We start from the raw sequence: 72,089 nt of genomic DNA, 5'->3' as shown, positions 1-72,089 counted from the left end.
TTCATTTGAACTATTTCTACCAAAGATGTATGAACACTTAAATATATATCCTCTGCACAGAGAAGTGCTTGAAATAAAAGCATTCTGCATTGCTAATACTTTCACTTTGGTTCAACAGTGACCTTCTATAAACTATGTGCTCCATATGATTTTTCTGATGTTTCCTTCTTTACTGTTGAGAAGTATTAACCTCTATATTCAGAGAAAGCATGAAGTTCTCAGGAATTACTGAAAAAGATAATTTAATTTAAAGGGGAATAATATATACCATCAGGAATTTAATATGATAAATTGAGATATGTAAGGTGACTTCTTATAGTCTGTGGAAAGGATATGTGGGGGCATAATCGGATAACAGTAAAGGGTAAGAATAAAGGATATCTCATGTTTTAAAAATATATGAAAATACCCTATTGATATTGCATCTGTGTATATTCACTGATGTAATAAAGCCTGGACAGGAATAATATAGAAAGTTGCATAATACCATGAAAATTCTAGGAACATAAATTATTACTATTGAACTGAAGTTAATATTTATTTGAATGTTCTTTTAATCTGTGTTAATTTATAAACTTCTTTAGTTCTTTATCCTTAAAATATTGGTGTTCTTTTATTATCATCCACACTACTTACTTTTTATTTACTTACTACTTTTAAAGATTGCTCCAAAGAACAGGTTGGTTCATTGGGCAAACTCCCTATTTTTTCCTGATTAACTATAAATAATGACACACTTCAGAAAGTTATTCCACGGTGATTGTTTTTCCCAACCTCATAAGAAAGAATGGACCTATGTAAGTTTTGGTGAGTTACTACAAGAAACGAAGCCAGTTCTTTCTGTTCTCCTATAATTCTGTATGTCAATTGCAGCTTTTCCTCTTAACTTTAATTGTTAATTTATATTTGTCAGAAAAGAAACATATGATAACAAGGAGCACAAAGCAGATACTCCTTGCAGTTGTCCCTTTAGCTTCACAATCGCTACAACAAAAATATACAACAATGCAGATATGTAAACAAGCAGAATATAAAAAGCATACATAGTCATCTACCCAAAGGATTCCGCTGTTAACACTTCAGTGCTTGTCTTGCAGTGGACATCCCTGAGGAAGCAAGACGCACATCCTTTTGTGCTTAGATATTTCAACACAGCAACTGTTCTGCAATCTGCCCTCCAATGACTGATGTCTGCAGAGAGGTGGGGGTGGGGAATGGCCTCTCAGTTTTTCTTTTCCCCCTTTCAAACCCAGATTAAAAACATTATATATATTTATATGTGGTAGCATACACTACCTCTTCATATACACTCTATAGTTTACTTTGCAACATCTTAAGACTTAAAAGCTTAAATTTAAAAAATGTAGAGTTTTCCGGTATACAATATTTTCTCTCAATAATTATTAAGAATTTCAGTGCCTGCAAAGACTTTAAATGCATGAACTAGCTTGTTTTACATTAGTACATCATATTTATCATCTTTTCTCTCAATATCTCAGCACAAACTTCAAGTTTTGTTGTTGGTAGGGGAAGATATGGGACTGTATTTCACAATAAAAATGCACTTTAAAAATATTTTAAAATATTATCCCTGTTTTTATGCCAAAGATTTTAATTTATGGAAGACTGTCTGCACATGGCCTTTTGTAACATGCTTTTATGACTTACCTATGTCTTGTGAACATCTGCTTGACTTACTTTTAAATGGCTATCTAAATACCAAACAATTATGTGTGGCATGTATATATATGTGTACATTAAGCCTATGGTTCACAATGATACTAAAATATATTCTTGTTGATTTATACAACATTATATTTTGTTATGCTGCTGGATTTTTAAAAAGGGTTATTATATGTGACAAGCCTTAAGTATAATTGCCATATAGTAAGCCCTTAAATTTAAAACATAATGAGAATGTTTACAGAATTAGGTAGCTTACTCTGCAGGCAAAGGGTTAATCTATGCCTTATTTTTAGATGTTAAATATTTGTTATGGTGGTGTTTTTTTAAAGAAAATCTAAGACCATGTATTTTTAATGATTCTAGTTGAGCTGATTCTAATTACCTGTTTTGATTATAGTTATTTGATCCATCTCCTGAAAGGTTATATGTTGTTCAGGGTAGCCGAACCTGTCAAAGAAAGCTTTTACTGATTATCTGGCAACCTTCATGAACGTTCAATCTTAGTTTTTCAAAAAAATGAAAGTGAGCCATCTTCATATGCTTCTGTATTTTACAAGGCCCTAGGCACTTTTTAAAAGGTGGAAACTTTTCATATATGAGCACAAGTTGCCCTATTGCATTCAGTAAACATAATTTAAAGAGTTTCATTTCCTGGAAAAAAAAATTTTTTGTAGAAGCATTTGACATCTCTTCTATAAGGATATGCATGAGAGTCAGATGTGCTTTCTCATTTGAGAAGCATTTTCCTTAATGGGCTCTTACTCTCAACGCTGTGCTACAGCTCTCGTTGCTGTAGAGACAGCAGGTCAGTGGACACATAGTGAATGGGGAGCCTTGAATATCAAGTCAAAGAATAATCAGTTTTAGTGAGCTTTACCTCTGTCAGAAGGAGGGTCTTATTCTTAATAAATCAACCCATTTTTTGGAGTATATTTTATAAAAAGGGAAAACATCTTTAGGCTTGCTAAGTTCTTTGAAATACATAGATAAAAGAAAAATGAATGCAATATTTGTACAATTACTGTTTTGTTAATAAAATAGTTTAGAGGTCAGAATGATAAATTTCATAAGTTTCAAGTAGAACTGATTTTACAAGTTCATTAGACTTACTTTAAAATTCATAAATAAACACCATTGCCTTTATTATGGAGAACACAAATTCTCCTTAAACTGGCATGTGGTTAGAAAAGATCAAATTAATTTATTTTCATTCTGTTGTTACAATTTAAAAAATACTTTATAAACTATGCTAGAAAACACACACCTCATGATACCTCTATCAACTTATCCATCTATGTATATTTTATGTTATCAGAAAGAGAACTTCCTTGAGTAGCTGTGTAATACTAACAAGTACAAAATATTCAATACCATAGACTATACCTTATAAAACATAAATTAAAGGACACAGTATTACATTGAGAGTCTTTGGAACTAATTATAGGGTAAATATGCTTAGTCTATTTCTCAGGCATAACTGGCTCTGTATTCCCCATAACCTAAAAATAACATCAAATTTAGATTTTTTTCTTAATTCATTTTATTTGATGTGGAATTTTGAAGTAAATGTAAGTTATGGACTCATAAAAAATTTCAGAATTCAGGTTATAACCAGTAGTGTGTCACTCTTTTTGTTGTTGTTGATTCTAGATAGAAAAATACAATACTTTCTTGAGAAACTGTGGTTTTCCTGGAAGAAACATTATGAAGCAATGAAAAGTGAGAAAGTGCAGTGGTATTGGGCTGAAGGGAACTTTTTAGTTACAAGTGAAGTCTTGGGCTTCAGCTCTTTCCCATTCAAACTATGCTCCTCCTACTCATGGGCACAGACATTACTCAAGGTCTCATTCTCATTCTGGGAGGAGAGTGTTTGTTACTTCTCTCATCATTATTTTTTAGAATAAAATTTTAAAAAAGAACTTTGGAGTGAAAGATGATCTGAATTAATTAATAAAAACTAAAAAGAATAAAATAGATATTTGGAAAATGTATTTTTTAAAAGTAAGGGACACTGAAAGTAAGTAAAAAAAAGTGATATAATTTATTTGATGATTTTTATGGATCAGATACTCTACAAGTCTGAGCAGAGTAATAAATTATAAATAATTTATGGTATAATTTGCCAAGTTTTTTGATGTGTGTGTGGGTGTGTAAATGTGTGTGCCAATTCTAATTTGGTGTCTAGGATTTTGTTAGTGTGAAAAGCTCTATTATTTTCTAGTATTGTTAGAGACTCAAATAAGTCTAACGAGTCATACTCAGACTCCAGATTTATCTTGGGTGTTCACAAGTACTTGTGGGTGTACATCCTAATGCAAAACAAACTTCTCTCTCTGCCTGACCACACGTTCAGCTTGTTTTCCTTCGTGTTCTTTGGACTAAAAATTCAACACTCTTACAGGAGAGTTGGGCATTTCTTGAGGATTGGAGTTTGACTGATATGTGGGCTAATAGCCAGTCTTACATTTCCATTTTTTTTTCTAGTGACTATAGTAATAATGAGAATTTGCTAAGCCTAGTAGGCAAAGATAGAACATTTCTTCCTGTAGATTAATAAGTACGCCTCTGTATTTCTTGGAAGTAAATAAAATAAAGAAAATGGCTTTCCAAGTATAACTGTTAACACTACATAAATTATTAGGAAAAAAAATGAAAATTAGAGAAAATTATTATAGATTAAGGCTACTGCTATTAAGAAATACTTAGTTTTATATATTTCATTTATCACTACTGTTACCTATCCTTATTTTAAACATTCTTTTCTTTGAGAATTACATCATACAAATTAAAATCTCCTCACTTGCTACATTTGAAATTTTAAAAATATTAAGAATTAAGACTTAAACAAGAAAAAGGAAAATGTCCTGTAAGTAATGAGAAAGATCTGCCTCACTTTCTGTGCACTCTTTTAGTATAAATTTACCTAAAGTGGAGTTCTTCACTAACTTCCTCTTAAGTTTCCTTTGTCTTTGTTTATTCTGCTTTATAAAACCTTTCTATTTTGATTCTTCTAAACAAAAAGGCACCACTTTCATCTAAACATATACATATATTCTTGGTTTTTAGAAAGATGCAACAGTTGAAACCAATAAAAGGAAGAATGGAGTTTAATCATGAGGACCAAAGAATTGGGTATACCTAGGGTCATGGTACTGACTTTGTTATCAAGTGACAATCTACTGGTTTGTAATTCTATGTTCTAACATCTTAATCTGGAATATGGAAATTATATATGCACTTAAAGTGTGGAGTGTACATGTGCACATGTGAATGAGTTTGAGAGTGTATGTGTGTTTGTGTGTGTGCTTATATGAAAGCTGTTGCAAGATAGTGCATGTGAAATCCACATGAAATGGGTTGTTGTGTGTTTTTTGGCTTGCTAGCAAATGTTTATTAAATTCTAGAAACAATTATTAAGTAAGTTACTCCTATTTTTGAAGGCTCATTCAATTCACATAATAATCTGCTGGGCTTATATTACTGTATTATGAAAAGAAAAACATAAATAATTAGATTTAAACTATGATTATCAATGCAAATCAATAAAATCCTACATGGACATTGATTTGCATGGGGATTTCTCTATTAAATTTAATAATTTCCAGTAGATTTCGAGTTTGAACTGCTGTTAGCAGGTGGCAGGAGCCACCTTCAAAAAAATCTTCAAATTGGAAAATACTACTTCACCACCTTTTGGGGTTAAGTTGCAAATGGAATAATTTAGTGTGGTTTGTATCTATTTTGATGACCACCTCTCCTGGATACTTTCTCATAACCACTCTACCGGTTGCTATAATCACCATATCCATAGTAGATGTAACCAGTATAGTCCTATCTTCTATAATCACCGTGACATTAGCTGTTATATCCATAGCTGCCATATCTTTAATTCCAATAATTACTATATCCCTGGTTCCAGTTTTGACTGGGGCCTCCACCTCCTCCAGGAGCTCTTCCTGCAAAGCCTCCTCTAGATCCCTACTGTTGCTGTTGCTGTTGCTGATACTGTTCATTCAACATGGCTACTTTATGATTATTATTGAGAATTACCTTTGCACCATTCTAGAAAGAATATAACTTTTTCACTGAGAGAATCATCTCAGACTCCTCCACTTCCCACCCCTACTCTTGCCTAAACGTCTAGCTGCATTCTACCCCTAAACAAATTTACAGTCTTCAGTGTTTCAGTGTGTTCTTGGTCTGCAGAAATAAATTTTGCACTTTCTTACTATCACCTGGGAGCTATAGACCACACTGTGTGATCTAGAACAGGCAGTAATTACTGCCATAAATCCCCCTCTTGGGGAGGCATATACAGAGAATATTTAGCAATTAGCTAAAAAAGTAGAAACATATCATGAGAAATACTCTCCTCTAGAGTCAAGGCCTGTGTGTCCTATTTGGCCATCTTTACATACTTTCCCCTAGCAGATTAGTTTTCATTGTTTAAAGCTCTTTTAGAATAACATAAGGATACACACTATAACAATGTGAAGCATTAATTAGAGAGTTCTAGTTTCTGTAGTAAAAAGAAATCTGTGTTAACAGTGACTTATTATCGAGATCATTTTAACTTCTCATTAACATTGACCAAAAGTGACAGATGAACAGCACCATTAAACATGCCAAAACAAACACAAACAGGGTGAATTTTGGTTATTATGCCTTTCTTCACTGATAAGTTCTTATGTATGAAGACATATTTCTAGTTATGCAATTGCAATTTCCTTTCTCCCTTCATAATATAGCTTAGCCATTTACACTGTTTTATAGTAAAGTGATTAAGAGCACGATCTTTGATGTATCTGAGTTTAAGATCATGTTCTATCATTTTCTAGATTCCCAACTTATTCTCCATATGTGTCAACTTCTTCAGGTTCAAAATGGAAACAAAGGTAAATTCCATACTAAGTCAGATAGTACATTTGGATCATTTAGCATAGTTTGGCACATGCTAAGTACTCAATAAATACTATATTTGGACAAATAATGATGATGAAAATATCTAAAAAGGAGCAGAAGGAAAGCAGCCAAAAGTACTTACAGTGTTAAGAATCATAGAACTCCTACTCACTTGACTTTGACATAGGTATAGGACTTAAATCATGATTAATGGACTACCATAGTCTGTGTAGAAGGAAAAAAAAAAATTTAACTGTTCTATTTCCCCACTCCCATTGATTTCTAAAATGTGGAAATGCAAACTCTATTCTGTTCTTTCACAACTGGCAGGTTAAAAGTGGACTTTGAAGATAGGAATGCTGCTGGTGGCAGATGTGTTCTTTCCCCGGATCACAAGAAAAGCGGTCCATGGACCAAGGCACAGGAGACTGTGGTGTGGTGAAGTTTCTTCAGGGGCTACCCCTGTGCCCCATCTCTGTCCTCCCACCATAGAAAAAAATCCAGTTTTGTCTTCATCAAGGCCAAAACAGGCTAGTGTCCAGAGTTTCTGTTTCACATTAAAGCTTAGTCCTTTGGGGCCTGCATGTTATCCAGCAAGAGAGAAAGGCTTTGTTCCCTAGGAATATATTATCTCCTGCTTGGAAAGAACCAGAAGCTTTTTAAAAATAACCAATCAGCTTCCCAAACTTTTGCAGACTTATGCTGGGCCTGCCTATTGCCCATGCCTCATAGAAGCACCTCTCCCTGTGCCATTTTGACTTCTTTTGCTCATGTCCTTACCTCTGTTTGTCCCCCCCCCCGACAATCTGGTAGCAGGTAGGGGAAGGGAAGGGTGTTAATTCTTGGATGGGCAATGCTCTGATCACCTGGAGTGTGTGAAGCTGTAGCTTCCTGGTGAAGCAAACAGGCTCCTTGTACCATTCAGCTCCCCAGCCCATTAGGCTCTACAATGTCACAATCCCTTTGTTTCCTTTCTTTATTAATATCCAGCTACCTACACTGACAGGACTATTCCCATCCTTCTGTAGGCTTTCTCCTGTTGGCCAGAGGTTTACCTTGTGGGCCATAACAAATCATTATGTGCTTATTTGAGGAACACACATAATAAAAAAGAAAAAAAGAAAAAAACTATAGTAGTGAAAGTTGAGTGGGGATCCTTTTAAGAATTTCTTCTGATCTTTCCATGAGGTCAAACATGCTGACAATTAAGCCATGAAGCCTTACTGTTGCTGAAAAAGAGGTGAGTAAATGTGGTGAAAGCTGTTTTCTTGTTGATCTCTCAAAGGCAATTTAATTAGCTGATCATCAGCTCTGGAAAGTCAAAGCAAGATAATTGGGCTGTAGGTGGAGCAAACTGACTTCTTGGACAAGTGTGCTTATTTAGAAAATTAGTTTATTTCTTTGTTCATTGCAGGTACCCTGTAAAATCAGGCAATGATGGGGAATCATTGAGATGCAAATGGTTGCTCTGATTTATTTTTATACTTTTTTTTTTAAATCCTCCCTTGAGGATGTATTTTTATTGATTTTTAGAGAGAGAGGAAGGAAGAGAGAGAAAGACATCAATGTGAGAGAGAACATTGGTCAGTTGCCTCCCATACATGCCCCGACCGGGGAGAGAACCTGCAACCTAAGTATGTGCCCTGACTGAGAATCGAACCTGCCACCTTTTGATGTATGGGAGATGCTCCAACCTACTGAACCACCCTTCCATGGCTTTTTATACTTCTGTCTTCAGTTCCATGGCTCATTTTTCATTTATTCTGTACTAAAAAGTAAGGTAGTAGGTCCATAAAATAATTAAAATAAATCTAAGAGATCTGTCATTTGAGACACAGAATAGAATTATTCTGACTCATTTTAGGGCAATGTGAGAATTTATCATGATAGCTATATCTTTAGGGGAAACTATATCTTTAGGGGAAAATAGTTCCAATGTCCTAACCAAAATCAAATTAAATAACTTTCATTCTCTTTTCAATGTCTCTAATCACTACAGTAAGACAAAAGTGTATTTATTTTCTCTACCCTAATTGGTTAGGTGAATGTCAATATTTACATATTTCTGTGTTTGATCAATCTTATCACATCATTTTAGGCCACCTCCCCTTCATCCAAAAAAAACAAAGAACAAAAATAAAACAAAAGCAAACAATCAGAGAAATCTTAACAGTAAAACTTTGGAAAACATTTTCATCCTTCCATGGGAGAGAAAATATAATATTCAATTATCAACTTATATTCTGGGGACAGCAGTAAACAATAAACAACTTTATCAGTACATGCACAACAATTAAATAGAATACCTGTTCTTGGATATCTTACCATAAAAAGCAATATACTGGAGCAATCTCTAAAAAGAATTATTAGTTTCTAAATCAGACTGGGTTAGTATAACTAAAACCTGAACCATAAATATATTCTTGATATGTATATGTTTTTATATGAATTTCTATTAATATAAGGTCTATTATAATACAGGTAAGATGATTAGAATAGTGAGAAAGATTAACATAGTACACTTCATAAAATAAATATTATTTAAAAGTGCACTATGATCCTGGCTGGTTTGGTTCAGTGGTTAGAGCATCAGCCTGTGGACTGAAGGGTTCTGGGTTTGATTCTGACCAAGGGCATGTACCTCAGTTGCAGGCTTGATCCCCAGCCCCTATCGGAGCTCGTGAGGGAGGCAACCAATTGATGTTTCTCTTTTTTTTTAAAGTTTCTTTATCTTTATTGTTATGACCATTACAAATGTCCCCCTTTTAACCCCACTGATCCCCTCCACCCCACATCCATCCCACCCCCAGGCCCTCCCCACACCAATGTCCCCATCCATGGGCCATGCCCATAAACATACAAGCAATTGATGTTTCTCTCTCTCCCCCCCCCCACTCTCTCTCACTCTCTCTGAAAAGCAATGGAAAAAAATAACCTTGGGTGAAGATGAAAAAAAAACACTTAAAAGAAAAAAGTGCACTATGTGCAGGTACATTCTTTAATGACAATTATCAAGATGAAAAATATATAACACTGCTATCCAAGGTCTCACACATTGATGAAGTGAAAAGTAAGCAGGTATATTATAACACAGCATGGAAATATTACTAATATACATGCTAACCAAGCAATGTGGGAGCCTGAAGGAAAGGGAACTCATTCTGCTCCACAGTGCTTGATACCATTCTTCACTCAGGTATTTTTGCTTGATGGAATCTGAAACTTTGACTATTGTATTGATCAGTTGATTTAAATAATTCATTGAATATCTAGTGTTTGTGTTTTATAATACAGATAAAATTGTATCTAAGCAAATAACATAGATTAGTGCATTTGAAATCTCTGTACTTTATTTGCATTAGCACTGTAATTAATTAGGTGGAAAGTTGAGTTGTGCTTTCAAAATCTCTTTCTACCAATCCTGAAAAAAATGAATAGATTCATGCATTTTAGGAAATGCAAATTGCTTCACAGGAGAATCTGAGTGTATGGTAAGACACGTTGTATTAGGTACTCTGTCTTTGTACATGTGCATATTTATCAGTATCCTCTCTGTGGCTGGGTAGAGAGGTTGTTTGGAACATCGTGTTAGTAAGATCAAAGTAAGTCATGGATATGGGCTTCCCCCACTTTGTACCACGGCTGCAAATAGATTTTTCATCTCAGCTGGCCTTCTTGCAAATACCTGCATCTAATCCCAAGGAAAGGTACTTTAAATAAATCAATGCAAATCCACCAGCAGTGCTTACACCTGGCATTGAATAAGTCGCACAGATCAACTTATTTGCAAGCAAAATAGGATGAAAATAATGTCCTGCAAATACTGAGTATAATTTTTTTCAAAGTAATTTGCAAGCCATTTGAGAACAAGGTGGTGCATTGTATTCTTCATGTCCCTTACACCCACTAATGTAGTATTATACACACCTACTTGTTTCTGTTGTTGGACAAACTACTATAATACAATACGAATGTCTCTACTTCAAATAAACTGAAATAAATAGTGATCAATTTAAAACCTGTAATTTTTGAGTCCACAGATGCAAACTCACTTAAATAAATTCAAAGATCAAAGGAGTGAATTTGAAAAAATATAGGTGATTGAAAATTTAAAGCATATAAGACTCCAAAAACAAAAGCAGTTGCAGGGAGGAGAAACGATTGATGCCTCGTAGAGTATGGTTTGAACGAAATACACTTTAGTGATGTAAGCTTTTGTCGGTGTGATGCGTGTGTGTTGTAACTATGGCAGTACAGCAATCTTGATTCACACAATCTTATTTTTTTATTGTTGAAGCCGAACCGTCCCATGAAAAACCAAGTCTGATGATTTAATTCATACTTGATTTCTCCCTTTTTCTCTCAATTTTTTGTAGGTTCTTTAGTTTGAATTTTTTTGCTTTACGTCTCTATTTTTCCATCTTTAAACTAAGAAAAATAATTTGCACTCTTAAAAATGGAATATTAGCATCTAGTTCTACTTTCAGACTTCTTTGTTCTTCAAATGTATCACCTATTTCTTAACTTATCACTTTATGCTAGTTCCTCTCCCTCTCTCTAAAAACGTTTTCAAGACATTTTTGTCTGTAAAGCTAACAAGAAAATCCTTCATGACCTTTTCTCTCTCTATCACTATTTTATTTCTTTCTTGAAAAGATAATTTAATATCTTTTTACTTTCTTAATTTATACTTACTCAAATTGAGTGCATCTCTTAATACTCTTTCAAAATTGCTCTTTCTAAGATCACTAAAAATCTTCTATTTGACCCAATATGTAGAAAAATGTTGCTTCTTATTTATTAGAGTCAAACTCTGTTAAAAAACCTCCTGCCTTTTGAAACTCCTCCTGTCTCAAAGGGACTATACTGTCTTCACTTCCCCTTTCTAGGAATGTTCATTCTCTGACCACTTGATATTCTCCAGGGCTTCTCAGGACAATTTTGCCTCATGCTATATAATCTTTCCATTGATATGGCTCCTACCACTCAATACAAGCTGGCAATTACCCATTTCAGGTCTCTTCTAGGCTCGAGTCCTAAACTCCACACGTGTTTAAAAACTACCTACTAGATATCTCCACCTGGAATCCAGCGGTCAACAGAATTCATCATACCCAAAACTTTCTCCCCAAAAGATTTTCTTTTAAGTAAACTAATGTATATTACAAACTTTTTTTTCTAGTCCTTGCAGGTTCTACCCACTCCCTTTATAACTTGATTACTTAATGAACCACTAAGTCTTCTGGTTTTACCTTCAAAATGCCAATTATAATATTTTCCTTTCTGTTTTTATTATCACTAACTCGTTTAAGTACACATTAATTTTCACTCAGTTGACACTATCTAATTTCCTTGTGTTTAATATTGCTCATCCCTCCTAAACCGGCTTCTTTTGTCTGCAGCTGGGACATCTTTCTCAAACCAAATAGCTCACTACGTTCCTGCTAACTTTGCTAATGATTCTCTGTACAATCCCAGAGCAAAACCCACTTTCAAATGAAGTTTTTTTTCTTACACTTTGCCTGAGAAAAACTAGACTGTAGACCTTAGAAATAAAGTAGGTGATCAAAATGATTGCAATACAGTTATCAAGTGTGTGTTTGAAATTCCAATGTATAATATATGTAATAGTTTTGAAGAGTGTGGTCTCTGGAGTCAGACTGGCTTTTTGTGAATCTTGACTTAGTCCCTTTAGGAACTCGAAGAAGTTACTTAACGTTTGAGTCTCCGTGTCCTTATTTGTAAATAAAGGACTACAAAAGAGTACCTACTTTGTTGGGTAGTGTTTATAATTAAATCTGAATGTCATGCATGTGAAACTCTTATACCATGAAATAGTGTACGTAAGGGTGTACTAAACAATAAGAGAGGGTTTTGTTTTTGTTGTTGTTTTTTGTTTGTTTGCCTGGAGGAACCTCAGACCCTGACTGTCTGCTTACACTTGATGTGCTTGAGCAAAGCAACCGCTAAACATCTTGTTACACTTGATACCATTAAGTCGCCCTTTCCGAGTTTCCCTGGCCATGCCGATATACAGGAGTCAGAAATGCACTCAACTGACCCTGTGGGAAGGAGGGACTGGCTGTAGAGTCTCTTTCCCCATATGAAGCAATTTAGACTCTGCTGTTTGTTATACTACTTCTACTCCCATCCCAAGGGAGTGCTACTGCTGTTGCATTTTTAGGAATCTGAAGTATTGTTCATTTTCTTCCCATTATGAATGAATCAGCTTTTGAAGACAATTGCAAGCAAAACTCTCCATTTCCTTTTTTGTTATCAACATTCATGATAACTCAGCTGGACTAGATCTCAAGAAAAATAGAAAGCTTATTTACAGTTTTAAACTAAAGAGTTTATTTCTGGGTAAAAGGCCATTCATATAGAGAATAGGGATCAGCATTACTCTCTCTAGAACAAGTAAATATCAATGTAATGTCAAAATAATATACTTTCTTAAAATCCTAGTTGGTTTCTACTATATTATAGCAAAACTCAAATACTTAGAATAAAATGTACCATTCACGATGTACCCTGCCTATTATTCTAGAATTATTTTCTATCATTTCATCTGTACTCTATGTTCTAAATACAAAAAATACTTGCAAACCCCTTAGTGTTCCTTGGCTTTTTTTTAGTGCATGACTTGTCTATTTCCAATGCCTGCACCTTCCCCTCCCATCACTTCCTTCTATCTCTACTTATTAAAACTTACTTATTTGTCAAAATACAGTTCATAATTTACATCCTCTGAGAAATTTAGAGGCTGCATTCCTGGATAAAGGTCCGCTTAGATAGAGACGTTTCAAGCAAAAAGAGCACTTCGTTCTATCTACTATTTTTGCTTTGTATGTACTTCTGTTAGAACACAGCCAACGACTGACGTTGATGTGTGGCCCCTTTACTTGAGTGGGAGGCCCTGTAAGCCAAGGACGTTGCTTAGTTTAATGTTTAATCCTCAATGCTCTGCACAATGTCAGCACAGGTGGGACTGAAGAAATGCTGCTACACAGATTTATGTCCACTTTTATTTTTTATAGTGGGGAAATAAAAATGATTATGGAGAAATAAAAAACAGCAACAAATATTGAAAACTGGGTACATTTATCATGGATGAGTGAGTTACTCATTATAGAATATTGGGGACTAATTCTCCACAGTTTATGCACCTAATGTACACAGTTTCGGTCATGCTTTTGCACATCCTGTGATGTGCAAACTAGTTACTGTTTGCCTTTGTTTTGACCATATTTTCAAGCATGTTTGTGTAGCAAACAGCTTTGGAAGATAGAGTACCTTTGTCTCCTCAAATGGCAAGTTTGTTTACTGTCCAGGATAATAAAGATAATGCCTCCCTTTTGTGACGAAGGTTTGGGAGGTGACTGTCCAACAGGAAAAATGTGGGTTCCCTAAAAACAGGCTCCCCATCCTATAACACAACTCATCATGTATGCAGGTGTTAACTGGCCAACTTTTCCCTTCAGTCATAATTAAAAAGTACAACCTAGATAAAAGCATACTCTAAATTAAAATGTGTTTTATTTTATGTTAGTAAAAACGGCACTCACTATAAGCTTGAAATAAGTTTCTGAAACTAGCAAAATCCACTCTTCCTGTCTTCTGTTCTCACCGCTATTGCCAAGATAGTTACCATCAATCTTTTCATTTAAATGTCTCTTTCTGCTTTCTTTATTTGAGTAGCTGCTCAAGAGAAAATAATAATTAGATATAAATATGATCTTGCTAATTCTTCTAAACTCCTTTTCCTTTTTGACTACAACCTAAATTGTCGATTCGTACGTCTTCTTATAACCCACATTCCACAATGTTACCTATGCTCCAACTAATATGAAATAAGAAAAGAAAAAGTTAAACTGGCAAGCATGAAGTCTATCTCCTGTTGCTTATATGTGTTGTTACCTTTAGGTACAAATATCATTTCATTTTAATAATCTCATAAATCCCATGAAGTTTTAGTAATTATTCTCATTTTGCAAATAAGGAAACTGAGACTCGGGATTGAGCTAGTATGCCTCCCCTCAAAAGGGGCCCAGCAAGTAAATAGTAGATGCCAGAGTTATTAGACTCTGACATTCACCAAAATATAATTTTAAGAATTCTGTCTTTATCTGCTACCTTAGATTTTCTACCAAAAATTCCATTTCCCCTTCTCCTTGTCAGTTTTTACTACAAATATTTAGTCATTGGGGCCAACTACTCTACTGGAAAGTATTTCTTCTCTTTCCTCTTATATTGTCTTTTTTCTTCAGTCCTTTATTCTCATGTAAAGAATTTATATTTGAAATGTAATACATTTATGGGCTGGATGAGTATTATGCATTCTATGGACGTATTGCATGTATTCACCAGAACGTTTTCAAAATTGAATGTTTTGTTTAAAAATTTAGTTTACCAACATCTCTTGAAGATTGGCCGGGTCTGACAGCGCTGGACCAACATTTCTGCATCATAATAATCTTTTAGGCTGCACTGTGACAGTCCCCTTAAACAGGACACTCTACAGTGTGTAACAGCCTAGGTTGCCTCCTTTGTCTCACACCTGGGTGCTTCCTCAGTTACGCTGTGGGCAGGACCCACAGGGATTTAAATTTGTGATGTGTCTTAGAGAGTATTGGTTTGCCACACAGATGGCAAAGCACTATTGTAATGTCCCAAGGAATGCTTCAGGCACATAGAGTCATTTCATTTTTGAGCTTTCTGGTGCCAATGGAATAAAACTTCCCCTTTATAGTGTACTCAGTAGTAGGGAAAGAATTTACTAGTGTTGTGAGAAATGTTACTGTTTAATACTATGGTTTTAGTGAACTTGAGAATAAATTTTGTGATTTTTTTTTTCCTGCCAAACACTTACATAAGTAAATAAATTATGCCCTCTGGGATTTACCTAATAAGAACTTTGACAAGCCATTTATCTTTTAAGTAACTTTTAATGCTTGATCATAAGCTCTAGCAAAGAAAAGTAACTTTATTGTTACAGATTCCAAATCACATTAGATAAAAACAAGGACTTCCCAGGTAAAGTTTAAGGCAACACGGTTAGTTTTTCTCTGTCTTTGATCCTGTATGTCCAATGGCACATTTAGCAACATGTGTAGTGACTTTTCTGAGTTGCTACTAAATAAAGAAGAAAAATTTTTGAGTGTATTAAGCTTAATCAATGGGATTAAGTTAAATCTAATAGACATTTTGTTTTAGCTGTTTTTCTCATGTATGATTAATTAAAAATGATTTATTTCCTCATCTTTGCCAGGAAACAGAAAAATGTTGATATTAGCATTATTTTTAATAGCAAAAAAATAAATAAAATCTAGGAGCAACCCAAAAGTAAAACAACCAAGCGACGAATGAAAACAAATGTAATTAATATAAGCAACAGTGGGGCAGATCCACAGAGGGAAACTAACGAACTACCATAATGTGTATCATATGTTTGAATTTCACCTACAAAATATTGAGCAAATAAAGCAAAACATAGAATTAATTTATTAGGACATCTTTATTTGAATTTCAAGAATTTTCAAAATTAAATAATATAAATATTGGCATATAGGTAAGAAAACTATATTTAAAAACTAGGGAATGGTAAATATAAAATACAGCATAGTAATCTTGTATTCAGAAATGTTAAAGAAAGGGAGAGTGAGATATGATTTGCTACCTATGTATTTGGCAAACATGAAAAATTTTAATAATTTCTCAGTTTTCTGGTGTAGAGAAATAGACACTCATATGTGTTTGACAAGTGTGTAAATTTTTTAGATATTTTGCAATATCTATTAGAATTGAAAAAAACATAATCTCTTGATTACAATTGTTTTGCTAAATCTATATCTTATAGTTATATTGATTGGAAGCAATAAATATCTATACACTGTATTTAATAGAATATAAACTAAGTACATTTTCAAAGTCATTTATTAGGAGATACATTATACTAGATGTATGGAGTCACTGGAAAGAATTAGGTAGATCCATATATGTCTATATCAAGATGAGCAAACATGAGTATTAATTTTTAAAAGAGGATGATATATAATATTACTTAAATGCTTTTTAAGCTTCATTTTTAGCTTATTGAGAAGACACTCTTTCATTTATTGTTATTTTTAAGACTATCTTATTTTTAAAGATATCGATGGGGATAAACACATTTTAAATTTATTTTGAATGATAAAATCTATGTATAATTTTTAACATTTTGTCAAATGATATATTTAAAAGAAATTAATAAATAAACACAATATGATAGCTTTTGACACAGTTTTACACTGAAGGAATTGTTAAGAGGATACAATTAAAACAAACCCTTTTATATAAAAATGAGGTTGTAATTAAAACAAACAATTAGAAGTAATAAATTATTTGCCAATAGGAGTTGGTTAGTTTTTTATGGTACATACATGCAATGGGATGTTATACATCTAATAAAATTTTTAAGGTAGATATCTCATATATATATATAAATGAAAAGATATGTTATACATCATGTATCATATGATCTTTGTGAGAAAGAAAATGAACAGGGAATTTTGAAAGAATTTTCAACAAATCACTGCAGAAATTTTCACTGTTAGGGATTTCAAAATATTTTATAGAACTATGTATATTTTGATTTATTTTCTTACAATAAATTTCTATTAGTTTTATAGACAGAATCAATGATAAAGCTGTTTCTATTTAAAAACATAAATCTTCACAACCTCTTATGCAAATAATGTTTTAAGATACACTAAAATAATCTCAAAGTTTAAATAAATATTTTCTTACACAAAGAACATGAAAATGTAATCATGAAAAGTGGAAAAAAATTTTCATTCAAAATATTAAGTGCCTACTCTGAGTTTGGCCCCCTTGTTGGCACTGATGTAACAGTAGGATGGGAAATGGAAGGAGGAGAGTCTATGACAACTAATTTGTCCCCAGGAACCTGATCTGACCCACTATAGAGAAGCTGAGAACAGAAATTAAGTTGGCCATTTTGACAGGAACTATATGAGACACAAGACATATTCAGTCACCTTAGGGCCCAGTTAAAAGGTGAACAGCACTAGAGAGAGGACAATTTTCTCTGTGTTGTTAAGAAGTAGTTGTGGCAAATATAAGTTACCAGGAAAGCCACAGTGGAAGACTTCTCTGCCTGGTGGACAGCTGGAGGATACTAAATATGCTGCTAAATTAAAGTGCTAGATATAGCCTATAGGTAGGCTCCCTGAAGGGCAAGCTGCCTTAACAGAGTCCAGAACAGCAAGACCCCCAAGAGGGAAGCTGGACTTGTGACGGAGGCTGCATGCTGCTTTTTAAGCACCAATCGAGACATAGCTTGTGACTCATGAAAAACTTTTAAAGAAGAATTTGCAGGAAACCAAACTCTAGCATGAGCAAGTATGAGCAAGAGCCAGGAAATCCATTTATAACTAATCATTTACAGCCACAGGATGATGAAGCCCAAGGGATCTGAGCGCATATAAAAGAAGGCAAAAGCTTTTCCAGAGGAAAGTTCTGGAAAAGATATATTCTGAATATTAGAAGCAGAGTCCAAAAACTTGATATATCTGCCCTAAACAAATATAATTGTGAAAATGTTGAATACTTCTTTGTTATTTTACTTCATTTTTAGTTCTTAATGATGAATAAAGTTCTGAAACTTTTACAAGTGCTGCCACAGTGTTTGTAAATTAGATAAAAGAGAAAAGAAAATTGAGAACTATTGATATTTTGAAACATTTTTTTATTCAACAGCTCAGTGTTCATGAATATTAGGCTTCTTCAACCAGTACGTTGGGAGTCAAGGGCTTGCTGTTGGAATGTGAATCACTTTCATACACTGTGCGATGATGCGATTAATTACCACATGACGTGCTTCCAAATTACACATTAGTTTACAAACATCTCATTATAATAATACACGTACTATTTTTAGACCCTGATATGCATGCAAACTTGTCCAGTACACAGTACCAACCAGGGGCACAGATACAGAGAAGCTGAGAACAGAAATTGTCCCAAATATAGTCTCACCCCGTAGACTGTGCTGTCATACTGGTCACTAGTATCAATTTAGATGTCCTGTCAGTATAAAGTTGACACCAGGATTTCAAAAGACAGTATCAAAAACAAGTTCAGTTATTTTTATAATGAATGCTTTTTCAAATGACAATATTCTAGGTAAATTGGGTTATATAAAACACATTTTAAATTAATTTTCTGTTACTTTTTGTCACAGTTACTAGAATATTTAACATGCATTTATGGCTTGCATTATATTCCTAACAGACAGTGTTACTCTAAGAGGTTAAAACCTAGTAAGAAGGAGAAGAATTTCTAGGCAGATCAAGATAACTCTAGTCCTGCCCGGCGGGTGTGGCTCAGCAGTTGAGCATCGACCTAGAATCCAGGAGATCGCGGATCAATTCCCAGTCAGGGCACAGGCCCGGGTTGGGGGCTCGATCCCCAGTCGGGGGCCTGCAGGAGGCAGCAGATCAATGACTCTCTCATCATGGATGTTTCTATCTCTTTCTCTCCCTGTCCCTTCTTCTCTCTGAAATCAATAAAGATATATTTAAAAAAAGAAGAAAAAAAAAGATATCTCTAGTCCTAACTATGTTCCAAAAAGTAGATAACAAGGGATTCTAAGACAGAGCAAGTTTAAATGGTCATCCAAACTCCTGGAACATATTCATGTCTTTGGTGCTTTGTCATCAGTTTTGTTTACTGTATGTTATATCAACAAATCTTTCATTGTCCTTAGAAACAGTTAAGTCTCCCTTTCTTTTAGCTCTCCCTTTCTCCCCCCCCCCCCCCCACCGTTTGGTTTTATATGCAGAAACAGATCCTGAAGCAATTTCACTATGGATATTGTTAAGAAAGTTATTAGATCTTTTTTCTTCTTAAAAGAAATTACAGCCCAAGTAGTTTTTCTCTCTTAATGAAGGTGTCTTTAAACCCAATCCCCAGGAAACCCATTTCTTCCATCCTCTTTGGTGTTTGTTTAACATAAGAGACAATTGATGAATTCTAAGGGTTAAATCCCTGTTTTCTTTTCTTTTTTTTCTTTTTTCATGAGTTCTTTTTGTTTGGTTATTTCTTCAGAAAAATCATCATTAATATCCAACACCAGCACTGGAACGTTCAATAGAGACTCAAAGTGGAGCTTGGTAGTCTTGTGAACAAGCCAGGCTTCGTGTTGATCATGAAGCTGCTCGAGATATGCCAGCTCAATTCCTCTCTCTTCTTCCCTGCCCCTCCGGTGTAGTCTCTCTAAACAAACCTGTGGAGTAGCCTGAAGGTAGAAGAAGCTGTGTATTGGAAGCCGGCTAGAAAACTCCTGCAGGAGAAAAGCATGCCAGTCCTGATAGATATGACACTCCAAATCACTGAGGGAGCCATTTTCAAACAGATTATTTGCAAAGATATACCTGTCACTGTACACAGACCTCTCAAAGATCTGTACCGCTTTCTTGGCCTGGAAGACTTTCTCGGTGGGGGGCTCCAGCTGCATTTTCAGGTGGATCATAAAAGAAAACGTCTGGAATGTGTAGGACCATCGTGATGGCTTCTGGTACATCAAATCCAGCAAGTTTCCAAGATTTGGGGTATTGCAGGCATTTTGCATGCCAGCAGCCTGGACATTCTGCCATGTTGCTACAGGTTCTGTAGCTACGTGCCACTCTGGGTAACTTTTCGTGAGTAACTTCACAAAGGTGGACTTTCCCACAGCAATGTTGCCTTCGATGGAGAGCCTTCGGGGCCCGTGCCCCGAGTGCAGGCCCTTGGAGAGGGGCACGCCCTCAAGTGCTGTCTGACCCATGAAACCGGAGGGTGCTTGCAGGAGCCTCAGAAATCGCTGAGGCTCCACCTTAAATCTCTGTTTTCTTTGGAAACAGAATGGCTGGTACTCAGTGTTGGGAGATTCATTGGTGTGTTCAGCTTTGCAAGTACATGTTGGCTGGGGAAGGATGCTGATTATTTAACACCATTGTTTGACGGAAAGTTTGAGTTTATAGTGTGAAAAGGTGCAGGCAACTAGAAAACTGCATGTTCAGATGTTAGAAGGGGTCCTTAGGGAAGGATCTGTTGCCAGATCAGCTTCTAAATGTTGAAACTGGCTTTCAGAGTATACACAATCTGTCGTGGTCTCCTGGCGCTTCCTTCACATGCTGTCACAGGATGAGGCATAAACTAAGGCTGTGGTTGGAACGGCACAGCCAGATGCAGTGCTGCCATCCGGGAAACATGGGCACCTTAGCTACTCTGGGTGACAGCTCCTTAGGACAAGATAATGCCAAGTTCTGTTAAAACATGGGGCTGTGTTTGGCTTAGAAGGAACAGAATTACACGTGACATAAACCAAGTCCTGACCGATTTCTCCAAGGTTAATTTCTCTTCCTACTATAAGCCCCATGAAATAAGAGATTTTGTTTGTTTTCTTCACTTTTATCTGCAGTTCTATAGGGAGCCTGGCATATAATAGGTGCTCAATAAACATCTGTTAAATTATGGCATGTAATAAGTTCTCAATAAATATCATTAAAACTATCTCAGAATGGGCTTTTTCTTTATTGTATACATTTCTCCATTTATTTGCTTTATGGAGCTGGCTGTCTAAAGGGCACCCACTTGGCCTGCTAAGATCTTTCTGGATGTCTAATAATTAAAGATCAATTAGCTATTTGCATTGCCATATCTTTTCTTAGAACCACTCGAAGCCTTCGCTGTATGATTTATTTCAAAATAATCAATTACTTGATATATTTGCCCTTACCATGGTCTAATTCTGGTGTACAATAGAAAATTGGCAGCTACATGCATTACAGTTGATCAAAGAGAATTGCTTAAAATAGGGGCTGCATTTAATGGAAGATGGCTGTTTTGGTCTTCAAGATACTGTTCTGAATTTCTTATGTGCAGGTTTTAGTTTGCATTACAAGGGACAGGCCTAGGCTTTAGAAGGATTATGGAAAAAGAGAATCATGTAAATTTTGTGGATTTAGTTTTGCATTGCTGGGCCCACTGGATTAATAATCACGCTGGGAAATAGGAAGGCATTGCTCCAGGGAACCTGTTTATGAGTCTGGTAATTCTGCAGTTGGTTTTGTGAGAGGAGTGACTTCAATAACACATATGAAATAGAGTTTAACTTTTTTTTAAAGTCAGAATGATATTTAAGAATAAAATTTTAGGTAGCTGGTTCGGGGTATTTTCTTTGTAACCCTAAAGGCTAATAGGTCTTTTGATGTACTTTCTTGAGTTCTATAAGAGTTCTCAGTTTATGGACATCAATTCAGCAATTTTTAGTCCACTAATATTGCAGGCACTATGACATAATTATTCAAAGATTAGCAGGTCATGATTTCTGCCTTTAAATATCTCATTCTAAAGCAAGAAAGGAAAACACACACACACACACACACGCACAGGAGGCCATAGATGGAATGCTGACCTCTCATAAGAACGAAAGGCCAGGGGAGCACAGAGGAGGGCATATCAACTTCAGCTATCAGGTGGGCTCAGAGATGTGGGAGACTTCAAATTAGGCATTAAAATATAAATAGGGTTTAACATCATTTAGGGAGCCTAGAGATTGCGAGTGGGGTTGCTGGCACAGAACATATAATGGAAGCAAAGGAGTAACAATAAAAAAGGTGTGATGGGTCTAGTCAGGCTACTTAAGAGCATCAATTACAGAAGCATATTCCCATTGTTGTTCATGAGAACAACTGTGCCTTGCAGAATTTCAGCGGGCATTGTTCACATAGCTTACATGAACTTACCTGATGGAATGGGGCAATGCAGCAGCCCAGAATTCTGCCGACAGTAAGTAGCCAAGCCATTTGTGATTACTTGAAGAGGAAGTGTGGGAAGTGAGTCCATAAGTACCTGTAATAGGAAGACTACAAGATATGGAGCTAGGGATTATTAATCTGCAAAGGAGTCTAATTAGATCATTAAGATAAAAAATAATTATAAACGCTTTTGAAGATTGTAATTCAAAAGCTAAAAATGAAATTTGAGGGGTTTTATATTGTTTCTTCTGGATTTAGTCACCATTGAGCTTGAATACATATTTTAGCACTTTATGCAAAATAAATCACAGATATGATTGAGTATACTTTTAGGACTGCCTATAAACTCCAAGGCCTGGAGTGTGATGAGGAGATGTTATAAAAGTGAAAGCTTGAGACGCTATGTGAAATCCCCAGAAAAATGGGAAGATAGGGGAGTAGGAATAAAAAGAAGGTATAGAGATTTTAGAGTATTGTAATTAAGATACATAACAATAGCACCTAAAATCTTTCAGGCAACGTTGATACATTACTTCAAATATTCCTGTTTGTGTTATAGTTCTTCCTCTTGCCCACCACACCCTTTCCCACTAAATTGGATATTCTTTAGCTGCTTTCTAATTACAGAACATGTGACATTCATCTATTCAAGAGAAAATAGCAATTTTTTAAGTAGCAAGTCTAATCTTGTTAGAAGTGGGAACCCAAGGCATTATTTATGTGGTCATAGGCAAACCCTAAGTAGGTAACAGCTGTCTGGTTGCTTCTCAAATTGGTTGTGTGTTTGGAGCACTGTGTGGATATTGGCCTGCATGCTTTCAGACAAATTATTCTCTTAATGGACTATCAAGTACTTGGATAAATCTATCAGTAATGCAGACCATGGCTCCTGTACTTTCTTGAAATGACTTCGAACCAATTTGGTAAATTATACCCACTATGAGAGTTAGATGACAATGTCACAAAAGATCAAGATTTTTGGTAAAATGTCGTTTCTTTGAAAGTCTTATTTCCTTTTTAGAGATTAAAGTCTTTCAAAAAGAAAAGTGTGTCATTAATATGTATTTTATCCATTATATTAAAATTCACACAAAAATGTATAGCACTCAGAAAGTTCAAAAACACACATAAGAACTGGATAAAGAATTTTCTTAACCTGTAAAAAAATTCTTAAACATTATTTTTTCCCAAATAATATTCATCTGCTATAAACAGGCAAGGTCATACAAAGCTATAATAGAAGTAGAGAGAAAAAACAGCCTCTATTATGGAAACATTTTAAAAATAAAAAACAAAATTATCATTTTTTTCTCCAGCTTTGAACTATACTTATGAAGTATGTGTACTAAATTTAATATCAAAATCAAAATATCCTCGCACTTATAAGAGATTCTATAGCAGTTTACTTGGCAAAAATAGACATTCTAAGAACTATTTATTAACTATGGGACAAAACACTTTAAAAAACCCAACACTTTAAAATATTTGTGAGGTGCTGAGTTTTCTCATTAGAAAAGCAATATATGTTCAGGGAAGTAAATGTTAGAGAATGCAGGGAAAGGGTAAAACTTTTAACATTTCAAAGGTTTTAATATAAGGCACAAAATTTTAAAATTTCAATATGAAGAATAACTTGCATTCCCTTATTAAATCTGGTAGTAATTAAATAAAACATGGACATTCACAATTGACAAAATGCTTTGTTTCCTCTGCTTCTCTGTGAAATGCCTACTGATTCTTTCATCTAGGGGAAGGATAGGCTAGTGAACCATTTGGCTTTGTGAGAACTTTGTCAGTCTTAGCAATATGCATTATTATACTGATGATATTTTGCTTAAAGTTTTATTTTTTTCACCATAAATAAGTCTTAAGGTACCTTTTGGTTCCTTATCATTTTTCCAGAGGAAAAGGAACATAAACTCCATTTTATTAACTGAACAAAGATAATTGGTAAGGCAGGTATCATTGGAGATGAGAGAGTAACTTTGGGACTTATTTTAATTTTATTTATTTATTTATTTATTTAAATATGTCTTTATTGATTTCAGAGAGAGGAAAGGAGAGGGAGAGAGAGATAGAAACATCAGTGATGAGAGAGTCATTGATCAGCTGCCTCCTGCTCGCCCCGGACTGGGGATCGAGCCCACAACCCGGGCATGTGCCCTGACCAGGAATCGAACCCCGATCACCTGGATCCTAGGTTGACACTCAACTGCTGAGCCACGTCTGGCTGGGCTTGGGACCTATTTTTTAAAATATTTGACAAAATATTTTAAAATAGCCATCCCTAGGCATCTGTGGTCTCCTTAAAGCCTTCAGTAGAGAAAAGCCTTGATGTTTAAGATAGCTTTATCTACGTTTTCTTACTATGCTGCTAGGATTTTGGTCTGAAGACCTCATCTGAGGGAGAGAGCAGTCCACTAACTGTATTAATTTGAAATAGACTTTTTATATGGGCTGTAAGAGATGATTGTGATAACTACAATAACAACAAACCACCAACCAACAGCAGGGGCATTCTGACCCACCATCCTAACTGTACCCCTTGAGACGCCTGGGAAGATCCTGCTGCTACGTTACAAATTTGTTCAGCTTAGTTATATTCACAAAGTGTATGGAGAGAGCTTACCTCAACAGTTGAACTAAGTTCGAAGTTAGAGTTAACTAAACAATTTAAACTAAGTTAGAAAAGCAAGCTTCTTGGCTGGTATCTCATTCTTAGTGCTCTACGGTAAGAAAGTTGAAAGCAGTGCTAAATACTCACTCAGTAACTTGTGAAAAGGATTATTTATTTTTAAAATATCTTGAAATCCTATGGCCTTTAAAAACTATGTTTAAAGTTTTATATATATATATATATATATATATATATATATATATATATATATATATTTTTTTTTTTTTGGATGAAGAAAGATCCCTAAGACATTATGATGAAGAGCTAAGAGCACAGACTTTCAGGTCAAGATGCCTAGTTCTCAAACCCTTGTCTGCCACGTACTAGCTGTGACCTTGGGCAAGTTACTTTATATCTCAGTCCCAAACATTTTACGTTCTTCATTTGCCAAGTGAGGTAGCTAAAACTACATAATTATTTTATACTGTTGTGAGGATTTTGTGATTTCCATGTGCTTTTTTATTAAATTAAAAGTCAAGATGCAAAATAGTGTGTAGAGTAGTATGTTTTCATATGCTGGTATATATACATACATTTTCTTAGAATGATATAATAAAATTTCTAATGGAAACATCTCCAGGGAATAATACTGAAAAAATGGTTTTGATGGCAAGGTGAACTTTATGTGTGCTTTTAAGCCTTTATGTAGACATATACATTTTTATTATGTGTTTGATTTTTATATAGATTAGTACATTTAAAATAATGCATACTTTAAAAGTTTTCTATTTGCATAAGACTCATGCTGAGAGGTGTTATCACCATAAGACTGTGTGTGTTTGTGTATTTTATCAAAAAAAGAATGGGGTGTGTTGGTTTTTGTACTTTAAGAATCAAAAATGCTGGAAGCAGTTCTTTTTGCCTGTTGAATAAAAGCTATAAATTTCAATGTTACAAATTGTTTCAATTCTTCCATGGAGATTAGTACTAGGAATAAACCTAAAGCATGGTTTTTTTAGGTTGTAGTGTGTTGGAATAAAAATTAAGAATCAGAACAAAAATCACCGGGAATTATATCATACATAACAAAAATTAAGCATTTGCATAAGGACACCTACAAAAAAGAAGTCTGTGGTTGTCACTTAATAGAAAGGATTCTCTTGTCCAGAGATTGTATCCTGTGATCACTCAGCACATACTTCAGGCGCATTCTACCCCTGATGTTTGTACAATGATAATATTCATGCAGCTGGCCAAAACAATTGGCACAGCCAAACCAAGGATGCATTTCTTAGTAAAGGTGTTGTTTTAGTCAGGTTTCTCCAGATTGAGCTCTATCTATCTGTCTATTTATCTATATCACCTATTAAGACAGAGATTTAAAGAAATTGGCTTGTGAAATTGTGGGGACTGGCAAGTCTGAAATCTGAAGGCAGGGATCAGGGTGGAGATTCAGGGAGGAGCTGATGTTGCAGTATTAAGTTCAAAGGCAGTCTGTAGGCAGAATTCCTTCCTCCTGCAGGGAACTCAGTTTTTATTTTTATTTTATTATTTTATTATTTTATTTTATTTTTTCCATCACCATTTAACCCCTCTATGCTCTCTTCCACCACCACCCCGCTCCTCCCAACAATCACCACACTGTTGTCCATGTCTATGAGTTTTCTCTCTCTTTTTTCTTTTTTGCTCAATCCCTCCTCCCCTCCCCCACTCCATCCCCCCACCCACCCACCCCGTCACAACTCCCCCACCAGAGCTGTAAATGCCTTCAACTGAATGAACGAGGCCCACCCTCATCATGGAAGGTGATCAGCTTTACTGAAAGTATACTGATTTAAAACTTTATCACATTTAAAAAAAATACCTTCACAGCAACATTAGACTGATGTTTGACCAAACATCTGAAGCACCATAGCCTGGCCAAGCTGAGACATAAAATTAACCATCACAGGTGTAATAAAGACCACAACTAGATCTCTATGAGCCTCAATCAACTATTGACATTACTTGAGTGTGTGTATTCATTTTAGAAGGAAACTAAGACCTTTTTCTGTTTAATCATGAAAAAAACTAGTCAAGAATTTACCTTATTTAAAAAGTGGTCCACTAAAAAGAATACAATGTCTAGTTACTAGATTTTCTTTTTATAGAAATAGTGTGTGTTATGCACCTATCCTATAATCACTTATTCAGTTCATTCTAGAGAAAATTAAGGGTTATAGTACTCATGTTTTCCTTAACAATGATATTAACTCAAAGTGCAATATTGTAATTTTATAGTATGTCATACAGTAATTGAAAAATTATGAGTAGGGGTATTCAAGGCAAATATTTAAGGCAGTCTCCCTCAGGTCTCCTGTCCCATGTCCAAACTTCCTACTTGTGGGTTCTCATTCTGTTCCTTCAATCCAACCACCTGGTCACCTTTATTAAAACTTGCTTTCAGAGCCTTCATTTATACTAAGAGGTCAATTACTGATAAAGATGTAGAGGGTTGCCTCCTTTAATGGTATGAGAGATTGAGCCTTAAGTTAAAGGAATGAGTTCCTATAAAATCTCTGTGTTAAAAGAACTAAGCAGATTTGCTTCCTCGTAGGATTTCCAATGCTATTTCTAGGGAAATATTTGTATTTTGTACCCATATTTGCTAAACCAATGAAGCATACATAGTATGACTTTGTGTCAGAAATAAAATAGAATTGTAAGGTGTATTTTTTCAGTAAATTTATGCGTATCTCCCAGATTTAGGACTTGATTTTTACTCTGTTTTGAAGCAGAATTCATAAATTATATATAAAGTATATCAAGCATAACAGTTGGCATATAGTAAGTGCTTAGTTAATTTTAATTGTATTGCTTTTATCTTTCCTGTTTTTTTGCAATGAAACTTGTCCTTAATTTGGACTTTACAAAACTATCACCAAATTTTGTCACTGCCTAGAATTATTTCAAGAGACTGCTTAGTGGATCTATAACAGCACTCCAAGTCATAATAACAGCATTTAGTTAGAATGGCAATATAATTCCTCAGTCTTTTATTGTGACAGCAAAATCTCTGAACAATTTCCACTGGTACCAGAATATATAATCCTGCTACCCATTAGTATTTTCTATTTCCTAAATATGTGGTGCATTTCACACCATCATGTCTTTGCATGAATTATTTCTCCTTAGAATGAGAGACCTCCCCTGGGGAACAACACACCCTGCCTATACGTTAATACCACTGCATTAGCAAGATTTCAAAAAGCAACTCATTTTATTTTTAAGCAGCATAATGCTAAAACATATTTTCTCTTAAGATAAAATGTGCACCCCTCCCACTGTATGGATCCCTTCTGAAGAAATGAAAACCTGGCTTATCCATACTAATTATCATATGTTCATATACCTTTTTTTTCCTCTTATTTTTAAAATTTGTTTTAGAAAGAGAGGAATGGAGAGAGAGAGAGAGAGAGAGAAAACGGAGTTCAGTTGCTTTCTGTACGTGCCTGGACCAGGGATTGAACTGCAACCGTTTTCCTGTACAGGCTGACACTCCAACCAACTGAACCACCACCCAGGGCTGGGCTCTGTTCTTTTTATTTTGGGATAAAGCTCACTGTTTCTTTACTCCCTTATTATTCTGATTATTCTCTTAATGCACTCAACTTTTAAACACCAGTCTTAAAATGAACATAAGTGAAAATAAAACTTAAGGAGAGTGCAGAAGACAAATCGTAACATTAGAGGCTGCTACGTTATTGTGGGAAACTCCTGGTCTTTCTAGTTATATAAACTTAGTTTTATATCCCAGATTTGCAATTGACTGCTCTGAGAAATTAACTTGACTTCATCTGTAAAATCTTGAGAATAATATGTGAACTATAATGGTTATTGTGGAAATAGAACGTTACCAATCCCTCCACTCACTTGCTCCTTTACCAAGGAGAAGTTACTTCTCTATCATGAAATAACTATTCCCCTGATGTTTTACATGCCACTGGACTTTATTGACACATTTTAACTTTTTTAACTTCTCATTTTGAAATAATTTTAGATTTACAGTAGAGCTGTAAATACAGGGGTTGGCAAAAGTAAGTTTACAGTTGTGAGTTCATTTGTGAGCACAAAACAGAGTTTATTCTTATATTTTTTACTGTATTTCCACATGGACAACTGTAAACCTACCTTTGCCCACCCCTGTATAGCACAGGGAGTTCTTGCATACCGGACGGTGCACTTTTTCTAAGGATTGACATTTTCTATAACCATGGTGCATTTTTTAAAACTAAGCAATGAACATTGGCGTAACACTATTAACTAAACTACAGATACTGAGATGTCACCATTTCCATTCCCATTCTTTTTCCGTTCCAAGAATTGATTCTGGGCACCATGATACATGTGTGGCATATACTAATTTTTAATGAAGATCTCTAAATGTTTAATGATATTCTACTGAAAGCCAGTTTTCAGCTGCCCTGCACCTATTTCAGAATTTCATTTTTATTCTTACAATATTTCACTTTGGTTGGTGCCCAGTGTTTCTATGTGTTATTTTTAATCTTGACTCTATCATATGTGGTTATGTGGCATTAGCTAAGCAGCTTGACATGGTGGCGAAACACATTTTTTTTTTTGGATTGTTTTTTATGTCTTCAAACAAATCATTTGAACATGATGGAGCCCAAAAGCTATTCCATAGAACATCTCTTGAGAACAAATAGAGCCATAGAACCTATATATCAATACTCGGAGTATTTTTATACATCACATGATTTGGGCCAGAAAAACTGAGACAGAGTGGATTTCTTGAGGGAAACATATATATAGGGTCCTTGTTTTTTGTTTTTTTAAAATTAATCCTCACTCAAAGGTATTTTTTCCATTGATTTTTTTAAATGTATATTTATTGATTTCAGAGAGAGGAAGAGAGGGGGAGAGAGAGAGAGAGAAACATCAATGATGAGAGTCATTGATCAGCTGCCTCCTGCATGCCCCCGACTGGGGATCGAGCCCGCAACCCGGGCATGTGCCCTGCCCGGGAATCAAACTGCAATATCCTGGATCCTAGGTTGATGCTCAACCACTGAGCCACGCCCAGCCGGGCTCCACTGATTTTTAGAGAAGGGGAAGGAAAGGAAGGAAGGGACGGAGGGACGGAGGGAGAGAGAAACATTGATGTGAGAAAAACACATGGATTGGTCGCCTCCCACATGCACACAGACCTGAACTGGGATCAAACCTGCAACCCAGGTACATTCCCCTGACCGGGAATCAAACCTGCCACCCTTAGGTGCACTGCCTGACACTCCAACCACTGAGCAACACCAGCCAGGGTAGGCCCTTGCATTTTTTATTCAATATGATATCTCTAATTACAGCTATCTTGCTATTTTTTTTTATTTGTTCTATCTGTTCTTTATTACTTTTTCTACTTCTTTTGGATTAATTGAATTGTTATGATTTTGCTTATGTCCACTATTGGCGTCTTAACTATAATTTGCTTTATTAATGTTTTTAATGATTTATCTGGAACTTAAAACATATACCTTTAACTTATTGTATACCTTCAAATAACACTGTACTGCTTCAAATGTAACATAACGGCCTAAAAATACTATGATTTGTGCATTCCCATTTGTGCCATTGTTGTCATATAATTAAATTCCTCAACACATTATTTTTATTTCAAATGCCCATTATTATTTAAATAGATTTAAAATGGGGAAAATTTCTTTTCTATTTACTCACATATTTTTTCAGCCCTGACAGTATTTATTTCTTTGTGTAGATTCAAATTTCTCAGTGGTATCATTTTTCTTTCTGTCTCAAAAACTCCCTTTACATTGTCTTTCTTTTTTATCTCTGCTCTTCTTCATAGGAGGGGAAAAAAATCTTCACGTTGTTTTCAGCTTCGTAAGATATTTTGGTGGAAATAGAATTCTAGATTGATATATCTTTACTTTCTTTCTTTCAGTATTTTATAGATGTTGCTGATTGTCTTCTAGTTTGCACTGCCTCTGACAACAAGGCTGCTTCTGTGATTCTGATTTTGTTCTTCCATATATAATGTCTCTTTTCTGCACCTTGTTTTTAAGAGTTTCTTTGTTGTTGGTTTTTAACCCTTTGTTAGGACAGATACTGGTCTGTTTTTTTGATTTATTGATTTTTTTACTTTCGAGGTTGTTAGACTTCTCGGATCTGTACCCTTAATGATTTTCATCAATTTTGGAATAATTTGGGCATTATTTTTTAAATATATTTTTGCCCTCCCTTGCTTCTTTGGGGCCTTCAATTACATGTGTAAACCATTTGACATTTTCTATAGTTATATTTTCTTGTCAGCCTTATTTATCCTTGTGTTTTATTTTGGATGGTTTCTATTAGCCTATCTTTAGTTCTGTTTTCTTTTTCAGTGTCTAATCTGTTTTAATCCCATGCTGCATGTATATTACATCTCTCATCTGTAAAGTTCCACTTGAATTTCCCCTTTTTCCAAGGGAAATAGCTTCTGTTTCTCTTCTTTGTATGTTTATATTTTCATTTACATCCTAGGTTTCGTTTACAATATTTATAAGAGCTGTTTCAATGCCCAAGTCTATAAATTCCATCATCTCTTATTTCAGGTTCTGTTTCTATTGCTTGACTTTTCTCCTGGCCTGGTTCACATATTTCTGATTCCTTAGACTCCTGATAATGTTTTATTAGCTGCTCAATGATTATGAATTTTGTGTCATTTGTTTCTGGATTTTATTGAATTAGTTTAAAGAGTGCTGGATTTTGTTCTCATGCCTAGATAAGTAATTTGTGATAGTTTGATCCACTCAAGCCACATTAAGCTTTGTTTGGACAGTCCAGAATAGACTTCTCTCTGGGACTAACTAACCCCAACTGCTAAGTTGTGACATGTCTGGAGATTCTACCCAGTGTTTTCTTTTATATACTACAAGGCTTTTCGGGTATGATCAGTAAGAAAACAAACCACTTCCAGTTTGCGTAGCTTTGGCTACTGAGCAGCCTATTGCTTGCCAGTGGCTCTTTTCTTGGACTATGGGAGTCTCCTTTAATATGTGCACGTATAGTATTCAACCAGTGCCTCAAGGTTATTCTTTTTTTTTTTCTTTCTTTTGGAGAAATTCTCAGGGGTAAGCACACCCAGAATGTAATGGGTGAGCCTCACCTTAGGAAAACCATCCTTATGATGTGGTATCTCCCCTGAAAGATAAGTTATTCTTCTTAAATTCTTCATTGCTCTTTCTATATGCAGTTCCTCCTCCTTCCCTCTGCCCATATTCTTTTCCACAAATTTTAGATGCTTTGATCTTCACGGCCTCTAATTTCTGTTTTTGAACTTAGTGAGACCACTAGGCATTTTGCTGAAAAATGCCTACAAGCAATACACTGTGGTATTGTAGGACTCAGTTGTTTCCTCTGTTTCAGGAATTTAGCCCAGTGGTGCTTCTTTTTCAATGTCTAAACATGATCATTTGATATGTTTTGTCTGAATTTTTTAATTGTCGGGTGTTTTAATTATTTTTGGTGGGACAGTAATTCTAAAGCAGAATTATAAAGCGTTTTTGTTGTGTGAACTTCCACAGGTCTAAAAATGGCTTTATGTACAAGGAGGAGTATCAATAGTTACCCAGGTCATGATTAACATTAATTTATTAAACTTAAAAATTTAGAATCTAGCTTGTTAAACTCTTAGGTTGAAATTACAGATTTTATCTTAACCAGGCATAAAAATCAATTCAAAGTGAGTTAAACACTTGAGTCTAGGCCTGAAATTATAAAACTCCTAGAGGAAAACATAGGAGATAAGCTTCTTGACACTAGTCTTGGCAATGAGTTTTTGGATTTGACAACAAAAACAAAAGCAACTAAATAAATAAATAAATAAACAAGTAAGGTTAAATCAAACTAAAGGGCTTATGGACAATAAAACCAACCACCAAATGAAAAGGCATCCTGTGGGATGGGAGATAATATTTACAAGCCACACATTCAATAAGGGATTAATATCCAAAATATACAAGAAACTGATACAACTCAATAAGCAAACAAATGACCAAATTAAAAAATGGCAAAGGACTTGAATAGGTGCTTTTCCAAAGAAGACATATAAATGAGTAGCAGGTACATGAAAAGGTGCTGAACATCACTGATCACCAGGGAAATGCAAGTCAAAACCACAATGAACTCTCACCTCACACCTGCCAGAATGGCTGCCTTCAATAAATCACCAAACAAGTGTTGGCGAGGGTGTGGAGGAAAGGGAGCCCTCACGCACTGTTGGTGGGAATGCAGATTCGTAGTCACTATGGAAAACAGTATGGAGGGTTTTTTAAAAAAATAAAATAAAAGTGGAACTGCCGATGACCCAGTGATTCCACTTCTATGTATATATCCAAAGAAATCCAAAACACTAATTCAAAAGAACATATGCACCCCCATGTTTATTGCAGCATTATTTACATTAGCGGGGTTATGGAAACAAGCCAAGTGCCCATCAGTAGATGAGCGGGTAAAAAAACATGGTGCATATGTACAATGGGATACTACTCCACCACAAAAAATAATGAAATCTTACCATTTGCAACAGCATGGATGGACCTATAGGGTATTATGCTAAGTGAAATAAATCAGTCAGGAAAAGACAAGTACCATATGACTTCAATTACCTGTGGAATCTAAGGAACAATATAAACAAAACAGAAACAGACTCATAGATACAGGGAACAGACTAATAGTTGCCAGAGGGGAGAAGGTTAAGGTACTGGGTGAAAAGGGTGAAGGGACTGAGAAGTACCGATAGGTAGTTACAAAATAGTCACGGAGATGTAAAGTACAGCATAGGGAATATGGTCAGTAATATTGTAATAACTATGTATGGTGCCAGGTGGATACTAAAATATCAGGGGGGACACTTTGTAAAGGATGTGATTGGCCTCCATACTGCACACTTGAGAGTAGTACAAAATAATATTAAATGTAAACTGTAATTGAAAAAAAATAAATAAAACAACAACACAATGAGATATCACCTCACACTAGTTAGGATAGGTATTGTAAAAAAAAAAAAGTACAAGTGATAAGAAATGTTGGTGAAGATGTGGAGAAAAGGAGACAAACCCTTGTGCACTGTTGGTAGGAATATAATTGGTGCATCCACTGTGGAACAAGCACAGAGACTCTTCAAAAAATTTATAATAGAACCACCATGCGATCCAGCAGCTGTGTTTCTTTTTACATATCCAAGGAAACTAATCATTATCTCAAGGAGATATATGTGTTCCCATGTTCACAGCAGCATTATTCACAATGGCCAAACTATGGAAACAGCCCAAGCGTTCACTGATCAATAGACCAAGCAAATGTGGTATATGTATGTATTATTCAGCTTTAATAAAAAGGAAATCCTGTTATTTGCAACAACATGGATAAAACTGGACAGCATTATGTTAAGCAAAATATGTCAAATACAGCAAGGAAAATACCACATGGTATCACTTATATGTGGAATCTCAAAAAAAAGTTGAACTTACAGAAACAGAACAGTAGAGTAGTTGGTGGGGGAAATAGGGAGAGTTTGGTAAAAGGGTATAAACTTCCAGTTATACGATGAATAAAGCCTAAGAATCTAACATAGAATATAAAGATTATAGTTGATAATACTGCACTGTGCAATTGAAACTTGCTAAGAGAGTAAAACTTAAATATTCTAACACAAGAAAAAGTAAATATGTGAGGTGATGGATGTGCTAACTACATGGGGAGTTTTCTTTGACCATGTATATGTATATCAATTTATGTTGTACACTTGAAATATCTTACAAATTTATTTGTCAATTATAACTCACTGAAGCTGGAAAATACTTAATTGAATTTTATAATTCTATATTTAAGTATAGTAAAGAAGGAACTATTATCTTTGCATTTTATATTAATATTCAATTAACTTTCGTTGAACAAACTAAACTTCCTTTTAAAAGAATTAGTCTCACTTATTTTCTTAGTTCATCAAACATCCATCAAAACTTTTAATATGCATTTAAACTTTTACATATCCAATTTTGTAATAGTGACTTGAAGTGCTGGACAGATAATTTACAACACTAACATGAAAATACTTCCAGTCTCTCAAATAGCTCATGTAAATCTCACAAATTAAAAGAATATGTATTGTCAATCCACATCTTTTAAACATCCCAGCGCCATTTACAAACTTCATTAAATATTTTATAGTCTTCAACTGACAATCACAAATCCAATAAGTATATATTTTATTTCAAATTAAAATCTCATAGGTTGCCTAGTAGGATTTTCAATTTCAAGTCTCTCAACTACTGAGTTAGTTCTCTGAAGTTAATTTACTTTTATACTTAATTTAAAAATATTGTTGTGGTGAAGATAATTTGCCAGTCTGGGAGAGAAGTTTGTATCTCAGGCAAACTGATGCTATTAGGACGATAATTTGTGAATGTTAAATATGACCATCTCAAAGGGTTGGTATTGTTTATGCAAGATTGGAGACAGCAAGGGACCTAGGGGAAGTATACATCTTGTTTTCTCCAGCCATGTAGATAAATATTCTGACCACTTTTTTTATATAGGCAACAGGGGTCTCAAAGTTTGCACAATATTCAGTTGACATTCTTTAATCTGATATGGTTAGATGAAAGTCTTCACACCTGTTCAGATTTAGCAAACTTCATTGATTTCTATGTGGAGTCTGCATTTCTTTAGCTCTAGGCACCAATTCTGTATTCATTTTAATGGCATCCCATTGAATCTTGAATATCTCTCATATTTTTTCTCTCTGAAATCACAACTCTAAAGTTATGCTAATGAAACTTTCATAAACATAGAACCTACGCTAGAATTTCGTCAGACTCTACCTGTCATTTCTGGCTTCCATCCTTCCCTCCCCTTGGAAAGCATTTACCCGTCATTAGTCTTATGGCATATGTGCCTTTTATGATGAGTTTGTTAGGATTACTGACAGGTGTTCTGAAATTACATCTATGAATTCATTTGACATTATAGGATAACTTTTCTGAGTTTAGTGTTCTAATCTCATTTAAACAATTACAGGTGTTCTTATACTTTCCTTACCCAACTTTTACATCTGCTTTATTCTGCTCTTCCTAGTTTTTGACATTGGAGAAAAAGGAAGAAAAATGTGATACATAATTCTTTCTGCTTTCTCTTATCAACAGTGTACTCTTTTCATCAAACAAGAGATCTAAGCTTCTATTCGTTTTCTGAATAAGGTTTATAGTCTCTTAATTATTGCCTCAATTTCCACTTGTTCCATTTTGATGTCCCTTTGAGTGATATAAACAAAAACTTGTAGAAAATGCTTTTGCCTCATCGGAAAAAAATGCTTTAAGAATTCAACCAATATTAGGAAAACATCATTTTTAATATCACAGTAATTAAAGACCTCTCCGTTATTGACTGTCTTTTTGCAGCTAGAATGAATGTAGAGGTGCTAAGTAAGTAACTTCAATGCTTACTGTTCCAGTATATTGAATTTACTTAAAATTATCATATGGCCAATTATACTACTAAATTCAATTTTTGGTTGATCATCTCTAAATTCTATAATATTAGTGGGAATGGCAAATTTTATTCTTGCTCTATGGAATAGAAAGATTTTTCCAATGCTGTTAAAGTTTATGACAAAGAGAACTAATTTTTAAACTTCTCTAAATCTGAAGGTTTAAATGCTATTTTAGAAACATAAGTTGAATCAGCAAAATACCACAATCAAACCAAATAATGCAAAAGGAATGAATGATACTAAACAACACATAAAAAAGTCACTGAACATATTGCAATCTGTAAATATTTTTCATTTAAGCCTCAAAAAGGACATCATGTTGTTATACATAGGAGACCATGAGGTATTCTGCTATAGCGGCACTGAAATATTAATGTCCTAGAAAAGTGTTTTTTTTATGAACAAGAGTAATTAGTGATTCATAAATAAAGAAGGGGAATGCTTTTAATGGTAATGATCTTGGAAAAATGTTAATGCTAGTGTACTTACAAATAGTCAATATTTCACTCTACAAAAAATATTTCATCATGATTATATGCAAAGCACAACATCTCTATGCTTGTCATGGAGAGCGAGAGTAAAACAGATGACAGTAAGCAATTCCTAAAATACTTATATTATTTATAGTGAATTCATAAAAGAAGAATGGATTATTATACATATCGTTATAGGTTTAACATATGTGTATGTGTTTTATCACCAAATGGAAACATGGTTTCAGACATAATTAATAGCCTAATTGTGTTCAGATGTTTCCACCAGATCAAGAACATTACTGCATAAAACAAAATTTAATAAACTGTGTATGTGCACACTGTGAGAATAGCAAATGACTTCGCTTTTGAAAACTTAATTTGGCATTTATATTAGGAATATATACATTGGAAACCCCGAGAGCTGGCACCCTACCGTGAATGTTTGCGGAGGCCTGGCAACGCTGGGCAGCAGGGCACAGCCCGCCAGCACCGCAGCCAAGCCCGCCCGTGGCTCTGAGGGCGCCTCCCGGCCTCAGCATTTCTGCGCTGGGGTCGCCAGCACTAGAGGACTCCAAGCGGACCATGCGGTTACCAGACCCTCTGCTCAGTAGCTATTCTGCAGACACGATAGCTCTTTGCATCACAGTATTATCTTCTACGCTGTGTTTCTAGCTAAATGTCTTCCATAGTTTGAAGTTTGGGGGAAAAAAGTGATTCAGATACTATAACTATTTGCAGGTGGCTGTTCGGCAAATATATAAGCGACAGGTAAGAAACCAAATGTGAACTGCAAATGTCTTTGTCTTTTGCAGTTTTCAGTTTTAAATTAAGGTATTTAATTCTTTACAGGTTTCCGGCGCGTCGCAGCAAGTACCAAACTAATTTTATTTTATTTTTAAAAAGTTTTTCTCAACATTTTACTAGGTGCATATTTTAATGCGTATTTAAAAACTGTCACTTTAAGCAGAGTCTGATGAAGTATAAACACATTTTAAGAGTAATAAATAACTTCTGTGTTAAAAATAATGGATTTAAATGGATTATGGAGAATTTTTCTTTATATTTTCCTAATGGAGCTGATTTTTATAACTAATGAATAATCCAACATCTTTAAAGGCTGATTTGTGCTGCAACCTACACTCCAGTTTTGAAGGCAGGATCTCATTCTCATATCAATAAGATTTGTGCTGAAGTCACTCTGACTGGGCAGAAATAAGCACGTATCAAACGAACTCCTTTATCAGGAACAAATTGCTTAAGGATAACTCTCCTAAAATTCTATAGCCTAACACTATAGGTGTTCAAAAGGAGCAATGGGTAATAGAACCAGTCATGTACTATAATACTTCTCACCATATGTGAAATATATTTCAAATTTCAATACTTCTTGTTATATATAACAGAATAAATTTGAATTTTTTCATGCCATAAACCAATAAGAAAAATAACATACTATTTAAAAACACACACATTTTCAGAATGTTTCTTGAATTAAATGTCATTAAATTTACTATATTTTTGAAAAATGGGGTTTTAAGATAGATAATTAGATAGTTATAGAATTGTTAGGCTTTTTTATCTTTAAGTGTATAGAACTCTGATAAGGCCATCTATAGGAAACCAGTAGACTATTTTAATTTGATAAAATGAAATGATATAAAGTTACTTTAGTTTTCAAATGCAGATTGATGTTATATTGTTTGAAAATAGTTTGATTTCCTCAGTAATCTAAGCCAAAGAATGTGCTATTTAAGCATTTTTAAAAGTTCAGGCAACATTTTTAGCTAACAAAGATATCCCACTCCCCCACTCTCACCTCAAAAATACACTTACGCTGACATTACAAGGTTTTAATTTAGTGGATTAAAATTAATGTTGAACTGTATCTTGTAATTGGTGGAAACCTGTTTAATTCTACTCAGCTCTCCCTTTGTGCTTAAATGTTCTGGTAACTCCACCGTGAACTTCAAGGTGAACTTCAGAGGTTCACTGAGAGGTTTATTCATTTTGGCAGAAAAAAAGGCTGACTCTATACATAGCTAAGCCTTAAACTACATTCCTGTACCTTGCAAAACCGTCAACATTTTCTCCACAACTGGCTATTTTCCATTGTTGATATGAAGACAGCCGAACCAAGAATTAGTTAAGAAGCCAGAATTCTTTTCAACTCTGGAAACCTTAAGAAAAAAAAATTCTCCAGGAGAAAAATTTGGTTATATATACATAACATCAATCTTTCAATCATATTGCATTTTAATATAGACATTGAATTATCTTTAGTCTTTTCCTTTGAAAAGCTGTTTAATTCACCAAAAATACAAACATCAATTTAATTTACCTACACTAATCAAGTAAGCCATTGTCTCTATTGGTATTATAGAAAGAAAAACTAAATGTAATTCCAAGCATCATATATATATATATATATATACAGACCAGTATATCATTTTCTGATGCCAATTTGAAATCTTGAGGCATAATATGCTTGCACTCAATCTTGTCCTCTATTTATTAGACAAGCTAAGTGCAGCCCAAATGTGAAAGCATGGCTATAAATTATTGTCTTTTGATTTTGTTTATGAGCACATTTAGTAAAACATGAACTTTTCCCCCTGAAAATTTGAAATTTGGTAGTTTTAACATACCCTGTGCCTACTCCTTTCCCCTTCTTAGGTATACTCTCATGAAGCATTACCTTCTCACAACTTTAGGGGTGGGGAAAGTTGTAAATATAGAAAATACTTGTGTAATTCCATTAATAACATCAAAATATCCATGGTAAATTTGGGAATTTAATTTGTTATATTTGGATATTTTAGGCAATTGAAAGAACACTATTGCCCTAAATCTGATGACTATTTCTAAAACCTGGTGTAGAATTCTGAACTCTGAGACTATTGACATGGGAAGCATTCTAAGAAGGTGTTACTATGAAAATGAAATGTAGCTGATCATTGTAATGCTTTTAAACGCTCTGCCACTCTTAATTCACATCAATCATTTGCAATCATTAATCAAGTTGAATGCAATGATTTGGGTGAACACTTAATATTGATTCTAGCTTAAATTTCACTGCAATTATAACTTAATGGTAAGTCGTATGTGTAATATTTAAATATAATCTAGTTTAAAATGTCAATAAAGTGACAGCAATGAAAAAGAACTAGTTCTATGACCTGCACAGAAATGATAAGGAAATGTTTTCTGAAATGGAGAAAGAAGGAAGCCAAAAGGTCCAAAGAAGAAGAGGGATGAGTGTGATACATGCTGTTTAACTCTGCTAACACTCACACGTCCGCAGAGGTACTTGGAGACACAAATAGAAGCACAGATACACCAATAAATGGGGCAGCAGTCACTTGGGTGTTAGAAGAAAGTCAGATTTCAAACTCCCCCAAATTTTCTTCTAAAATTCAAAATCACCTTCTTAAATGGAAAGTCCAAACACATATTTATGGCAAAATCCTACATTAAACACACACACACAAACAGGTTACTTAATTTATTTCCTGGCCCAAACGTGTACTTGGGTTTTCCTTGGTCAATCAGCTTTGTGCAACTTTCTTAATTTCCCTGATTCTAATTTTCCTCACCTGAAAACGAATGTTTCAACCAAGGAATTCATAAGGTGTAAGAGAGAGTCAATTCGTTTGATTTGGGGATATAGGCTTGAAGGGAACTCTAAGGGTGATGGTCAAAATGCAGCTCCCTAATCAGCAGCACTGGCATCACCCCGGGAACTGTTAGAAGCCAGACGCTCAGGACCCGCCTCATACCTGTCACATCAGGAACTCAGGAGATTCTGATACAAGCTGCAGCTCAAGAACCGCTGCTTCAGGAGCGGTATGTTTCTATCGTTAAACAAAAACGGGGACTACCAAACACAAAATGGTTGACATTTCTCCTAAATCTCACCAAACTGACAAAAGATACTTAAGAGCAGAAATAATCAACAGGCCAGCAAGTACATAAATCCTTGGAAATACCAACATTCTGTGCAATTATCAACAGACTATATCTGTGAACCATTTCTGGCAAAGAAACTATAGGTAAGATCAAATTGATGCCAACATCCAAAGGGTATGAAGAAATTATCTGAAACATGCAAATAAAATAGTAAACCTTTATAAAATGCATGTTTTTGTTTGTTTCTTTTCAGAAGAACTCTAGAGTTTAAACTCCAAGATCCTTGCAGTGGAAACCAGGGTAATAAAGGTGCTGATGGGAAGTCGGTGCAATTATGATTCAAGGGCTAAGAAGGAGCTGATCGATCCCATTTCAAATAAAAAGCCACACAAAAGAATCTGTGAGACAGTGCTGACACTGGAAATGGTCAGAGTCCCAGGGACTTTGGAATGCATTTCAAATCCTCTGATATCATGAAGAGAGAAATATATTAACATATGGGAAAACACACTGCCGACCCGTGAATATGTAATACCTTCTATCTCTCACCACATATTCATGCATAAATTCATCGGAGCTGCCATTGCCGGGTATTAATCAGATGATACATGCACATGCGGAACCATTGACAAGTGTATAGACTACTAATACATATACATATATATTCTCAAACCCTAAATATTTAAAGGAATTCAACTGCCTAAGAAAGAAAAAAGAAAACCAAACACACACAGAGGAAAATTAATGCAAAGGTAACTAAACTCCCATGGAAAAAGTTAATACAGGGGGAAATTTTTATCAGGCTTTATCTCATAAAGCTGCAAAAAGAAACAACCATAAATATATACAAAAGCAAAATTATATGTTTAAAAGAAGATATTCATAAATCACATATCAAAACTCTAGATTTGAGCAATCAAACAAATAGCTGTGGGGTTTTTTTGCAAAGACCTATAAGGGCACTGTATCTTTGAAGTCTAAAAATAAAATTGAGGAAGAATGAAGAAAACATATCAAGACAAAAAATATAAATAAAGAGAATATCAAGTTGTAAAAGAATACTGCAATCAAAGTTATATCAATAATTTTAAAGTCCAGCTGAAATGGTTATTTTTTCCAGGAAGGGTTACATAACTTGCTAAAGTCACACAGTTTAGAGATGGAATCAGTTTGGTCTGAATACGAAGTTTCTCCTATCAGACATCTACCTCTTTCTTGTATCCTTTCCTGCACTGTTGGAGATGATTTTGATTAGGTATACACCTCTTCTCAAGGCCAAATATTTCAGGAGAAGCAGGCAACCTTCATGGTCCAGGAGGGAAAATCATACTGGGCTTAATCCAATCCCAGGACCATGTAGTAAACCAACCATCCTTTTTCCACTATTGAAATAGCAGCTTTGTCATTCTTTAAGATCCCACATATATGCGAATGTATTTCTAGAATTTCTTGTTTTGTTATTTTACTTATCTATTTGGATAAATAGATATTTGAATATTCTCCACATTAATACAATGTCCTTTTAAAAACAGAACCCTTTTAGTAGGTTTTAATATGTGGTAATAGAACTCCCAGGTTACTTTTTTCATTTTATACTAATTGTTTTTAAAAGGTAATAATTTTGATTTCAGTAAATATATTTTTATAATTTTCCTTTGAAGTAACTATATATTTGAAGGTTCTTGAAACTTTTAATTCTATAATTAATTTTTGTTTATTTAATATCTTCTTTCCTTCACCACTTATAGACTTATATTCTTGTTATGCCAAAGAATTTTAGAACATGGGAAAATAAAATAGGTTTAAATAACATGATGGATTCTTAAAAGTTGAATTAGTTCCCTTTTTTAATTTTTTTGTTTACATCTCTCTTGTTTGGGAAAAAAAATACCCCTCTTTTGATAATCCTTGTGTGTGCTTGAACTTTGACATTTCTCCATCTTTATTATTGATTTCTCATAGTGTATTTAGTATATAATCTTCCTCCCATTTTTAGATGACGTAAAGAAAATACATGAGACTATGTTAGTCTCTGAGTGTCATTCAACTTAAAATTTTCAGCACCATGGATTTGTAAAGCTATTTCTAAAATACTAAGATGTGAAGATAACTTTGAAAATGTGTAGAATCTTACTCTGTTGCAGTGAGAAAAAAATATGCAGTTTAGATAAGATGGTCAAGACCTCCACAGATCAATAGTTCATTCCAGATTGTAAATCACTCTGCCTATGAGCAGTCCTAATTGGGCAGAGTCCAGAGTAGGGGGTAAAGTCTCTGGGTGGTTGGTCCCCATCAAGATCATAGACATAGACTAAAGACCAGAAACAGAACTTAAGTTAAGCAGGAAATGACAGATAAACAAAGGAAGGACCCCAGCTACCCGGGAATTTGGGAGCTAGGTGAATCTCTAAAACAAACTCAGAATAAGAACCAGAGTGATAGTCTATTTGAATAACTCAGGATACATGAAAACTGAGGGAAATGTGTTTGGAAACTCAATAGTAAAACTCGAGCAAGTTGAGTTGTATTTTTGAGTAGAATGCAGAAGTCCCAAAATTAAAATTAATTACCTCCTAGTGATTCTAAGCCCTCCTGGTGGTGCACATGTTGGTGGTAGTGTGGAGAGAAAGGAAATTGATGGTGTTGCAGCCACATGAGGTTGAATACACTCATTTGATTTAACATTAAATTGGCTTGAAAGCTGGGTCAGAGCAGATTTGCTAATTTAGAGATCAATGGTTTAATTATAACAGGCTGAAGAAGGCAGGCCTAAAAAAGCTAGGTAGTAAAGTCCAGGGAGAGGCTGACTGGCTCCGTTATATTTTGCTTCTCCAGGAAACTAGCTGTTTTGCAAACTGCTTCTTGTTCAAATGAAGGGATTAATCATAAAATAGATATGACTCTAGTATAAATGTATTAAAAACATTGACTCATTTTAAGTCATTTTTTCCTCCAGTGGAAACAACTATGGTTCACCTGGCTTGTTTACTACTCAGTTTGACTTTAAATTTTTCCCTTAAAATAAAAGTACTTAAGTTGCCAAAGTGTCTTTCTAGGAGTAGAAAATCCCATTGACTTTGAATAAATTTGGAACAGGAAGGTGAGGCAAAGAGAATGCTCAGATATACAAAGTAACTGCTTCAACAAGAATAAAAAGTATTACACAGATTTAGCCTCAGTGCTTGAATCTTCCCAATTCAATCACATTGGAATAATTATGTGCAACTCATTCTACACGAAAGTGGCCTAACTGTGGATATAATATGTGTTCTTAATTCTTTGCTAATCTAATTCGTTTGCTCCTGAGACTGAACACCCCATGTTCACAAATTTGCTCTCAAATCAAAAAGAAAGAGACCCATAAATTCCAGAGCAGTGTGTCTTCTTTCACATTTCAATATCATCCAGTTCCTTCAGGGGGCAGCACGGAGGGGGAGCCGACTCACTAGAGAAATTAAAAATCGATGGCAGTGCTTTGTAACACAGTGGTTCCCTGAAGCCTGGCAAATTGGGGTTGGCAGCTACCAGCGTCAGCTCAGTGCTGGTGGATCTGCTGAATTGCTCTGGGGGGTCTTCATGCACTTCCTCGGAGGCAGCTTGTTTGGCTAAAAACAGAGACACAGCACTTAAAAGATTTTCAAGTTTTCAGGATGGTAAACTATAAGAGAACCTTGGCAAAAGAAAGTACAGTACTCTGGTTTAGGGTTTGGAGCAAGATATCAAGGAATTAATTTGGAGAAAATAGCAACAAATAGGATCAGGGAAGGGAGATTCCTGTACTTAAATTTATGCTTATTTCTTCCCGTAACTCTTGAGTCTCCAGACTCCCACAATTGTTTTACTTAGTGCTTCCCAAATCTTATAAAGCACAAGGATCCAGTTTTTGTCTTTCTTGACATACTACAATCCCATCCAAATCATAAGTGCAGAAGCACAGAACAGTGTCTTCCAAGAATGAACATCATCAGTTCTCAGGTTAAATGTGTAAACACACAGTCCCTCGGAAGTTGCCTGTACAACTCAGCAAGTCCAGAGGCCAGACTCACAGCTGGAATATTACCTGCCTGCTACCTACTGTGCTTATGAACCCATTAAATGGATATTATTAAACATAGAACAAAGCTTATTTCCCCCTCGATTTTAACCTGTGATTTGTTAACATAAAACAAAGAGACACTTGTATCCTGGCACCCGTGAGATAGAAAAAGAATATTTCTATTCTTAATGAATGATCAAAGTCCACATTCTTGAATAAAAATCAGATGAGTATTTTAATTCATTCTATATAGAAAGAAATCCAAAGATATTTCAAAATATAAGAAGCTAAGAAAAGACATTTTACGAAAGGATTATATTGAACAACACTGATTAATTAGGAATGTTTTTTATTTACATATTCTTTCAGTAACATGGCATTTTAAGTAAAATATTACTGGTTGACACTGACTAAGATTATAGTCAGAGTTATATTTAGTGATTCATATTTTTGTTCTCTAATATCTAATGTTTATGAGCCCCTCATAGTGATACTGACAGGACTCAATGGAATATAATGCAAAGGAAAATGGGCTGATGTGAGATCTGAATTCTACTTGTGATGAAGCAACTCACTGGTTTTATTAACTTTGGAAAGTTATATAACCTCAGGTTTCTGATCTGTAAAATGAGAATATTAAGGTCTGACATGTTCATCTCACAGATTCATATGAAAATAAGCAAATAATAGATATTTAATTTCTTTTTATAAACAAAAAATATTTTAAAAGATGCAAGCGATCATAAAACAGAGCAGGGGTATGGGAGGAGGCCAGTGTGTCCAATGCAGTGTTGCTTTACACATGCTAAGGTTTTGGAGAAGGGGAAATAACACTGCTTATTTAAAAGTACTTAATTCATTCTTGAATTTTAAATATTCACTATACAGATGACTGAGACAAGTCAGACAGCTGACTCAATTACCTTCTCTCCCATCAAAAAAGTATGCTATCTTCTGTTCAGGGTATGCTTATTTCTGAGTTGGAAAGAAAGACTTTTAGTGCCATCCATGCTAGAAGTAGGCTTTGCTAAAGTTTTGACAATGCTATGGTTATCAGAAATCAGTGATAGTCAATGGGGCAAATATTTTCCTTATTTATTCTATATGAATGGCCCCTTTTAAAGTAGCTTGTTATTAAATTTTTGTTCATCTATGTTATGCAACATTTATAAATGCATCCTGAAATTTTGTGTCCAATGTTTCATATATTTAAGATAAATGGTATTTGTGATCATCTTTACCTTTATTGTTGGGAAGGGATGTGCAGCCTATTTATAGAAATTTCTACTCAGTGCAGTGTTTCCATACAATAAAAAATACTAATAAGTATAATAAGTGGTATAAATAGTATACACACAGACAAAATAAAATACCTAATATTTACCAGGCATTTTTATGTACACAAGGATATCTTTATATTTTACATGTCATCTCATTTAACCCTCAAACAACTTTATGAGGTTGGTTCTGTTATTCTTCATCTCGTACATATGAAGTGAGACAATAAAAGGCTAAGTGAACTTGCCCAAATTTGCACAGCCAGCAAATGTTGGAGTCAAAATCAAAGCTAGGCAGTGCACCATCAGAGCCTACCCTCTGATCACCCTACTTTTCAATTTCCTTGCTTAATCTCCTTAAAAACCACAAACTCTAAGATAGATCCCCAATACGTTCCAGCTAAAAATGGTTGTGCTTTTGGGTCCTAGAGCATGAAGATGAGTCGGTTACACTGGCCTGAAAGGGCTGAAGTCTCCCTTCACCTCCCAGAACTCCTGCAACTCAAAATATCTCCCCACTCTTGCTGAGCAAGTCCCCACAGACCCCCTATTTCACTTTATCCAAAAGCTACTTGGTCCAGAGAGGTGTCAAAAGATTCAATTAACAGCAGTCACTCTTGAAACAGTCTCTTTCCCTTGAGCTGATCACAGGAACATGATGAAAAATTTGCACTCAGAATAAAATCAGAGCCCTGTATTAAAGCTGGCAAAGATTAGCCTTGGCAGCATTGTAAAATGGGTTGAGTGTGGATGTGGCACCTTCCCTCTTCATGCTTAATTCTCAGTCCTTCCCATTTGTCTCTCCCATCACAACTAGGATGAATCATTGATTATTTGTGTGATTTTCTGCTTAGCTCTCTTCTCTACTGGATAATTTCCATATGTGTATGAACTACCCTTGTCTTTTATGTTACTGTATTCCTAGCCCCTAATATTGTACCAGACCATAGAATATGCTGGCCATTTATTGCATAAATTAATAAAATATTTATTGGAAAGATCTAGACTCATTTCTTGAATCAGTTTATGGCATACAAATAACTGTGCAGTTACTATCTCTTAATAGAGGAAAAACAAGTAAAGGAAGTAGTTAAGATATTAATTATTCTGGGATTTAATTTCCAAAGAAAATTCCCTAAGACTTACTATAAAAGGAATGAAAGAAGTGGGACCTCTTAATACACTGCATATTCAAAGGAACTGAAAAACTTCCCACAATGTTTATTCCTTCTTTGTAGCAGGGCCTGGTTTCCACCTGCTCTATCTACTTTCAAGTCTGCACTGTCTACTCCATCCCTTGTGATTTCTGTCTCCATGTCACTGGCTGTGGAACAAGATGCTATTTTTCTTCTTTCCTTTGTATCTGGGTATAATAGACACAAGTCCAAATCACTTTAATCACTTGAAAAACTTACCAACAGGGAAAAGAAAACAACACACATTGAGCATATGCACCACCTTCGCAATCGTAGAACATTTTTACTGTTTTGATCCCTGGATGATAGCTGTAAACTCTTCTGTATGGAAGCAAAATTAATCATGATTGCTCATATTTATTGAGTACTTGTTACATATTCCATTCACTTGACACTTTTTACCTGTTTTGTCACTTAGTCTCCAAAGAACCTGAGTTTACAAATCATTAAATAAACTAAGGTTCATAAAGTTAGTAGTCTATCCCCAAAGGTCATTCAGTTCATAAGTGACAGAAATATATCTGAAATCTGAGCTTCTGATATCCCAAAGCTTTCATTATTACTGTCTAAAGACTGTTTTAAAGCAAGATAGTATTGGTTTCTGATCTCAAGCAAAAATAAAAAAAGAGTAATTTATAGGGAAATCTAGAATTTGTTAAAGTGTCCCTCATGTGTATTTTGGTGATCTCTTCCCATCTTTTTACACACAGCAATAGCTCAGGAAATAAAGTTCCAAAGGATGAATGAATACCTGTATGCCCCTAGTGGCCAGATACAGTCCACAGAACAGTGAATGCCTGGTGAGCAGTGCTCTATGTGATTGCCTGCTCCACGAAGAGAGACCCATGTGGAAAGATTGCAGAAAATCTCTACTTAGTATGACTTAAAGGATACCATGCCCCGCTACTTTTAGAGCATCTTTCCTTCAGTAGCCATTGGTGACATGTAAGCCACCTCTTCATTTGCATACCACTGTACTCCCTTTCCTTACTAAGCAAAATTTATGTGATTAGAAGAGAAGTGTAGGTTTGGGAAAATGCTAAGTTAACAACAACAATAATAATAACAACAACAAGGTGACCAATAGAAGCTGTGTAATGAGTTACAAGGAGTAGGTTCTAAATCAATGGTGAAGTGTAAAAAGAAGATGAAGCTAGGCCTGGCCAGTGTGGCTCAATTGGTTGGACATCGCCCAGTGCACCAAAAGGTTGCTGGTTCGATTCCAGGGGGGACATGCCCCAGCTGCAGGCTCAATTCCCAGTAGGAGGTGTGTGGGAAGAAACCAGTTGATGTTCCTCTCTCACATTAATGTTTCTCTTTCTCCTCTCTTCCTTTCTCTCAAATAACTAACTAACTAATTAATTAATTAAATTTTAAAAGCCAATATAAATATTTTTTTTAAAAAAAGAGATGAAACTGGAATGGTAAACATTGTATGTGAGGCTAAGGATGGGAAACATTAAAGGTTTTCTGGCAGAATAGTAAAAAGATCATATTGATTTATTAGAGAGATTCCACCAACAGCTGTTTGCCAAATGTGTTAGAAGGTGAGATCAGATTTAGGAATACCTATTATAAGTCTGTTTCTGAAGTTCAGTTAAGAGCTGATGAAAGCCAGGGGAAAGAAATTAAGAGTATTTTGTAGGCCACAATCAGATAGATTTGATGTTTGAATGATTCTAGAAGGTAATGAGGAGAGAGAGTATGCTATGGGGTTTCTGGGTAGACTTCTACAAAAGACTTTATATATTTTACCTAGGAATTATTACAATGTAGTCAGGTAAGTGTTATGCTTCATATGACCATTATGATATAAATAAATAGTGGCCGTAATGGCCATAAAATTGTGCTTGCAAATATCCAACTACAGGGAGCAAAATTAACTGACTGGCCTCAGCTCTTCTGCTTTGAAGTTGTGAAAAAAACTACAGCCCCAGCCATTGCAGTCCATCTCTGGCTATGGCACTCATTTCCCTCCTCCACTATCCATTCAGAATTCCTTCAACCATTCCCAATTCAGAGCTTGGTGACCCAAATATTGATACCTAAAGAGACAAAACACTTGGTAGTCACACCCTTCCTCGTATCTACTTGTTTCACATTTGTCCACAATTACTATGGGGCTATGGGACTTATCAGGAGGTATCCAGGTGGATCATTTGGGTTACACAAATATTTCTCCCAATTCCCACAGTGTAAAATTAGCCATATCTCCTGTTGACTGGGTCAACTACTGCTGATAATATGGTGATTCCTGTTTTTGCCTGTTTGCCCTTGGGCACAAATTGCTTAACTTGTAATTAAAACTCTGGTTGTGTGTCTTGGCAAGAGTTTGCCCCATTTAGTTATCAAGACCCATAGCTGTATAAACCCTCATTTTACAGAGGAAAATCACAAAATCTCCCAGCGAGTCACTGACTATGTTGGTAAATGGAGATCTTTCCGCTTCCATGTCTTGGTCTTGGGTCTATACATTTTCTTTTTTGAAGACACAGCACCATAAGGAAATTCTTGATTTAATAAATGTATTGCATCCTAACAGATGACACTCCATCTTTCAAAGTGCTTCCTTTGAGCTGCACCTTTAGAAAGCTATACGCACATTCCTGAGGTTGGCTGCCATTAGATGATATTGTTGATGGCAGAGTTAGATCTTGGTCCTTGAGTTTGTTCTTTCAGAGTCATGATCTCTACTGGCTGGTTGGCACTAGGTTAGGGGGTCAATAGTCATTGAATCTTGCCCTGATATCAGCCATGATGTCAGGCCCACCTGGCCTTGCTGCTTTTCTGGGCCTGGAGCTGAAACACAACTGAGGCCTCGATGTTATCTAGTTTCACCAAAACTCTGTGTGGTGGTCAATAGAGCCAAAGCTTTGTTCCTAAGATTATTAGATGCATGTCAGAACTTCATTGTCCTAAGGGCTTAATGCTTAAAGAGTGGTCTTGCAAAGGCTTGTATGGGAGTCATATGAGGCTATTTTCCAGCCCTCTCATTTCTCCTGTAAGCGCATCTACTCTGCATGACTAACAAACTAGGGGAGGCAAGTTCCCCCTGGTGGCAAGGCCCTAGTCTCGAATAGCTTTTTTCTCTAGTTTTGCTTGTTGCTAGGTACTGAGGACTTTCTTCCCTGGTGACATTCCGTTCCTGGCCTATTGTTTCTGCTCAGCTTATGCCTAACTGCCTATTCTATCAACATGAAACATGATATGACCAGTGGCTTTAATTGTCTGGACCTAATCCTACAACTCTTTTGCTGCCAAGTGGGTCCCATGACTGCTACTATTTGTGTGACATCCGTGCTTGTAAATCAGGTTATTCTGTGAGTACTGGATGCTTGGTGCTGGTTGACAAAACACACTATCAAAATACTTATCTATCCCTGTAAGGACAACCACTGGACCACTGATACAGGATAAAAATGCCTCGATATGGTCAATTTACCTCCAAGTGGCCACTTGGTCTTTTCAAGGGATAGTGCCGTATTGGTGGCTAAGGATTGGTCTCTGTTCCGATGGATTGGATATTCAGAAGGGACCAGGGTTAGACTGGCCCTGGTAAGTGGGCATCTGTACAGTTGGACTCATATGTAATCTCTGTCTCTGCCATCTGAGCCACTCTGTTCCTGTGCACATTGTGCTAGTTTTGACAAAGCCGGGCTTACATCAACTGGCTGAGAACATTTTCTACTTGCTTGTTCAGTGTTTTTTCTATGGTGCATTGTTTCTGGCTGGTGTTGACCATGTGAAATAAAATCTTTACACTTTATGTGCACTCTGATATATATATTTACATACGTCTATCCAAGGCTCTTAGGGCTGGAGGGTAGGACCAAGGCAGCAGGGAGTGACAGGGCTCCTTACAGAAACTCTTTCACTCTTAGGAATAAGTTGTCATTCATACCGTGATAGCCAAAGAACAGGTTATCAAATAGCCCGTGTCTATAGTCAGACACTAGGGACTTTGAAGGTGCTGGTGGGGAAATGGAATTAGGTTTCAGTGTGAAGTTTATATAACTTGAAAAGTTTATATAATTGGAAGTTTATATAAATTGAAAAGACTCTCTAAGAAAATATAAATGTAAAATTAAATAAAAATATAGTCAGAGAATGAAAAAAGAAATCTCAACAAATCACTGGACCTTTGGAAATTCAGATTTGTTTTCTAAAACAATTTAGGAAATTTACTAAAAGGTATGTGGGACATCTCTACCTTCTGCTCAATTTTTTGTGAACACAAAACTGCTTTAAAAAATAATAAAAAAGTAAACTATTTTAAAAACAAAAATGTTTTCTGATTATAAACTGGCTGTCCTCCTAGCAAGGACAGTAATTTTCATCCGTTTCAGGGCTCATCAGGCCCAAATCAGCATGTGAAAGGGACCTAGGTTGAGGATTTATTAGCTTTGCTGTATCTACCCCAGATTTGGTGAGATTCAGTAGCATCAACAGCTCGATCACTCTCTCCAGTCCAATACCTCTCAACTTTCTCCGGTCCAATGCCTCTCAACTCTGTCCAGTCCAAGTTGTACTCTTGTGATTTTCCTTCCTCTGGAGATTTTTTTCACCTTTACTTCCTTTATCCAGTCATCAAATTCTGGTGGTCTTCAGGGCTTGGGCCTAGTCTTACTTCACTTCTCTACACTCTTATTACACATTCGTATTGAATTTTACTTTTCAGTTAGCTACTTTGTACAGATAACTCATAAATTTATAACTCCAGACCAGATGCTTCCAGTGAGCATCAGATCTAAACGTCCCCTAGACAGTGCTGAAATGACTCAAAGTCATCTCCAAGTCAACATGTTCAAAATTTTAAAATAATCCTTTTTTCACCCTTTCAAATCGGGTCATCTATAATATAACATTGCCAATTTCAGATAATTTAATTCCACTTTCAATGATTCTATACAGTTACAAAAGACAAATTTCACAGTCAACCTTGAACTTCTCTTTCTATCTTTACCTCAACTAAAAGAAACTTTGCCCATTTTACTTCCTAAACATCTCTCAACTCTGTCCAGTCCATTTCTCTCTAACCTTCCCACTACTACCTTAGTCCAGTATGTCATCATATAAATCCTAATAGACTCTATCATAATAACCTCCTAACCAGTGTACCTTCATCTATTCTTTTTTTTTTTTTTCCTTTAAATATATCTTTGTTGATTTCAGAGAGAGACGAAAGGAGAGGGAGAGAGAGAAACATCAATGATGAGAGAGTCATTGATCGGCTGCCTAGCCCACAACCCGGGCATGTGCCCTGACCTGGAATTGAACCCTGATCACCTGGATCCTAGGTCGATGCTCAACTGCTGAGCTACACCTGGCCGGGCTTCATTTAGCCTTGCTCTCTTCTTATCAGATCTGTACACAGAGGCAGAAGTGATCATTGACAAACACAAATATAATTAAATCATGTGCTTGTCTTAAGTCTGGTCAATGTTTTCCTATTGTTCATAAGATAGAGAATAAATTATTTAGCATTGATTACAAACTGTGATGGTTTGGCCTTACTGCTCAAGCCTCATTTCACAATGTGCTCTTCTTTACTTGGTCTACTTATGCTATACTGCCTTTATCTAGGTTTGTTACAAACACCAGATGGCTTTCTGCCATGTCTTTTGCAAGAGCCGGAACACAGCCTCTTCTTTTCCCAGGTAACTTCTAATCAATCTTCATACAGAGTGAGCCAAAAGTAGGTTTATAGTTGGGAGTATGTGAAACACAGAATTATTCTTATATTATTATTTTACTAATTATTGTGTTATTTTTATGCAAACAACTGTAAACCTACTTTTGTCTCACCCTGTATTTCAGCTCAATTGCCCTATCCTAAGGAATCTTTCCAGATCTCTCTGGTTAGCGTGTATTTTTACCTACTATCATTATAGTGATAGCAGTTTTAAATATCCCCATGGTTATTTCCTCTTTCTCACTATAGTATAAGTTCTATGGCATTAAGGACATTTTTTTACCTCTTTCACCATTGAGTCTTTGGTGCTTAGCACAGTCCTTGGCACCTGACACTGAGTGCACATTTGTTAATGAATTAATGAAGTTTGTTAGATATTTTTATTAATAGTTTTTTGTGTGCAAGCAAGGTGTATTTAAAAGACATTTGGGATACTATCTTGGTAGTTTTCTTCAGGAAGTCTTGCCTTGTGGGTAGTTTATGCAATTTGTAAAAATGTTCTTTTCTCCAGTAGAATGGAACCATACCGTCTAGCAAACTATGTTCTTGTGTGCGTGCAAAGAGTAGAATGCAGGGAGTGTGCTGTGTGAGCTAAATGTGTTACTTACCACTTTCCCTAATGGTAGTATTTGATCATAAATGTTGGCTGTCAGTTTTGGTCATCTAGTTAAGTCTCTAAGTGTATTTGCTACACACACATCAAGTTGATTAGAGATGATTTGCTGATCTGTTTTACTTTAGGTAAATAGAAATCTAGTGTTCCAAAACATGCAATTGAATCAATTTGGCAGATTGCTAAAAGAATACTTAACACATGTTCTGCAACCCAAGGGTATCCGGTCTGAAGCTATAGCATCAGCCAAATTGAATTCTCAGTGAAAAGTGCAGGGGAAGCCGGTTCTATATTGGCTAGACTGGTATTAAATGCAAGACTTACAGGGAAGTGAAGAGTGTGTCAGGAAATCAGTAAGAGAACACGGGCTTTGTGAGTGCAGCTATAGATGGCTGTGGACTTTAAATGTAAGACCTCAGCACTCCCTACAACAGTCCTGCAGATATTATTTTTATCCCCTTCTTATAAATTAGGAAGTTCATATTTAGGGACTATCTCTAAAGAGGTGATCTTCAGAGAATATTGGCGATGCCAGATCTCTACACTTTTTCTTTTAGGCTCAAATATAACTTTTGGAAAGAAAGGCTTCCTTTAGCACTAAAGCTATGTAAGCACTACCCTAGAATTATCTTATTCATTGGCATATATCAGTTGAGGGCAAATTATGCCTTATTTAATATTTCCCCCTCGTAGAAACATCCCGGCCTTAAAGGCTGCTGAATGAATGAGTGTCCAAATTTACTTCACCTGAAAAAATTAGTTATGTTTCTGACTTAAACCATACTTCTTCTTTCATACCATGTGTTCTAAATTGTAGGTTTTATTATTATCCAGGTATGGTGAGGCCAACAGCTCAGGACACATTGCTATTGAGAAGAGTCTGTTATTCACAAACCCCAAGAAGAGGGGGCCACATGGGGAAGCACTGAGGTCAGTGAGGAGGCTGAAGGACGAAGGGGAGATGTGGGCTAGAAGCTCTACTGCAGTTCCCGCAGGGAGCAAGGCGAGGCAAGATAAGCAGGTTTAGGGGCTGGCCGGCTTGAATATTCTCAGAAGGCTCTGGGGCGGAGAGGCCAACCAGAGTTATCTGGTACTTGGCACCGGGGTGATCAGGGCAGAGGGATAGTGCTCCTGAGTGTGGAAGCTCTGTGAGGGCCCAGTAGAGATGGTGGTTGGGGCTTGGGGTTCCAATTGGTTGACCTGCAGATGCATGTAGGCCAGTCCTTTACTGTCTCTAAGAATTGGCTAGTCCCAGGAGGTGCTGTCTTCCCAGAATAGGTAAGGTCCTAGGTGTCAAAACATCAGAATTAAGCAAAATGCCTAATACATTGTGTCAAAAGAGTAGTTAGTTAAGAAAAAAGAATCAGCACTAAATTTAAGTTATTGCTCATGAAAGCAATAGTAAAATTGCTATCATTCATATTCTCAGGGATAGAGAGAGATCTTAGAGATCTCCCACTTTACTATATTTTGGGAGTACCAAAACCAAACATAAGTACCTGCCTTTGTAATGTATTTTATATAATAACAACATATTACATCAACTTATCATAGTTTAGATGAAATTTGTGTCCAGGTAGGAAGTATTAACCCTAGGATAAGTAAAGAGGGGCTCAACAGAAGTTAGGATATGGGGAAGTTGGGATTAGGTAACATCCTAAGAAATGATTGTGTTCATTCTAAAGGAGTAGTATGCTTTGTCAGACTCTTTGCCATGAGAGTTTTGGATGTAACACTAAATAATTAAAACATAAATTGCATTAGAGAGCAACTTGTTAATAAATATTTATAGCAGCAGATTCTTTTTTCCTGACTTAAGGTCTCAGTAAAAACATTATTGTCACTAAACAAACGTTTTCATGGTTCAGATGATCTGAGAGATGGCTGAGCTCTCTGAAAAATTTAAGCAATGTTTTCCACTTTATCAGGAAAAAAAAAAAAAACTCTCCTTTTTTCCCTCTTGTACTTAGGTAAAAAAAAAAAAAAATATATATATATATATATTTATGTGTGTACACGCATGCATGAGCTTGTGTCCATTGGTGGATGAGGCAAACATAAGGCAATTCTTTGGATTTATATTTTTAGTTGTTTCTTAAACTTCAGAGGGAAATATGCTACTCCAATTTGCTGACTGTTTCTGATATTTTGAAAAATGCATTCCAGGTGGAAACTTGCAGGGAAGAATTTTAGGCTGACACAGTTGGAAATGTTTAAACACTCAACACAATGGAGTTCATGAGGGAAAATCTGACAAACCTTTTACGTTAGTGGCAACATGAGGCTGTACTGAAATTACCAAACAGGCAGCAAGTGCCATAATAAAAGCAGTTTCTGGGAATTGTGGGGAGAAAGCCTGTAACCACTTTTAGAGAATTATTTTTCTAATTGTGTATTCCTAACTCAAGAGAGTCCGTTATGGCCACAGTAATTTCCTCTATTGTTGTCTACCCATTTGGTTTTCAAAGAGCCATGTTAGGTTAACATTGTGTTTCAGGCTTGGAGTAGCGTAGTTTTTGTTGCAAAAAATGGAATGCAAAGAGCCCCTTCAGCAATTTAGGTTCCATGTCTTTGATTCAGATGGCAGATGATAAATGTTTGATTTGGTTTCACAGATAGTGCCTGAAAAGGAAATCAAACAATGACTTCCCGTGGTGAAATAAGAGGAGATAGAAACGTGATCCTTTTAGGTATTTTTTTTTTGTCCCATATAAGCAAGATATTTCTGAAAGGCAATAAAATAGCAAAGGTACCATTCCAAGCATTGTTGATGTCTTAAGCTGAAGGTAGGAGAGCACACAGCCAGCAAAATCTTGCTTTGAAAAATGTTAAATCATCCTACAAAAGGTCTGGAAACACCTACTCAAGACATAATGCATTCCAGATAGTTTCATTCATTCATTTATTTTTTAAATATGTATTTAGTAAATGATTACTATGTACCATGTCTTGTCCTGAGGTACAAAACAGAGGACAAAGATAGAACATATGTGCTACAGGCATTCATGTACATAGTTTCTCTAGCTCTTTTGATAACTTAATCAGCTTTAGAATGGAATCATTTTGTAACATGGGTATTTTCATCTTCCAGGCTCCCTTTCATTAGGTTGAGTCTCTGTGTGTGTGTGTAGATTTAATCTGAGGAATTGGCTCACATGAGTATGGAGACTGAAAAGTCCCATGACCTGCCCTCTACAGGCTTAAGACCCCAGGATCTTTCCAGCCTGAGTCTGAAGTCCTAAGAACCAGAGCAGCCAAGAGTGTAAATCCCAATCCAAGGACAGGAAACCAGTAATGTCTCAGCTCAAGCAAGAAGGCAGGAAGGAAAGTATCCTCCCTTCCTGTGATTTTTGTTCTGTTAAGGCCCTTAAGAGATTGGACAGTGTCTACCCTCATTGAGGAAAACTGTCTGCCTTATTGAGTCCACTGATTAAAATGCTAGTCTCATCCAGAAAGACCCTCACAGACACACCCAGAAACAACTTTTATTCTGGGCACTCCATGGCCCCATCAGTTTAAACCTAAAATTAACTATCATGATTGGCTCTGGGGTACAACCAAGCATGAGTAATTATAAAAGCTCCCCTAGTAAGTCTCATTTTTAGCCAAGGTTGAAATTCACCATTCTGAAACATTGATTCTCAAAGTGTGGTCCCTGCAGTCTCCACATCAGCTGGGATCTTGTGCGAAATGCAAATTCCAGGGTTTCATCCAGAGCAATTAAATCAGAGAGTCTGGGGACAGGACCTGTCATGTGTCTTTTATCAAACCCCCTAGATGGGGATGGAGATTAATTTGCATTTCTAATCAGTTCCCAGGTGATGCTGCTGATTCTACCTGCTTGTCAAAAGACAACACTTTGAGAACTACTGCTCTAAACCCAACTCCCACCAGATTATTTCATGACTTCTGTTCACACATAACTGAATGGAATTTTCAGGAAAATAAAAATAATATCTGATGAATGAGCTAATACAGATAATCAGTGTTTTATTCTCAGTGATATTCTTTTATCTGGTGGTTTATTGGGGAAAAGGTCATTGTAGTTGATAAATCAAGTTTAAAATGTTCCATTTATCTCCTATTATCACAGACACTTGACTTGGAATATGCCGGTTCAGTGTCATTCCCCTGCTGGCAGGAATAAATATCCAGGTGTTAGAGTCACTGAAAATGCACCTGACTCAGCCTGCTTTTGTATTAGTCTTCAAGGTAACTTCAAACTTTTGCCAGATACACCGACCCCCTGTGAAATATTTGATCAAACTGCTGATCCAGTTGCAGCCTCTGAGGTGCTATAAATCCCAGCTTCCCTGTGGGATGAGAGAGGGCTCTTGGCATCCTGACAGTCTGATATGGGCCAAGTTAGGAAAAGGGAGTTGACTCAGGTCTAGCTGGCACAAATAATGTGTTTGCTTCTGTCGTCTCTAAAACTAAAGCACATGCTTTAGCGTTACCTTATTACACCAGTGGAAAACCCCTTTGTCCACGTGACACGAGGTCAGATGCCTGGGGTAACGGACTCAAATTCAAATATCTTATATCAATGCACCATGATTATTTCCCCTTTTGTATTTCCTAGTGTCCGACTGCTGGAGTGCATGTCTGGGGAATCTGACACTACCCTGCTTTGCCCCTGAAACGGTCATACGATTTCCCATTTCTCTCACAGATAGTGGGACTAAATATAGGCCAAGAGAGAACTTATAAAGGAGTTTTGAGATCAATTTTTAAAAATAGCCACTGCTGAAGAGAACAGAAAGTCAAAGAACTTTGGTGAAGTAAATAATCATAGACATCAGCAAGCCCAGGAATTCTGAACTATATCTGATCATCGGAATCAGCCAGGAGATGTAAAAAGGAAGACAGAGGGGCCCATTCAGAAATTTTCCTTCAGGTGAGGCTAAATTGGGTTCTAGGTTATTCTGTTGACTCTGTCACAAATCTCTCTCTGCCCTGCTAGCCCTCTACTGCTTTGTGACCCACCTGCCTAGACCCTTTCTGAAGGCCAAGTGTCTTTGCTTCAAAATAAACTTATTTTTTCTATCACATTCAGTGTCTGAAAAAGCTAATGATTCTGGATCAATAATAAAGTCAAGTTAATTAAAAAAATTCATATGAGTTAAGACTTTGATTCTGTCTACACTTATAAGTAGCTAAAGGTTCTTGACTTAATGTTTTTTAAAAAATACATTTTTATTAATTTTTAAAGAGAGGAAGGGAGAGGAAGAGAGAGAGAAACATCCTTGAGAGGGAAACATCAGTAGTCTGTCTCCTGTATACCCCTGCACCGGGGATCGAGCCAGCAACCTAGGCATGTGCCCTGACCAGGAATCAAACCTGTGACCTCTTGGTGCATGGGTCAGTGCTCAACCACTGAGCCACACTGGCTGGGCTGACTTAACCTCTTTTAAACTCAGTGTCCTCCCTGGTAAAATAGGAATAGTAGCCCCGACCAGTGTGGCTCAGTGGATAGAGCCGTGGCCCATGCATTGAAGGGCTGACGGTTCAATTCCCAGTCAAGGGCATATACCTGGGTTGCAGGTTTGATCCCTGTCCCCGGTCAGGGCAGTGCAGGTCACAACTAATCAATAATGTCTCTTCCCCCCACCTTCCACTCTTTCTAAAAATCAATGGAAAACATTCTAGTGTGAGCATTTACAATAACAACAAATAATAATAATAATAATAAATAAAATAAGAATAGTAATTCCATAGGATCTTTTACTTAGATAAGGCACTCTTTCAGGATTGTGATCATTTGCATAAAGACTAGCCCTATTTCTGGAAAACAAATTGCTATTAATATCCCTAAAAAGAGTACTGTAAAGCACTTGGTTTGCCCGGCCTGGTGTGGCTCAGCGGTTGAGCGTCGACCTGGGATCCTGGCGATCGGGGTTTGATTCCCGGTCAGGGCACATGCCCAGTTGTGGGCTTGATCAATGACTCTCTTGTCATTGATGTTTCTGCCTCTCTCTCTCCCCCTCCTTTCCTCTCTCTGAAATCAATAAAGATATATTTAAAAAAAAAAAAAAAAAAAAAAAGCACTTGGTTTAAGTTCATGGAAAGAAAATTGTTTACCTGAGATGCAGCTGAAGTTTGAGGATCCTTCAGGGCAGCTCCACAAACCTGCTCATCAATTAACAAAGCAAGTCAAAGCCAAGTCATGCTCACACTCAGCTCAAATGCAAACTTCCCTGGAAGAGTTTTCCAGGCACACTCAGTCCTCCCATAAGCTCCTATTAATGCTTCTATTAGAGAAAATACGTTATTTAGTATCGTCGGTATGTGTCTCTCTTCTCTTTTAACCATAAACTGAAAGTCAAGACTATTACATAATCATCTATACTAATGCTGATTGCTGTCCCTAGCGTGTGTTAGGGGTTAAATAAATATGTGAGAAAGGAAGAAAAAGGGAATGAGGGACAGGAAAAGAAGCAGACATTGTAATCCAAATACCTCCTTGTAACACACTGTGGCCTTTGTAATAGTCAACCAGGTGTTCCCAATGATAAGGCTATGAATATAAAGTATGTTTAGAAATAAATAGACCTTCCCTCAGATAATGAAAGAAGAAAAGGCAAAGCCAGGTGACACAGTTTGCGGTCAGCACCCAGAGCGGGTTGGGCAGGGAGGCCAGGAGGAGTTGAGAGAGAGACTCTTGGCCTCCAGGTGTGTTTGTGTTTATACCCATTGAGATAAGTGTGTTGATAGTACCCAGGAGAAATAGGCAGGAAGCAGTTTCCAAATCTGGTCCTGGGAATTCCTAAGAGAAAACTGTGGGCACTGATCTGGAAGATGGTGGGTGGAAAATGCTAGTAGATGCTTCAAGTGTCCTGGTTGAGAACAACTGAGAGTCTGTTTGGGGGTTTAGTATCCCTGGAGGTGGCCCCCCTAACAGAGGAGTTGTTTATGTCAAGGAGCTTGAATCGCTGAGCTGTTTGGGGCTCTTTCCTACATGACTACTGTACTAGCATCACACTGAAATTGTACTGAAAATAGAGTTGTCTTTAGAAAAGCTTGCAATGGTCTTCTCTCTTACAGTCTAGATTTCATCATTAAGTTGAAAAGAACTTCCGTCCAGAGGCCCCTGCTGGTCTGCTGGCCACTGTGCTAATAATGTTCACCTCCCATTGGAGAGTGAACGGTTATCATGCTTGGTAGTACCCATTTCTACTAGCAAAATCTTGCTGATAATAAGTAGCTATGCAAAGCAAAATAAATACATTGGCGGTTTATGCAATAGTTATTATTTAAACGTGTTTATGAAGAACCTGTTTTTGTCTAGGGAACTGTTCTGTGCCCTTTGTGTGTGGCTATGAGCAAGATAGGCATGGCACCCGCGCTTAAGAAGTTTACATACTAGTAGGACAGAAAGAACATAAGTAAATAATTATAAGAATATCAAAAAGTATCTTCATAACCAAGGACTTAGTAGGCAACTTTTGATTGGATAATCAGGGAGAGTGCCTCTGAAAAAAAATTACAAAGTGACATTTGAACTGAGGCCTGAATAATGAAAAGGGTTTATGTGCCCAAAGCTGGGGAGAGAGTGTTCCAGATAAGAGGGCCATCAAGTATAAAATTAAAAGCAGGATGCCCAGGCGGGTGTGGCTTGGTGGTTGAACATCTACCTGGGATCCAGGAGATCATGTTTGATTCCCGGTCAGGGCACATGCCTGGGTTGTGGGGTCGATCCCCAGTTGGGGGCGTGCAGAAGGCAGCCGATCAATGACTCTCTCATCATTGATGTTTCTCTCTCTCCCTCTCCCTTCCTCTCTCTGAAATCAATAAAGATATATTTTTATAAAAGATTTCAAAGGCAAGAATAAGCTCTGACTGTTCAGAGGAAGGAAAAGTAACCAGTGAGGAAGGTAGAGAAAGATACAAAACAAGAGAACCATGTACCTAGTGCCTTTGTAGATAGTGATAGAAATTTAGAATCAATTTTACGTTTCAAGGAGAACTTTTGGATTTTAAGCAAACTAGTGCTATGGAAGCATTTTTGTTAATGAATTTCACTTCTCCTGCAATAAAGAATGAAAATAAAATAAAATTAATTGTTGCTAAGAGGAAACAGAAGTGTTTCACTGTGGAGGGATATTGAGTTGCAACTTGAAGACCCAGTAAGGGTTCAGTAGGTGAACAAAAGGGGAGAAAGGTTATTCAGCTTTGGAGAAATGTGTAAACAAAGCCATAGAAGCACGTGGTTGTCCTTATGTTTATTATGAATGGAAGTATATACCAGAAGCGGTGTGCAAGAAAAATACAGTTTAAGGTAAAAATAAACGGCTCATAAATACCGAGTCCTTATAATGTGCCAGGCATTGGGGTTAACTATTTACTTTTGTTGATTGTAAATCCACTGTGTTTCCTGCGTACATTTATTTCTCCTGTCCCCTGAATATTTAACATCTTCTAATGCCTCAGACTTTTAACACATCCTTTCTCCTCTGACTCATAACTGATGATTTGTTCTTTATATTGATAAGAAAATGAAGCAATCCGAAGTAAAATCCCACCTCCTCCCACTTAAGCCCACACACTCTGCCTTCCTGATATTTACAGTGGATGACTTGCCTGTTCAGAGTCCCATCTAACACTAACCTTCGCACCTATGCCTTGGATCCCTAAACCTTTTGTTTTCAAGGGTTCTCTTCAGTCATCATTTCTTGTCTTAATTCATTCAGCTATTTCTTCTATAGTCAACATTTTATTCATTATAAAACCATGATGTAATCCTTTTAATTAAACAAACAAAAAATTCCCATGACTACTCCTTTCTAGCTTATACACCCTTTGGAGCAAAACTCCAAAGGTGTGCCCAGTTCCTACAGTTTCATAAACCACATCAATGAGGCTTTCATCACCACTCCACAAAGCACCCAAGGTCACGCATGATCTCTGTGTTGCAAAAAAGCTAAAACAAACAAAAAAAAATATGATCAATTCTCTTACTCAGTTTCAATTACATTTAACACAGCGGGTAGCTCTTTAATGCTCTTTGTTCAGTTGGCTTCTAAGACTCTACCTTCACCTAGTTTTCCTCAAGTCTCATTGGTTACTGCTTTTAACTCCCTCAACTTAGAGCCTCATCATTTCCCAAACTCTTGTCATGTTACAAGCTCAGTTCTGGGACCTTTTGTCTTCTACATCTATATTCACTCTTTAGATAATATTATTTTCCCCGTGATTTAACTGCCATATATATATATATATATATCATTTATATTTTTATATTTATATTTATATAAATAATTTTTAAGATTTTAATTTTAAAAGTTTGATAACCCTGTTCTAATACAAACAAGAATCTCTTAATTGGTTTTGATGTTTTTATTCTAACTCCATGACAGTCTACTCTCATACACTATTAATCAGGGCAGTATTTTTAAAATATGTTATATGACTCCTAAAAATCCTGCAGAAACTTTCTCCAGAGTCAGAACAAATCTTACAGCCCCATCATGGCCTATAATGTCCTGCATGTTCCATTTCCTGTTACCTTCTCAACCTTATCTTTACCAGTTGCTGAGTTCTAGCCATACTGGCATTATTACTGTATCCCAAATATATCAAGTATGATCTCAAGACCTTAGAATTTTCTTTTTTCTTTGTCTGGGTCCACTGGAGACATTTACCTGAGTCGTCTCCTTTCTTTATTCAGACTACTGCTCAAATGTCCCTTCTTCATATAGTCCTATCCTGCTACCAAATAGCACCTTCTACCCCTACAGCATCCTCTATTTCTCTTGACCTCCTTTCTCTGTTCGTTTGAACTGCCCATGTCCACAGCAGGTCATAATTGCCAAAAAAATTAATCCCCCACCTCTTCATCAGCATCCTCCAAACAGTGATTGATGTGAGTTGATATCTTTAAAAAAGTTCCTCAAGTCCTATGTGGGTTTATTCTTGAGACATAATGTTCTTCACCAACAGCCATAGTTTCCCAGAAAGCTTAAGCTCTAGTTATCCAAGGTGGAAACTTACATGACAACACACAGTTTATTGCCTGATTTTTTTTTGTAGTCTTATTTCTCTCCTTGCTTAAGAGTATTTTCTGGTATTGCTTACTTTATGTACTACTTGCACTCAAATCTTTGTCTCTTATGGTTACCAGACTTTATATTATGTTCATTGTATTTCTTTATATTTACTGCTCTATTTTCTCTTTCACCCACTAAAATGTAAATGCTAAAAAGGTAAGGGGTTTTTTTTTGCTCACTGAGCTCATAGTGCCTAGATCAATGCTTTGTACAAAGTTGACATTCAATAAATATTCACTGAATGTAAGAATGAGTGGTTATCAGATTTCTTATCAGATTATTATATATCTTATAATAATCCTGTGAAGCAGGGACTATTGATATTATTTTTATATCACAGACAATCAAAATAAGATTTCAAAAGGGTAACTAATTTGCCCAGACTGGACAGTCTGTGGAAAATCATGTCTCTAACCTACCTGTCTGATATCAAAACCCATACTTGAAACAAAATTCATAATAGTCTAAACTCAGCTTTGAGATCTAAGATAAATGGTCTGAACATAACTAGCAGCAAGTGTTCTCATGGTGAGTAGCTCAGTAGCTTCCTCCTGATTCCTCCTGATTCAGCTAGAGGTTAAGAAAGGTAAAGCTTCAAAGGTTAGGCAAATATAAAGACGAAATAAAAACAAGTTAGTATAGATTCTTCTGAAGTTCTAAGCCCTTCCCTTCTAAATGTTTGTGTATTTGGGTTACCTGGCTCTCATTCTCATGGATAGTTACTGTGGTCATTTGTGTCAGAAGTAAACTTTGTACACCCTTTGATTTCCTGTTTTTCTTAGTTCAGGATTAAGCACTCATATTGTGTCAAGTTACTGCTTGCTCTGAGCATTAGGTTTTAAATTTCAGGGTAAATCCATGGTCTCCTTTGTCTCTGTCCTTTCTCCAAAGTCCAGGACACCTACTCAGTAGAGTAGCCAGCACTGTTCTCAAAAGGTGGCCAATTAATGGAACTACTCAAATGTAATGGCCTTTGATACGTTTGCTATTCAGTTACCAAATACACACCGACAGTGTTCTAAAACATTAGAACAGAAAAAACAGAAAGACAAAGCATGGGTGCCTAATGCTTTCTGCTTATTGTTTCTTCTCTATTTTCTTCAAGTCTTACTGGGCAATTAATGAACTGATTTGGCAGATGCAACTAAAGTGAGGCATTCGACGCCTTCCAAAGTAAGTTATTTTATTAATTGCAACTATGTCTACAAATAAGGAAACTGACAAATGCTTCCTCACTATTTAATTTAATCAGGAATTTGTGAAATTATTATAGAATAAAATAAATTATTTTAGAATAAAACAAAATATAGGTTTCCTATCAGAGGGTTTCAAAAGAGGAATGAATGGAGACTTATGAACGTTAAAGACAAAGTAAGGATTCGATGTTTAAGAAAATAGCAATAGGAGCAAGTGGAATTAGAAGAGCTGGAAGTGGGTGGAGCGACAGTAAGTAAAGACAGTAAGTTACATGAGTGAAACATTTTTGCCAGATAATTGCTGTTTTAATGTTTATAGAGTTCAGAATTTGCCAACTTATCCAAGGAAAGTCTCTCTGAAAAAACATTTTAAACAAAACAAAAAGCAAGGGAACTTGATAGAAAGCTTGATTTGACTTTCTGGCCTATTATGATCTCAAAGTTTGTGAAAATATCTGCATTGCCAGTGATACAATTAGCTTCCTGAGGGTTCAAAGATAACATTTAGGAGTTGACTTGAAGTTCTTTAAAATGCAGTCCTAATCCTCACTTACCATTGTAGCTCCAGCATTTAACAGAGTTAGATGATCGAATAGTTGTGTACATTAACACAAGATACCTATCTTGTCTATCTATCATCTATCATCTATCATCTACCTATCTATCAACTTCACAGTGTTATTTCTTTATTAATCTTAATCTAATGCAACACTGACATAAACAATTTTTTAATTCACCGATGTAATGAAAAAAACCAGTAACTTCCCTGGTTAATGAGTTTTATTTTGTTCAAAATTTTACTACCATGGCTATAATGAATATATGGCAGTGAAAAAAGGGAAGAGCTGATCTGATGGCATCCGGTAGAGCTACGTGGCTACATAAGAGAACTAGAAATGACCATGCTGGGTTGCAGAAAATGTTTCAAAACTCCCCTTATGAAAAAGGCAACAGGTTTTATGGATGAATGCAAGTGTGGGACTAAGGAAGTATTTGTTCCCTCTCTTCTCTGGACAAAGAGCTTCTCACCTTGGAGGGATTTGGCTCATGCTTGAAATGGAGGAAACTAACAGAAAATGACTAATGGTTTTCAGAAGTTATCCCATGTCAGTCTTTTTATTTCTTTCACTCCCTTGGAGGGCAATGGGTAGGATTTTGTCATTTTTGATAGTTGGCCTCCTCTCTAGTAGTTTAATGACGCTGCATATCTTGGCCAAAATCCCCTGTGGTGAACTCAGTAGGTAATTTTAGTGTGATGTAAATCATGGGCTACTAGGGGACAAAGAGAATATAAAAGCAGAGGTTGAATGTATCTCCAGACCCCAGCTGGTAATAAATATATATTTTTATATAATTTTACAAATGACAAGTAATCCAAGAGGAATATAATTAGTTGTAAGAAAAAAAATGTTTTATTTCTTTTCCCTGCCTTTCTTCCTCCCTATAATTATTCTGTGTTAAAATAAGTAAAATATTAGTTGTAGAGATGCACTATTCACTGATACAGTTGATAAATTTGCCATCTAGTATCTTTATACAAATTCAATCAGAATCTTTCAGATTTAAAATATTATTATAATGCATTATATTATATATTGTGTATGTATGCATTATTAGTATGTAAAATATGATGACAATGATGAAGATGATGATGATGTTTCTATAGACTTTGGGATCCAAATTTTCATAACCAAAACCAATAGTGAAGTATTCATCCAGTCTACCAAGGCATTCCTGGGCTTACAGCTTCCTGTCTTTGATGGATCAACGGCAAAGCGAAAGCAGGGATAGGAAAAAGATGTCTTCTTTTATTTCTGTACTTACTAAGGGAATTATTGTACTGAAATATCTAAGCTCAGAAAGAACTCCACGTTTTGTGGCTGGAGGATTTTAGCTTGAAATCCTTTCATTAGATGAGACAAATAAGATTTTATTGAGCCACTAGGGAGGTACTGGCTCTCTGAGCCAGACAAAGATGTTGGATTGTAAGAGGCTGTGCATTATAATTTAGCCACGCAATGGGCATGATCTGACAGGCTCAGAAATGATAACCAAGGTGATACTAGATAATTATAATTATAAAGATAATCTATATTATTGAGGTGTTTCTTTCTTCATACCATGAATGACCCTTGTTATCTGATGTTGTATTTTTATGTGATTGGAAAACATGAAAACTTTTCATGCTTTTGAAAGGAAAACGTTAGGCCTGATCAATTTTTTGAACCATGACACAATTTTTATTTGGTTGATAATTTTTGATTTGAAGCAGAATAAAGTAATGTGCACAAGGTGACACGTGACCATAACTGTATTCTCTAGTTGATGAGTAGAGAACTATGTTTGAAAATGTTAAGCCATTGTACTTGAAATGTTTTTAAAATAAGTGCAATGAAAGCACAGAAAAGTGTAGAAGTTTCTGATATTAGGTTTATAAACATGGTGGAGTATGTAGCAGGTGTTGCTGTGTGTGCAAGAACTTGTATCTCCATTCGCCCCTCCCAGCCTTACTTTCTCTCTGTAGAGCTCTCTGCCGCTCCACACACCCATGTTTCCTTAGCCTGACCATTAAACTTTTATTTAAAAAGCACACTCAGTTTAACTTTGCCATTAATATTTAATAATTACAGAATCAATCTTTAACAGAATGGGTATATTTTAATTTCTAAAAAGCATTTCTTAGTGGCCCTGATGTGATTACCCCTCTCTTAAATTAGTCAGAAGTAACAATTAACCAGATTTTCTTCTACATTTTCAAAGATACAGATAGTTACTTTCTCTTTTTGGTCTGTGTCACTTGACTTTTACAATACTAAGTCTGTTCCCAAAAGGCCTGGCGTTGTCTGCAATGACCTCACGAACTTGAAATGCCCAAACAATGCAGAGAAAAGCTTTTGGTGCCTGGAATTTAATGAAAGCAGGTTTTTAATTTGAAAAATACATTGTGTCTAAATCTCCAACATAAAGGTCATTTGTGTATGATGATATCAAAGCAAGGCTAGGTGAAGCAGATTAATTTCATGACAAGCAACAACACTAATTATAACTTTCCGTTCATTTAATATGATATATAAATACAAGGTCTGACACCATCTAAGAAGTTCCTGGGACTTTTCCTTCTCTAGATGAAAGGTGTTATCTAAATCCTTTAGAGTGCTTGGTTATAATTACTGAGTTTGTTTGCTGGGGAGATAATTGCATGGCTTGTTGCCTTATCCACTCACAATAAGAAAAAAGTAGACATTAATCTTTCTAAATCACTCACCTGCTCAAATTAGAGTATGACCAAAGGTAGGGACTTGAAGGCAAAAGCCAGAAAACTTGACACAGCGCCACCACCCTGGCATCATTTTTACTGAAGACGAGACTCCCAAATGTCTTTTGGTGTATGTGGCAGATGAATCTGCCTGAAGCTGTTATCCAGCTGAATTCAGAACACTTGTCAGAAGCTAGAAATTTTATGAGATGGGATCACCTGAAGGGAAAGCAAACGTACTGGTCAACCCTGTCCAAGGACTATAAGAATGAGTTGTGCCCTTACTGATCCGTTTGGGATTGGAAAATGAGCTATGTTACATGTTGGACATTTGTTCTTCTATGAAATTGTGGATGGTTGCTTTGAGATTATGCATTAGAGGCAGAATTAAGGATTTTTACTCACAGAAATGCATTTTTTGTCATTGTTAATCTTCACTCCTGGGTATTTTTCCCATTGATTTTTAGAGAGAGTGGGAGGGAGGGAATGAGGAGAGAGAGAGAGAGACATCTATGTAGAGAGACAGATCGACGGACTGCCTCCTGCATGAGCCTCAGCCGGGGCTGGGGACTGAGCCTGCAACCCAGGTACGTGCCCTGGACCAGAATTCGAACCCCGAGACCGTTTGGTGCACAGGCTGATGCTCTAATCACCGAGCCACACAGGCCAGGCAGAAAGGCACTTCTGAGTGTTCATTTTATTCTTGAAACCTTCTTTTATACTTTCTATAGTATTTCTTTTTTTACGTCTGACCGTGGCTTCTTTGGAATGCAACAGGAAAACTTACCGACAAAAGAAAGGCTTCAGTAAGAAAAGAAGCTACTCAGCAAGAGATGGAGAAGTTTCAGCGTGGTAGGGAGTGTGGGCTTTTGAGCAGTAATCTGTTTTCATTCCACCTTCTCTACCGATGGTTTTGGGGTGTGCCTACTAGGGGAATAATTTTTCTCCCTGATGGTTAGTGTGGAAAAAAGAGATTCTTTGTTGTTCTGCTCTGTTTGAACTCCAGTAATATAAAAAGCAAGTCCTTGCCAAGTCTCTGTGAGAGGGTTGGGTGTCTGTTGGAAACAGGCTGGAAGGAGGAGGGTGGAGGGAGGGAATGGAACCTGATAGGTGAGCTCATGTGTGTTTCAGACCCAGCAGCAGGTTTTGCGAGTTCTGACACTGGTAATGAGTTTGTTCTCTGAAAGAAGTCTGGGCCTCTGTGTGGATAAAACAAACATTTGAAATTGAAGCTCATAAAAGAATGAGGGAGTCAAAACATTCTTATTTATTCTCTCCGCGAGGGGTAGGTGGGAGGCTTTGGTGTCTGACAGGTGCAGCTTAGAGCGGCCTGGACCGCAGCCAGGAGGCCTTGGAGAGCAGACCTGGAGACCACACCTGCTGACTGGAAACGCTGCCCCAACTCAACAGGCAGGACTGTGTAAAGCGCCACCCCAGTTCCCGCTTTCCACGCTGGCTGATGGTCATTAAAGGAAAGTTCTCGCTAACTATGCAGACCCGGATCCTGGAGTATTCTCACGGACAACACAGAATGTCCCAAATTTCATTTAAGACCATGATCTTGCCTGGAATGGAAAGGCTCTTTTTTCATTTTCATCCTAGTGTTGATGAAGAACGACTTTAAGAGTCCTTTAGCGTCCTTTGCAGGACATTTAGTTAATCTGCTTGCTTCCTAGACATAAATTGGTTTGTTCCATATGGCTTTCCACAGCTAAAAGCATTATGGAAGTCCGCTGAAGGCGAAAGTCACGCCACGTGCCTGGGGGGTGAATGAAATAAGCATTCAAGGGGGTCTCTGGGGGAAAAATTCTCAACATCTGATGTGAAATGGTAGAAAGAAAGGGGCTCCAGAGAACAGGTGCCTGGATTGAAAATGAAAAAGAGGAAGAAGCTACCTGAGAGGAGGGAGCAGGAGAAGAAAGGGGAGAGTCTGTGTCATGTTTCCAGAGCAGTCTGCTGACAAGACATTTATTACTAACTTTTGCTTAAACAGGATTTGAACTGTTGACCTATGTGTGAACTCCTGTCTGATTTCTGTTCAGTTCTTTATGTTCATTCTGATTTTTTTCCTCCGAATTGCCATGTATATCAGTTAAAACTGCTATGTATGTAAGTTGCCTGCGTATAAAGATTAAGATGGAAAATAACACAATCGAATTATCTCTCACATCTTCTGCAGTATCGGTATGTGAACTCTGTCCCTGACCCCAAATGATGCCAGAGGTTCCAGGTTTTGGATATTATGTGGTTTTTCTGGGTATGAAACCCACATTATCGGGGTTGTTTTGCAGTTTTCCTTTCTCCCAGATGCTGTTACGGTTGTGACCGTATCACTTAATTCTCTGTGTTAGCACTGGAACATCAACTAGTGTCAGCAGCATGGGGGACACTGGCTTCTCACCTGGTGAATAAAATGCCTTAGACCGAAGTATGAACAATTTTGGAACACTGGTTTCTTGGCCAAACCTGCACCCCGTATCTATGTATACACAGATATATGTAGAATATTAGTTATCCCCCCCACACACACACACTGCTTCTTTATTCTATATCTAACCCCCAGGTCCACACACTTGAAAAATAAGTATTCAATTTAATGTACGTGATGATTAACTTAATTTCCCCCCCTCCCCAGTGGGAAAAACAGGATAAGCCATTATTATATACAAAGCAGCTGCTAGGAAAGCTGAGAGAGGCATTAAAATCTAGATTATCTGTCTTCTGTAATTAAATTCATTTTCTTTCATTCATTTTTTTTCTCTCCAGGCCTGTACCAGACAACTCCTTAGATCCCATCAGCATATTTTACACAACATCCTGAACAGTAGCCTCAAGAGGAGCAGAGGCAGTCATCAGAAGCCTTTAACCCAGGGGATGGGTGGGGGGGTTGTTCTTTCTTCCTTCAGGGAAATTTGGGAGATGCTGTCTTTTATCCAAAAGTTTTTATACAATTTCATGCATTACTCTTCCCAGGAACCTAATACACATAGATTCTAGTATTTTCTTTGTCTTTAGACATCTTACCCCCAGCCAGCAACACCAGCACCACATGCCCCTCTGCCCTGCCCTGGCACACACCCCGGCCTCAGTATCATTTGTATTCATTGGTCACAGAAGCCCTGGGCTGCTTTGGGCTCCATGTGGAAGATACGTGTTGTTCAGTGACAGGGATAAATGCTAGGTTTCGGTTTGCTTCTGTCTTACGAATGGGTATGATTCCGTTTACATTCATATAATCCCTGTATCTGTGGTGATGTTATTTTCTAAGCAGATACACAGTGGATTCTCAGGGGGAAAAGATAAGAAAAACTCAGTAATGATCAGAGACGAAAATTCCCTCTCTTTCTCTGTTGTTTACTCTAACAGAGTAACCAGATATGGGCTGATTTAGAGAACTTTCAAAAAAATATTTTTCCTTGCTAATGGTCAAAGTCATCATAGATTTTTAATAAGTACAAAAAGAAGAAACAAAACCATCTAAATTTCCCTGATATAGAAATATTGACATTTCTCTCTGTGTAGACCAGCTGGGTGTGACGCTGGATCAATATCCTCTCCGCATTTTCTCGTGACGTGTGGAGATTAAGTGACCTAACTCCACCTGCTGGAAGTCCGAGAACTACATCGTTTTGGACTTAGAAAGGCAAACTGGCATCGCAAAAAGAACAGCGACCTAGAAGCCTGGAGAGTCTGGTTTAAGCTCTTAGTTTTGCCACTTTCTAGCCATGAAAGTCACCTTTGAACAAGTGACTTAAGATTTCTGGACTGCAACTTTATGGCCTGTAAAACAAAAAAACAGTGGCTTGAACTGATGATCTCAAAGGACCCTGTATTCTTAA

The 72,089-nt window shown here is 36.3% G+C and overlaps 1 protein-coding gene across 1 annotated transcript; it reads right to left on the bottom strand.

Annotated features, from left to right (window-relative positions):
• Positions 1 to 19,627: 19,627 nt before the first annotated feature.
• Positions 19,628 to 37,616, bottom strand: LOC107523971 (deoxyguanosine kinase, mitochondrial-like). Its single transcript, XM_087817796.1, has 4 exons — positions 37,466 to 37,616; positions 22,377 to 22,482; positions 20,022 to 20,564; positions 19,628 to 19,979 (listed from the first exon to the last, which is right to left on the bottom strand). The coding sequence occupies exons 1-4, from the start codon at positions 37,614 to 37,616 to the stop codon at positions 19,628 to 19,630; spliced, it is 1,152 nt and encodes a 383-aa protein (XP_087673922.1).
• Between the last annotated feature and the right edge of the window lie 34,473 nt (positions 37,617 to 72,089).

Source organism: Miniopterus natalensis, chromosome 6 (genome assembly GCF_054644295.1).
Source record: "Miniopterus natalensis isolate mMinNat1 chromosome 6, mMinNat1.hap1, whole genome shotgun sequence".
NCBI lineage: Eukaryota > Metazoa > Chordata > Mammalia > Chiroptera > Miniopteridae > Miniopterus > Miniopterus natalensis.
This window is presented reverse-complemented; position numbering and strand designations above follow the sequence as displayed.

Coding starts and splice junctions, on each gene's coding strand:
- LOC107523971 (XM_087817796.1), bottom strand. CDS start 37,616: ATGGTCCGCTTGGAGTCCTCTAGTGCTGGCGACCCCAGCGCAGAAATG. Junction 22,483..37,465: donor GGCCTCCGCAAACATTCACG/GTAGGGTGCCAG, acceptor TTCCTATTACAG/GTACTTATGGACTCACTTCC. Junction 19,980..20,021: donor AGGTCTGTGTACAGTGACAG/GTATATCTTTGC, acceptor TGGCTCCCTCAG/TGATTTGGAGTGTCATATCT.